Here is a 72,089-nt window from a genome sequence, read left to right on the forward strand (position 1 = left end):
GTGATCACACAGTGTGAACATGTGTCAAAACATCACACTGCCCCCCCTCCCATAAATATATAATCATTAAAAGTTAATTAGCAAAAAAGTTTTAAGTGGCAATTAAGATGAAAAAGGTTGATCTTAGTAGAGATGGTGCTTTCTGAATACAAGTTTTTCTCAGAACTACCACTGTGACTTGGGACAAGTCTCTGACCTGTCCTGGGACACCCTATAACCCACTGGCCATTTCTTCTAAAGTCCTCAAAAACAATAATCAAATTGATCTTTAGCTCCTTGAGTTCCACAAATACCTCTGTCTATGTCTGAAATTTAAGGAATGTTGATGAAAAGGAAATGATTTCTTCTTGAGCCACTCTTGGAATAAATTGTATTCTTCCAAAATGTACGAAGCCTTCTAATTCCGTGCCACTTCAAGCATGGCCTAGAAGTTGCACCTCAAACCTGCTAACACAAAACATGCCTTTCGGTAAGACCTGCCAGGTGACATCCCTGGGTTCCAGAGGTGCCACCCTGGCTCCCCTTAGTGCTACGATGAAGGAAGCAGGTGGCTTCTTTTCCAGAAAGAGCTGACGGCATGGGTGCATCCTGGGAAGGGTACTGTGGAGCCTCTTTCCCTGGCAGCTGAATGGGTCGGACTGTAGTGAGATTCTTTCTGACAAAGCCTGATGAGGTCTCTCAGCAGCTGCATGCTGATCCTGAGAGCCCTGTTCACAGCTCTCTCCTTTGAGGTGGAACCCTTGTGCCTTCTTGTTAAGAGCCCTTGCCTGAAAAGGGTGCCCAGGAAGAGGAGGAAAGGCGTCATTTCACAGCCACTGCCAAGCGTTCATTCCCTTTTTAATTATAAACTCCACAGCACATCTATGCTCTTCTGTAGAGTGTTTCTTGTTGTTGTTGTTTTTTTTTCCTGATCTGGAAGAACATAGCAAATTACAGCCCAACAGAAAAGCACCCCAGCACACGCGCTGTCTGCTGATCCCCCTGGGTGCTTTCTGCTGCTGTGTGTCTTCCTGCCCAGGCTCCATCATCAGGGGAATGAAAACAGTCCTCAAGGACCCCACCACCACCAAGGAAGGAGACAGAGTCAGATCTTTTGCAATCACCTTTCTTCCAATAGAAATACTGCACATTTTTAGACCTGTTGATTAGACACCTTGATTTAGTGGTAGGTGATTACCTGGTATTTAATAACAGCCCAACAGATACTAAGAATATGGTATGATAAAGAAGTTGACCTGCCAGACAGCTGCTCTCTGAAGGCAGGTCTGACTGCAGAGTTCCATGCATGACTTCCCCCCTGAACCGCCACTCTGCACCTTGGTTAGCTACTTTTCACTAATCTAAATTATCGAGGTATAATTTTCATACTATAAAATTCATATATATTTCAGTGTACCATTTAGTGAGTTTTAGTAAATTTGTACATTTGTAGAACATTTACATCACCCCTCAAAACACCCTTATGTCCATGTTCAGCCAATCCCTGTGTCTCTAGCCAGTCCTAGTCAACATCTCTTCTACTTCTTATTCTGTTCTATTTGGGGGGTCTCTGTAGTTTTCCCTTTTCTAGAAATTTCACATAAATGGTATCAGAAGAAATGTAGTCATATGGGTCTATTTTACTCTGGTAGAATGAAACCCATCCTTTCTGTTGCACATATCAGTATTTATTTCAACTTGATGGTAGAGCCCTGTTTCACTGTATGAATACGCCACACTTTGTTCATTCAAAAAGCCAATGGGATATTTGGATGAGTTACGCTTCTTAGATATTATAAATAATGTTACTATGATTCACTTATAAGTCTCTCTGGAGAGATCTGTCTTCTTTCCCAAAGGTAGATGCTAAGAGTAAAATTAATAAATTAGGAATAGAAAGAAATTGCCTAAACATAATAAAGTCTGTATGTGAAAAACATGAAGCTCACATTTTACACAGTGTTGAAATACTGATTTTCCTCTAAGATCAGGAATAAGATAAGGAAGCCCATTCTCACCACTTCTTGGTACAGTACTAGGAGTCCTTGCCAGAGCAATTAGGCAAGAAAAGATATAAAAAGGCATCCTAGGCAAAAAGAAAATGATCTCTTTTCACAGATGGCATGATCATATATGTAGAAAACTCCAAAGATACCTCAACACCTCTCTCTCTCTCTCTCTCTCTCTCTCTCTCTCTCTCTCTCTCTCTCTCTCCCCTCTCTCCCTCCCTCTCTCTCTCTCTCTCTCTCTCTCTCTCTCTCTCTCTCTCTCTCTCTCTCTCTCTCACACACACACACACACCAGAACTAATAAATAAATTCAACAGTTACAGGATGAAAGTCAACATGCAAAAATTAATTGTTTTTATACACTTACAATGAACTAGCCAAGAAAGATTTTTTTGGTAAAATTCCCATTTATAATAGCATCAAAAATAGTAAAATACTTAGGAAGAAATTTAACCAAGGAGGTGAAAGACTTGTATACTGAAAACAAATACTATTATATTTTGGTAGCAGAGTTTTATTAGCAGCAGTTGATAGTTTATCCCGAGTTCTGTCTTCTTTCAGGTTAATCATTGTAAAAACAAAGGAATGACTTCTCAAATTTATCCCAAGTTCTTGATGACCTTAAGTTGTCTCGATGCTTGTCTCATTAGCTAATGTTCATAAAGTGCTTCCTTGTACATTTTCACACCTGAATGATGAAAACATTCTGGAAGATAAAGCGCAAAAAAAAAGTGTTTGGGAAATGCAATTATAGGGACTGTCTGTATTTGCGGAAGTAGAATCTTTATATAAAGGTAATCCAAGAAGTGTTTATTTTTACTTTGAAAATATATAGACATGTTGCTCCACATTTTAAGTAAGGGATTTTTTACAGGAGCTAAAATTTTAAGTGTCTAGCTCTCACAAACATAATTACTTTCCAATTATATGCAAGCAAAGCAAACAAAACCTTTACTAAAAATTTAAATCTCCCCAAGATCCTGAGAAAAATAAGTAGTCAACTGTTTTGCAGAACTCGGAAATATTTTGATAAATTATTTTTCTCCAGCATAGAGTGTGGTGTAACAGCTGGGTGTATTTATTAATTAGTTTAAATGTAGGAGTACTGAACTCCCCATGAGATGCAAGAATGCCCACTGTTAAGATTCTTTGCATGTGTCCCAGATATTATCTAGACCATTTATTTAAGCAAATTAAAAAATAATCTTCATCAGCCGCTCATATAATATGATACCTGTCCAGAGAGGATCACCTATCTTTCAAGGCAGCTACAAGTGCCCTCAATTCCAGATTAGTTAGAGAAAAATATTCTTCACTATTCAGGTTTGCTATAACTTTATCAAGTGAAGAACTGCACAGGAAATAGGTATTTGTTCCCATCATTCTTTAAGGGCTCCCCCCCACACACACACACACACACTCTGAGCAGTCACTTAAAATACCCCAAAGAAAAGTCAATCAAACACTCTGTCCTTCCCCTGCACTTTATCCCCTCAAGTTTTACCAAAAAGCCAAAACAGAGCCATAATGAACAAAGAAATCCCCTGCTCATTCAAGGTCTTGCTCTTTTCTCCAGCTTGGATGCAAATTCAAGACCCAAGACCCTGTCCTGCACCTGGCTGGGCTTTCCTAGCCACTCTGTGAGTCTATTCTTCTTTTCATTCATCGTCCCAAACCTCTTATTAGGAAAGGAAAATAAGAGGTGGCACTTCTTCCAATAATAACTACCTGGTGCCCCACTATTCTCCCAGGCCAGCCGCCTAAAACCTTGAGTGGACATTGAAGCTTTCTTTTTTTTTTTTCCTGCATTGATAGCCACACTCCTAGGAACCTAATTGAAAACTGCAGGGTTGCTCCATGATGCTGTTCTGTGAAATATCTGTGCCACCTCCACTGGGTTTTTATCAATCTCGAGGGTAGAAACTCTCACTGGGAGGTGAGTTTCACTAACCTTCATTTTACAAGTAGAAGAAAGGAAGCCCAGAACCAAGAAAACATAGAGGCCATTCTACTGAAGACCGTAGATCAGCTCAGGCGATTTTCAGTTTGCCACTGAAGCCTCATTTTCCCTCTGATCCCAGAGAAAGCTAAGGAAACCTCTTTTTGGGGGGACACAAAAGAAGAATGTCTTTTCTTCACACAAATCGGCCTTGGCCTTCTAAGTGAATATGAATGACAAAAGGACAATAGGCCTGAGGTGAGAAAGAAAAAAAACTTTAAAGAGGATTGTATGGGGGTTGGGGGCACCTAGAGACCCAAGAGACCCTTTCATAGTTACCTAGATCTGTCCAAAGTCTTAGTTGTTTCCAACAAAGGTTCTCTTTGTTCGGCTTTGTGTTCAGCCAGGCATGGAAGGACACCCCAGCTTAGTTGGTTATCAGATGTGTTTCTTAATTCTTTGAGATTTCTGAACCTTGGTTTATCATTGTGTGCAATGAGAAATGTGAGTCTCGTCATTCCTCTTTGTCTTCCCAGCCCCTGACATAGCACCTGAAAACATTTGTCCCTGATAATCATAGAGAGAAGGGTGTATGATGGATGGAGGGTGCATTCTACTTCCGCTGAATCAACTTCCACTTTCTGAGAGTCTCTTCCAGACACTTCCAACCACATAGCTTTTCTGAAATACTTGTGCTAAGGGGCCTTAATTCAATTAAGTGGAGAGTATTTGGATGTTCTGGTAGGCTGGTTAAGTTTTCACTTGGAACCGGTGTGTTTTGTGATTTCTCATTAGCTGATACTTTGGACATTTTTTGTTGTTGTTGCCCAATTGAAAAAATAATAATAAGCATTTAAGTCCAGCATTGTTTAGCAAAATAGACCTTTCCAATTCAACCTGTCAAACTAACTAGGGCCAGTCTGATTTGTATGGAAGAAAGCCAATCAAAAAAAGCCAGCTATAACTGTTCTTGGGGTTTATTCTGCTCCTCGGGTACAACAGGGCTAAAACCACTATTGATTATAGCCCTGATTTTTTAAAAAATGTCAAGAACATTTTACATTTTTTTCTCTGAGCTGAGGTAGTAAATACCAGGCCTGCCATTAACCAGATTATGATAATAGCCACAGATAAAGTCCACTCTAAGTTAACAGTAAAGGGTATTTCTCCAAAGGTCATGCAGCAGCTGTAGCATCTTGCAATAACCCTCTTCCTTGAGGGCGACTGATTTCATACAAAGATGTCCCCAGCCCAGCTTTGCAAAATCCACTGGAGCTTAGACTTTATAACATCAAGCAATGCAGAGCTGATTCCTACGTCCTCTAGCCCTTCCTAAGAATCACTTGACACAGCACAAGTCTCACAAACACATTCTTTCTGTCCCTTCTTACCAAAAGACCGACCCTTCACAGTCCACTCTCTTTTATTGCAGTAAGTCAATAAACCTATTCTGTTGAAGGTTTGTCCCTGGTAGTCTTTGGCTGTAGACATTTTTCTGTCCCCCATAGGGAAACAATATTCCCAACATACTTCAAACCAGCAGGCTTCCCCCAGGGTAAGGATAAACCTGAGGTTCATTCCTGACTCCTGGCCTTATCCACCATCCACCAGCCCACCAGAAAAGCTGCAAGCAGGAAAAGATGATCCACTGTCTAAAATTGGGCATGAAATTCCAGCCAGAGTTTTCCGACCTTCCCCTGAAAACAGTTATGTCCTTGAGGGTCTCAAAATAAGACATATTTCTCTTTATTGAAACCATGCACCACTGACAGAGGTACTCCATGCACCACTCACCTGTCTGGGAGTGCTCAGAACTTGGTCCTTGGCAATACTCATATTCTAACTCAAAAGACAAAACAGGTCTCACCACTCAAGATCATCTAAAGTATTGTCTCTTCAGAGACATCTTTGTTTTTGTTTTTAATTAATTTTTTATTCGTATATGACAGCAGAATGCATTACAATTCTTATTACACAAATAGAGCACAATTTTTCATATCTCCGGTTGTATACAAAGTATATTCACAACAATTCGTGTCTTCATACATGTACTTTGGATAATAATGTCCATCACACTCCACCATCATTTCTAACCCTATGCCCCCTCCCTTCCCTTTCCACCCCTCTTTCTTATTTAGAGTTCATGCCTGTAATCCCAGTGGCTCAGGAGGTTTAGACAGGAGGATTGTAGGTTCAAAGACAGCCTCAGCAACAGTAGAGTCCCTTTCTATAAATAAAATATGGGGATTGGGAATTTAGCTCAGTTGGTAGAATGCCTGCCTCACATGCACAAGGCCCTGGGTTCAATCCCAGACACCACCACCCCCCCAAAAGAGAAAAGAGATACCACCTTTGACTATTCTCAATGCAATAGCCTCCTCAGTTCCCTACCACAACATCTTACTTCCTTTTCCCCTAAGCATTTAGCACCTAAGGAACACTTAGCTCTTAGTACTAACTGATATTTTCTTGCTTACTTGGTTCTCTTCTCACTACTTGTCCCCACCACCCTGGTTGCAGACCAATATGCACTGGGGCTCTGCCTATTAGGTAGCCTTGATAGGCAAGGCATATTTGTCTTCAACCAGGTTTTAAACTGTATCTGATCTACTCACTCTTCCTCTGCAGGACTCAGGCAGGTCCTGTTATCTCCAGGAACTGAAAGAAAACTGAAATACCTTTTAAGCAATTTGCCTGAGTTCACAAAGTGTTACCATTGTTAAAAAGCATGTACTTGATGTTATTCGAGCTTTATAGTATTTATTATAATTTTTTCTCATTACAGTATCTCTATAATCATAACTTCCAGCAATATCATACACAAAAAAAAAGTTCTAGAGGTTCAGGCAAGGATGTGATTACTAAAAACCCATTTGGACACTGACTTTGTTCAGATAGACGGCTGTAGCAGGCACCTCCGGATTCTGCTGTCTCTGAATCTTGGCTCTGCTCATTCCTAGCAGAATGTCCTGAGGAAAAAAAAAAAAAAAACCCGAATTTCTTTTCACTCATGAAGATAATAGATCTGCCTTGCAAGTTGTTAGTAAGGAAGAGAGGAAAGTCTTGTGGAGTCCCGGAGTGTGACAGGTACTCAGCTATTGTCCTCCTCATCATCATCACTTCTACCTAGACCGGTTACCTCCCATGGCTGTTTGAGGCTCAGAACTCAGCAGGAGCACCAGTTCTTTGAAGCTTAGAATGACAGAACCGAAGCCCAATTTTGGAAGATCTTAAACTCCAGACCATTGGATTTTTGTCTTAAAGCAAAAAGAAAGCTAAAGGCAGAGAGGTGGCTTGGTAAGAGTGCAGTATCCGAAGCGTACCCATGGCCCCTGTTCTTTCCTTTGACACACATTTGACACCTAATGCAATTGTGCCTTTTATGCTGTCAAATTTCTTCATTTGTTGCATACATCATAAGCAAGGCGTGTTGTACAACCTTGTATTTTGTATAATTTGCAGCACAAGGAGAAACAGGGAGCATTATGTGTTTGGTTAATGTCTATTAATGAAGTTCCCGAAAAATGTATCTGCTTTGATTACATCTTCTTGAGAAAATTCTGAAGTCACAAAATAAATGGCTCTCCTTGCTCTTCTCCCCCTTTCCCTTCCCCTCAGACCTCTCCACCTTTTTCTCAGCTCCTGCCTCTCCAAACACAGCAGGGTCCCCCGTTCTCTGGCAGACACACAGCCACAGGTGAGGCGAAGGTGAATTAATTTGCAGGCATTCCTCAGAGGACCTTTCCAGTCTATAAAATGAGTTCTATATATCAAGCTTTGCTTTTTAATTTACAAGGCCATAGACACACATTTTAACATTACAGGCGGGCAGCCGGTTCACACTGTCCATTCCGCGTTCAAAACAACAGTCGACTGCATGAGGATATTTAATGCACAACTCTCCAGAAGTGGCCACAGCACCCACTAGGATACCAGGCCACATCTCTGGACACCACCCTCACTTGGTACTCCCCTCTGACCTCTCAGGATCAGCCCTGCACCAAGTCTTGCCTAAATGAGGTCATTATGCCCTGCAAGAACCCATTAGTGTAAGTTCCAAAACTCTGGCCCGTCCCCTGATTGGACCCACCCATGTGTAACACTGTGTCCCACAGGAAACCATCCTGCCTTGGCCTTCCCACTTGCTGCATCCATCTCTTGACGTTCCTGAGACTTTCTTATTAAGATCCCAGAATCCATGTTATCATCTCGGAGAAAGGCTCCTGCCACATCACCTTGCTTTATCCAATTTTAGTTTCTTCTCGAGGCTCCTTACACTGTCTCCTTGCTCATCACCATGTCTCCCTGCTCTGGCAGGGAAGGCCTGTGAGAGAAGAGAGGTGCGCATGGTAAGTAGAGTCTAAGTCTTTCCTCTCCAGCCTGGCCACCTCTCAAGTTCCAGCCCCCAACGAGGGCCGTTCAGTTGGCTCCTCAGAGTCATGTGCAGGAATTTTAACAGGACTCTGATCACATCACTCCTCAGCTTCAATCCCTTCAGTGGCTCCCACTGCTTTTAGAACAAACCCCAATTTTCTCTCTCTCTCTCTCTCTCTCTCTCTCTCTCTCTCTCTTTGTAACAGCATGCCTTTATTTTATTTGTTTCATTTTTATATGGTGCTAAGGATCGAACCCAGTGACTCACATGCGCTAGGCAGGCTCTCTGAACTACAGCCCCAGTCCCAAATCCCACTTCTTGACTTGCAGTCTCCTTCCTCTCTAGTCCTGTCCCCACCACACAATGCCTTGCAATGCATCCTACTGGCCTCCCTGGATCTAGCCCATGGTCAGCACAGCAGGCAAAAGCCCTGCTGAAACCAAAGACCAGGAGCCAGTGACCACCAGAGTTGGTGCCACAGAACCAGGATGGACATGCACAGTGGTCTTAACAAGGAGCAGAGTGTTGATTCCCGGGGACTGGTGGCCCCTGAGCCTGCCTGGACTTAAGCGGCAGGAAGGCTGGCGGCCTGAGCGCTGGAGAGTCCAGGGCTCCCCCCTCCAGTTCTGCTCTATTTCATTGTGAAAGACACCTATGTGCCTGATTTTAAGGATTTTTTGGAGGCAGCATTGTGGAAGAGAGTGGGATCAGGGGGCCTAAATCCAGAGAATGGCCCCTAAATGATACATGAATGATAAAATAGCCTTAGAAGGGGCACTTGGCTTTGTGTACATCAAGCAATAGCAAGCCCTGAGTCCCCAGATGTTAACAGACTTGACACAAGACAACACAGGAGAGTGCCCGGAGCAACATCACAAACTCCATGGAGGGGCTGGGGTCTTGGTGACAGAGGACAGTAGAGCCGGAACTGACTTGCTAGGCTTCTCTGGCTCCAAATCCCAGCTTCAGCCACTGGATAAGGCACAGTCACAGCCAGGACAATGGGGACCGTGTTCTTCATTTGGGTTTCAGTGGGGGCGAGAGAGCAGCAGTTGTACTTACTAGGGGGCTACTTAGTACCAGACGCTCCATTCCGGGGTCTCTATTACTTATTAATAACTGTGAAGTAAGTACTAAATTTCCCGTCACTAATAAGGATCTGCGCTTCAGAAAGTGTACCTAACTGTCAGGTCCACACAGGGCCAGGGTGACAATCCAGCTTGTCTGCCTATGAATCTCATGCTCAGCTGTCACAGTGTGCTTGACCTGAGCTCGTTAGACATTGTGAGTAGAAACAGGGGTTCCTCTCCCATAGTCCTATTTTTTTTTTATTTCTAAGCTAAACTTTTAATATTAACTCAACATCCAAAATAATTCAAAATATTGTTTTCCCCAATCTGAAAATTACTTAGTAAAAGAGTGTATAAAGGTATATATAATCAAGTAAGTTCCTTAGAAAAGAGACAATAAAATAAAAATTCAGCCCCTCTGATAATATTAATTATGTTTGCTGCCATCTCAGAGCATTCCCAAAGCTATATTTCCTTCCCAGTGCCAGTTCAGGCATCAGCTGATGAGGCTAAGCCTTCCATTTTCCACTCACTCATTCAGTCAATCAATCTGTCCATATGTCAAAACTACCCTTTGACCACCTTTTGCTGTGATTCAAGAGTCATTGTTGGGGAGGAAGATGTAAGGTCTAAAAAGGGCAGGCCTATCCATCAAGGAATTTACCATCTACTGGGGGATACAAAGAGTAAATCAATAAGTCAGTGGTCATAGGACAGTATAATATATAAAGTAAGGGGCCCGATAGGGGAGGGAAGGGAAGGATGGTGGGAAAAAGGATGCAGCTGAACTCGATAAGGGGTAGGTAAGACAATTCAGAGCGGGGGCCAAAAATAAAAAGTTGCAAGCCAGCAGATAAGATGCAGATGTTATCAAAGTCAGGTTGTGGTGCCAGGAATTTTTCAGAAGGGATACTTGGGCTGAATTTTGGTGAATAAGTGAAAATTAGCTGGGCATCCTAACGATAAAGAAGGCACGCACTTGGGTCCGACGCCCTGAATCACAAGCCCTTCCCCATCCCTGCTATGAAGAGTCCAAGCCTGAGACTAGTTGCCTCACTGATTCCCAGTGGCTAGTACACACACTGCCTGCTGGCCACAGCCCTCGTGATTCTGTGCTTGGTGTTTCATTTTATGGAAGAAAAGAAGCCATGTTCTCAGTTCTGTTGAAAGACGCACTAAAGCTTGCATCTTGTCTTACCTTTCCTTCCCCCAATCTCTGCCTCTCCTCCTGAACCCCGGCAGCACCCGTGACTTGAGGGAGTTGGCCTGGGCCAGGCTGTGTCTCACGTCCTTGCCTTTGCCCTTGTGAGGAGTTCCGCCCTGGATGCCCTTTCCCCAGGCTTTACTGCACAGCTCTCTGGTCCTCCAGGATAGCCTGGCTCATCAGCCACCACCCCACCTCCGAGACACCCTCGCCTTTGCCAATGCTGTGATTTGTTCTCCTATCTGTGACCTCTGCTAGAAATGAGATCCCTGTGGACTGAGATGCCTGGGATTCGGTAAATGCTGATGTGAGATGAATGTTCCTTCTGGTCTGAGCTGTAGCTTCTTATCTGACAGCAGAATCCAGTTGGATGGTGCAGCCACAGATTTATTGTAACAGCATACCTCGTTCTTCCTGGTGAAGGGAAATAGCCCCTTCCTTGTACTTTAAGAAAGGAAATTCATATAACAACAACAGATAGAATGATGGCTTTTCTTGAGTATTTAATTTACCTGGTTTGGTAACCACTGTCTGTCATTGTTAAATGATCTTGAACATGCCCAATGTTTAAAATATCTATTAGGATTCTGAGAACACTGATGGCTTATATTCTCAACTTAACCTGAATGAATACATTTGCTTTATTGTGTTCTTCTAAGGAGAATATTGATCTGGCCTTTCTTTCCTCTGATACTTTTTTAAGTCCTTCTGTTAAGATTTTATGGTTTCCTTTGCATAGACCTTCTGGTTATATTTATACCCAGTAATTTATGTCTCTTGCTATTCTGAATGAAATTTATATGCTACCTTCTATTTTTTAATTTAATATTACAAATGTAAAGAAAATTAGTTTTAGATCTTTTGTTCATTCTTTTTTAAATGATCTTGTTCTTAATTTTCATTGCTTATGGTAGAGCTCTGTGGGGTTTTTTTTTTTTTACTTTATAAGCATGTCATCAACATATCTCTTTCAGTATTTATTGTAAGTAGTTTATTTTTTTGTGCATATTGCATTAGCTGCTGAGCCAAAGATCAAAACAGAGCAATTGGAGAATCTGATCCTTAATAGTTTATCCTTTAGAATGCTATTTGCTATTTTAGTGAACACCACTTGTTTGTTTTAGCAGCTTATTCTGGTCCTTGTCTCTTTGTAGTTATTCACAACAGCTCTACATGTTACTGAATAGCTCTTCAGCATCTCTGATATCCTTTAGTTAGGTGATACAATAAAACACGTTGATAAAGTTCCTATTTCTGAAGTCCTGGTGTTACTGGAATTAATTCCATTTGTTCATATCATGTAATTTTATAAATGGATATCCGGATTCAGACATCTAATGGTTCATGTGAAATATTTGCCTTTATATTTGTAATCGGAATCCATCTAATTTTCTCTAGTGTGCCATTTTCATGACACTTTGTACAATGAATTAAGGATATTTCATCTTTTTTTTCCCTGTGGAATGGAACTGTTTAAATAACATAAGAATTCCATGATGTTTGAATTTAGATTAAACTTAGCAGTAAAACCATCCGAGCCTGCAACCGAATTTGGCTATGGTTTCTTGGTCTGTTCAGATTTTTCTCTCATTTTGGGTCGGATGGGGTGTTTTATGTTTTGCTAACAAGTTACTAAGACTTTCTACATGTATTATCGTTGGATGGTGCAGGATGCTCAATATAATTTCTAACTCTTTTCTGTATTTGAAGATTAGAACTCATTAACGTTGTATATTTGTTCTTTCAGTTAAGTTTGCTAGGAATTTCCTTTTCTTTTTCTTGTCAAAGAACAAAATTTGTGTTCTGTTTTACATAATGGAATATATAGTAGATTACACAAAATTAAGCAACCTTGCCTTAAACAGGCTACGGTTTATTTTTCTTCCCTGTAAGAAAAATCCTGAAATGTGCAGTCTATGACGGACACATGCCCTCGTGCACCATCAGGGACCTAGACCTGTCTTCCCTCTGGCTTCCGTCATTGTGATCATTGTCATTCAAGTGACTGGTGGAGCTCAAGCCATCAGATTCGAGTTCCATCCAGGCAGCAGGTGCCAGAAGAAACAAAATAAAAGCTTCACTTTACCTTCAAACCCCTTTATTACTCATCCCAGAATTTCTAGCCCTTCCTTTTGTTTACACATCATCTTCCAGAATTTAGGAAGCCAGAACCCAAGGCAAGGGAGAGCTGGAAATACGCTTGAGCTGATTTCCACACAGGTGTTAAACCAAAGGATCTGCTACAATTTCATGGGTCCCATCAGATATTTCTGCATTGGCACCTAATTTAAATTTCTACAGCTTCAGCAGTCATCTGAATTACATTTCCTTCCTAATTTCTACTCATTTATTATTTGTTTTCATTGGTTTTGGTGCTAGGCATTGAACCAGGGCTTCACATACACTTACTGTGCTCTCAACCACTGAGCTATATCTCTTAGCTCTTTGACTTATTTTGAAAATAATTTTTCAAGTTCTAAAATCAAATAGTCTGTGTATTTAAAAAAAAAACTGTAATGAAACAGTCGAAAATCTGAAATCCTATTTTTTTCATGGGCTTGTTTGTTAAATTCAAGCTCATACCAGTGAGGCTAACTTATAGAGCAAGTGAAGCTAACAACATTGGATTTTAGGGTTTATGATCTTTAAACATATATTCCCTGAGCTTGGTAGTTATCTGACATATTAAATACCTCTTCTCAAGCACATAGTCTCTCTGTATCATAATTCACTTAACCAATTGCTTTTTGCCAGACATTTAGTGGTCTCCAATTCCTCAAGATTGTAAGTAATGTCGTATCTGCCTTCCTTATGATATGTCTTCATCCATCTGTGTAATTATTTCGGTAGGATTAATTTCTAGAAGTGGAATTGCCATGTCAAAGGGCACGCTCATGCAAAATCTGATACCTATCACAAAACAACTTAGTAATTTGGTTTTGGCCTCCCAAAATGTATTCTGGGAAACAATGTCTTTCTTGCCTACACTTCTGGTGAGAGTTTACTTTTCAAAGCTGTGGTTAAATAGCAATGTGGTGGATTCAGTCATGATTTAGACAGGGGTGGTCACTGACACAGCAAGTCCTCTTCTAGAAGTCTCTCTTACTGAACTGCCTCTGTCTCTACACAAGAATATACTGCATGTGTTGGAAATACAAACTAAAGATGTTAAAACTGGTCCAAAATAAAACCAACAACACTTTGAAGACACACATGCTATAACTCCATTTTGTAAAAGTAAAACTGAGCAAATATCTACATATAATAATAGCATTAAAGTGTAACTAATGAATGAGAAGACCAAGGGTCCAGCTATGACCACAGATACCTCTGAGGCGGGGAGCGGGCACTGGCCCAGGTGAGGGAGTCTGGGGTGAAAGGACAGGTAGGTCTCTGTTTCAGCAGAGAGGCTTTCAAAGTATGTGAATCTTTCCCACTGAGAATATATTTTCACTTTGCTACCAAAAAAAATAAGATACTTCTTCACTAAAATTAGACTGTGGTGTATTTTATCTTTATTATTTATTTAGTTAGTTAGTTGTCTGGTTTACTGATTCGTGCTTCTGTGTCTTGAGAATCTCATGAAGGAGCTAGAATTTTTCTCTCACTGCTTGGCCAGGATCTACACTGGCTACTACAGTCTCTGGATGTTATAAAGATCCAGTGAAAGAAAAAGAGCTACAATCACAATGTCTCCTCCAAAGAAATACTAATTACCAGACCACGCAAGACCTCCTCCACCCCGAGACACACACACACACACACACACACACACACACACACACACACACACCTCCATGATCATAAGTTTCCTCCTATCCATTCCTGGACCAATATGAGGAAGAAGAGTGGGTAACCAAGAGAGTCTTAATAAAAAATTTAACCAAAGAAGAAAAGTATAAACCTGAGGAAAACTTGGGACTTTTAAACAAAGAAAAAGTATTGGCTATTGCATAAGAAACCCAGTTCTGACCCTGTGGCCAAAAGGTCTCCTCCCCCATCATAAGTATACTCCCCTTTAGGTTTTTTTAAGAGCGATGATTCGAAGTTTAGATCTCAAGGCCAAACCTGCCAACTTCTTACAATGAATTTACTTCTCCAGAAAGACCAGATTTTGTGATTTAGCCAATGTGAGGTAGGTGGCATTTTATAATCAGAACAAATGTGTCCGTTAAGGTTCTTAGAAGACTCCTTCTGCTTTGCGTATAACCACGGATTACGAAGTTCCCTAGGGAACTTAATGAACTACCACGCTTAATCGAAAAGACCCTAAAGTTTGAAAAATCATAAAGTAAAAATGCAATTTTAGCTATAGCTGGAGTCACGATTCTTTGTTCCCGAAAAGGTAACCATCCAATGACAGAGTTGCCTGACCTTGGGCTAAACACAAGGAGGGAGTGTGGAACGGAGAATTAGCTCCACAAACAAAGTCGGCCGGGTTTCCTCCCCACATTATACATTTATTTAATCCTTTCTTCTCTTTCATCTTATATATAATCCAACTTTTGAAACCCTGGCCTGTCAACACTGGATTATCACTAGGTCTTTTCTATTGACTATTTAATCTATTATTGGATACTATTTCTCATTTTTTTATCATATATAGTAGTTTTGTTATTATATTCTAGATATGACATATGACACTTTATATTATTTTCTTCTAAAGAATGTTGGCTTTTTTCCTGCTGCAATAGCAGGTAAAATTCCAGAAGATCACTTTGTACCTAGTGAGGCCTGCTCTTAGATTATGTGATGTTGACTCTGATTCTATTTTATCCAAAAACACATGTTTGGATAAAAAGATGCCATGTGGCATCACGTAATCGACTTTATGCAATCTCAACTAAATAACCTGGTAGGTCAGATCTGATAGTACATGTAGTTTTTATACTAATAATCACTTTAATTTTGTAGAAATGATCCCTTTCTTCATTTCTAACCTCTATAAAAAAAAGTAAGTTTACTGCTCTCTAGTCAAAGTCAACTTAAATCTTGCAAGGCGAAGGCAACACTGTTTAACTTGACCACTTCTAGGTTATATTTCCTGTGCTTTCCTCTGTTTCTGTGTAGAATCATTTCTCAATTTGGGGGAAGGGAGGCCCAGCATTAAATGCAAGGCCTTACGCACACTAAGCAGGCACTCTACCATGAACTACACCCCAGCCACTTCATTTTCTCTTCTAACAATACAGTCAGCTATATAGATATTAGAGAGAGAGAGAGAGAGAGAGAGAGAGAGAGAGAGAGAGAGAGAGAGAGAGAGAGAGATTCATAGAAAAACTCAGTATTGAAGAAAAATAAAAGTTTATTATAAAGGAGAACACACATTCACCTGCTCTGCTAATTCCCGACGCTGTCTGCTTTCACAATGAGCCAAACTGAGTTGAATGTTAACAAGGATAAATGTCAAGTTCTGCAGTCGAATTAAAAACAACAACTTCTCAACAAAAATAAATAAATAAATAACGCTTGACTTTAATGAGCATCTCATGTGAGAACAAAGCTCATTCGGAGTCCTAAAGTTAAGACTTTAAAATTAAAACTAAACATATTGGTAACTAAGGCTGAAGATAAAAGTAGCTGGAGAGGCCTTAAGGCATCCGTGAGGGAGGGAGCCACTTCCCTGTCCTGCAGGAAAGTCCTGGAGTATCCCACCGCTACAACTCGGCCTGAATCCAATGGAAGAACGGGAGAATGCAAACCCAGGCCTTTAGCTGGGTGGCAACAAGTAAATATGAGGAGTGGTCCACCGTAAGCAGGAGGGCAGAATGGTCAGCCGGAAGCATGAAGCCTAGAAACCCCTTGGGATACATTAAATAATTCTGAAAAGTCCATATCTAAACCTTGCTATCAATTTTTTCCCCAATGGGAATCAAAGATGGTCAATACCAGCTACCACAGAGTTGCACTTGTAAGCACAATAAATGGTGTTTTGGTTTAAAAAAAAAAAATAACGTAGAACAAGTTGAAAGAAGTAACTGGTTGTCTGACTAAAACCAAAATCCATTTCACATTGTAGGTTTTCTTTACCTTTGAGTTATTCTTGCTGGAGTTCAAGTTGGCCGCAGTTAATTTATGAAATAATCTGAGGGAAAACAAGACCGATTTTAAAATTTATTGGCAACTCTCTATTTTGGCTCAGTGAGCACATAGTTTACATCTTAAGCATGCTGGACATCGCTCAATGAATAGGATATTTGAAGCTTGTTCCTAATATATGCTAAAATGACAAACCCATGAAACCCATTAGAGACTTTCGCTAAGTGCTTCTTTGTGCGTGATACGAATCTGGTTTGGCTCTTGTCATTCGAAAGTTCCAGGCCATGACAGATAACCCACTTAGAAATATTAAAAAATATATCAGTTGTACACACAGTTGAGTATGGAAGAAATTAAGCACCTAATATAATGTGTAGAATAAAGGAAATCTTTGGGTGTTTGAGTGGTGTCAATCTGCTATTGGCTGCCAACTATATTCCATCATGGTGAGAACAAAATCCAGGAAATGCGATGTAGATAGAATATAATACATCGAATGCTTGATAATTCATGTTTGTTGAATCAATAACAACTTTGCTTGAATTTTCCATGCATGACTTCCTTTTGTCTTCAAATTTTCCTCCTAAGGTACTTCTTTCTCATGTCTACTTCATAAATGATGAAACTGAGACTTAAAGCTGTTCGTGGCGCCCTTGCGCCAGCCCTAAAGTTGTAGGTGACTAAGTAGAGCTCTCCGCACCTGGGCTGCACTCTTCTCCTTTGCTGGCTCAGCAGGAAGCAGCCATGAAGGGTGGAAAATGAGAAAGAACCTAGAGTTGAGAACCCAGGTACGAGTGTCTGCATGCTCTCTGAGAGGGGAAGTGAGTGAGAGTTTATGAAATAGGATTTCCAGGAGTTGTGGGAAAGACAGAGACAGGGGAGAGTAGCCATGGTGGCTATGTGTGGCACATGCTACTGGGAATGATCTGGAGGCATGAAGCTGGGGATGTGGAGGGGACCTGGAGGCAGATAGATGCAGAAAAAGCTGGAACCATCTTGGGTGTCTGGAAGAAGCATCTTGAGGCAGAAAGTGAGCATCTTGAGAACTTGCTGTGAGGCTGTATAAAGCAAGGTTTTGTTTTTTGTTTGTTTGGTCTTGTTGTTTTTTTTTTAATTTTTTTGTATTTGTATATGGACAGGATGCCTTTTATTTGTTTGTTTGTATGCGGTGCTAGGAATCCAACCCAGTGCCTCACGCATGCTAGGCAAAGCTCTACCACTGAGCTACAGTCCCAACCCTGAACCAAAGTTTTGAGGGCAAAATTGTAGGTAGATGGGTGGCTACTTAAATTCCATGGTAGCACACGGGTGTCCATATCTCAAATGTGGTCCAAATCATCCTTCATTTGCCTTAAAAAATGGTACAATGTGGTGCCTAGAGGCAGTGTCTGTATTCTTCTGGGTTCCCATGGCTCCCCATCCACCCCTGTATTGCTACTTTCTTCCCTTAACCACTCACTGACTCCCAGCAATGCATTAGGACCTGCTCCATTGATATGGAGCCCCGAAACCACAGCTCCAAACAGAAAAGCAATTAGACCAGCATGGAATAATTTTTTCTCTAGGCTTTTTTTGGAATAATTTTCTCCTTTGGGCTCATCCCTGATTTTAGCAATTCCTTTCAACCTGGCTTATAATTATGCAACTACAGTACCTGCTAGAATCAATTGGTCTTCCAAACCCAAACACGTTTATCTTTATCTAAATGTAATTTATCTGAAATGCCATGTTGGTGTGAGCATTATGTATTACTGCATAGGCTCCTATTTTCTTCTTAAATAATGAAACACCCTAATGGAAAATATTCCCTTTAAATAAATTTTAATGAGCACTTATTTGCCCAAATCTTCCTTTCTCTGAATGGCAGAAAATTTAATATGAACTTGAAATTATCAGGAGCATTTTGTTCTAATGGACTTTGGGAATAAATCATGCAAAGATAAAACATTTTCCTGTATCTTCCTTAGCTGCAAGGGCTGCAATAACAACTTCTTCCCAGATGCAAAGTGAGTGTCAACGTCTTATCGTGCATCTGTACAAGAAAATGTCACATCAGGAATGGTGTCAAGGTGTAAGACATTACCAGAGCCAAATGAACAAGTAAGAAGTCAAATTGCCGCAGAAGGGCATGTATCCCAGACATAGCTACTACAAATGACAATGAGAGTGTCTACTACGTTTTTTGAATTCCATGCATAGAATTATTTTTCTGAGAAATGAAAGCAAATGGGATATATTATCCTGTATCCTGGGCAGGCTAGAGAACTTGGACCTCTTTGTGCTCACCAAGAATTAAAGCAGGGACAGATGGAGAACTTGACTAAGTGCCTTGCGAAGGAGAGTTTCCGTCCTCGCAAAAATTATGAGTCAGTGGAGTAGGAAGCCAGATTTGAGGGTGCCCCTTTAGACTCCAGAATTCACATTAATTGCTCCTATAGACTTTCTCTGCATCTGAAATGCTGCCAAAGGGAGCCATTGCCATTTCTGAGTCTTTTTTTCTTTTTATAATAGAAATGACACTGAAAGGGGCCATTTAGTTCAGTTCAGGAAATATATATTGCATACCTACTAGCAGCTTCAGAGTATTAAAATCAACAACAAAAAAAAAAAAAGGAAAGAGTTTCCATTTTTCAAGGAGCTCTTCTCAGGAATGAGGAACAAAGCGTCAGTGAGTGTCAGACAATCACATTCTTCTTTTGAAACCAGGATGGTGTCAGCTCAGTGAATACCTCCAGGGGGTAAAAGCTCATCAAAGTCCTACTCTTGCTGTTTACAGAAGGCTCCTGAACATGGCCAGAGAGCAAGGCTCCAGGTGCAGATAGCTGCCCTACAACCAAGCAACCTTCACAAGGTCAGTGCATACCCTAAGAACGCTGCTTCCTTATCCACAAAATTGGAGAAGAATCCAGATCTTGTAAGGCATTGGGAGATGCACACAGAAAACAAGCAACAAGAGGACCTCCCCACTCCAGCAATCTCCGGGTTCCTCTTATCATTAAACTCCCTTCTCCATTCTATTGGTAGTTCTATCCAAGACCAGCTCTGTGCCCAGAAATGACCAAATCATTAGAACCTGGGATCTCAAAGAAGATAGGGGAAGTGGAATTATTCAGTCCATATAGAGAGAAGGTAGAGAAAAATACTAGCTGTGATTAAAATTATTTTACAATAAATAAGGGTAATATGCCTCTGTTAGTTACTATTCCTATTTTAAAACACATAAAAGTAACATTTACTAAGCACTAGATAGCTACATATGACTTACCTATTTGTTGTATAATTTGATCCTCAGAACAGTCTGATATTATCAGCAGAACAAGACATTTTCCTATCAATTGCAAAATAAGGAAATTGAAACTCTGAGAATTTCTATGGCTTGACTCAGTGATATAGATGGTTGGTGGAAAAACAGGGTTCAGGTAACCCTTTGGATCCAAGTCATATTCTCCTTGCAGCACAACAAACTACCTAAATAAATCTCTCTAAAAGGGGTCCAGCCTGGGCTTTTATTCCATATCAACATGTCTACTCAACGGCTCAACTTGAGTGTCATTTAAGTCACTCGAGCTAGGTCCAATAATTTACTCATGCACTCTCCCCACCCATCTTCCACTTGTTCAAGTCTTCCTTCTTAGTGCAGATATTCCCAGTCACCCAGATGTTCACACCAGCAGCCCTGAAGTCACCCTAACACCTCAGCTTCCCCCACCAACAGAGTCTCTCCGTCTCAGTGAACTTCACTTGTTAAATATCCTCTGAATCTATTTCCACCATCCTCATCTTGCCACCACCATTTCTTCCCTCCTAATGCAATGACATCCCAGAATCCACTCTCACTATCTTAAATTCGATCCTCAGAGAACCACCTATCAATCTTTGAAAAGTGTAGATGTTGTCTCCATCACTTCCCTGCCTGAATCATTCCTCAGATCTTCCGTACATTGGCCATTATCACCTTCTTCCCTATTCACCTACCCAAAGCCCTTTCAGGTCCAGCCTGCCAAGTCTCTTCCCACTTCTGGACCTCTCCGTAAGTCACTCTCTCTGGATAACTTGTCCTTGCTACCCACTACACCTGCTTGCCTCCAACTCTCCTCCATGCCTTCTGAATCTGATCTCTCCCTGATGATGTTTTTCTAAAAGCCTTTTACTCCATTAAATAGTGGCATCCTTGAAGATGTCTAATCCCTGAAATCTGTGAAGGCAAAAGAGATTCCCTCGACGTGTTAAGTTCCCAACGTGGGAAGAGTATCCTGGGTTATCCAGATGGACCCCAGGTAATCACAGGGTTCTTATCAAGAAAGAAGGGGTCAGGAGAATCAGAGGAGGACATGATGATGGAGGACAGGTGGGCGTGGTGCCATTGCTGGCTGGGAACTATACGGACACCGAAATGCAAACACCTTCTAGACCCTGGAGAAGACTGGAAATTGGTTCTCCCTTACGGCCTCCAAGAAAACACACTCTATAGACCCTGTGACTTCAGCTTAAGTCCTTAATACCCATTTCAGACTTGGACCCCCAGAAATGTAAGATGACAAATTTGTCTGTTTTAAGCCATCATTTTGTATTATTATTGGTTACAGCAACAATAGGAAACTGTTACACTTCTCAACTCTTGTTCCCCAGAAACTTTGAGGCCCCTCATCGCATGCCAACTCAGTACTCTGTGCTTCATGTAACTGCACATAAATCTCTTGTAAGTACTTGTATGTAATACCTATTCTTTTAGTTGTAGATGGACACAATACCTTTATTTTATTTATTCATTTTTACGTGGTGCTGAGGATCAAACCCAGTGCCTCGCACATGCCAGGCGAGTGCTCTTCCACTGAGCCACAACCCCAGCCCTGTAGTACCTACCCATAAATGTCCATTCTCCTGATCGTGGAGGGTAGCAATCCCCACAGGTCTTGTTTTGTCCATTCCTGGATCCCCAGCTTCTAGCATGGGATCTGTTCTAAGAAGGAATTCATAAATTCTAAGGAAAGGTCCACAAAGCATTATTGTGGCAGGAGAAACCATCCTGCATTAGTAAAATAATAAAAACCAGGGGCTAAGAGTCCCAGGCAGCTGTGTTGATGGTGTGGAGAAAGGACAAGCCCCCAGGGCTGGCCATCATCCTTCTAAGTGGGCCCTGGGGTAAGTAGCTGATTGCAGAGGGCCTTGTCGCTCTGGTGTGATTTTCTGAGTTTGCACAGCAAAGGAATGAGAGGCCAGGTAGCTCCGGAGGACAGAGGATGCCCAGCAACCTGACACTCTGAGGCCCTCCCCTCTGAAAGGGAGCCCTCCACCAGCAGAAGCAGGTATGGGGCAGTGTGCGGTGTCCACCTGCTTTGGAGTCCAGGGACAGGGGAACCAGGTCTCCTTGCGGGAAAGGGGATCATCTCTGAGTGCCTAATATGTATGCATATTTCATTTCCACATGGTGACACGCCCCGCCCCAGCCTGTTCCCTGTGTATCCGACAGGCTCTGTGGGGAGGAGCTCTGCTGCAGTTCTTGAATTAATCCACTAGGAAGTCAGACACATCTGGCTTCAAATTCTGGCTCTGCCGGTAATAGTTTAGAAGCCAGAGTCAAATCCCTCAATCTAAATCTTTCATTTTCCTCACCTGCAAAATGAGTGAGTAATACCCATCTCCTAAGACCCTACCAGGGATTAAATAAGAACACGCAGGTCAGATGCCTGGTGCCTGTCACATGCTCGATATGTGGAATCGTTCTTGTTATTATGGTCCTTCTGTTCTGAAAAAGACAGTGACACTCGCTGAGTACTTTTCCAAGCCAGGCACTCTCACGGCGTCACGATCACAGTCTCATTGTATTAGCACCACAGTCGAGGGAGAGCAGTACCGCAGCTCCCATCTCGCAGGTGAGGAATCTGGCTCGGGAAGTGGGGGTGATCTGTAAATGGTACAATGTTTGATCATTCTGGAGCCAGAGTGGCCTCGCCGAAGGTGAACTGGGCTGTTGTTTCACTGAGGCGGGGGGAAATAATCAATACCTCTGCAGGAACACTGTTGAGAGAATTCTGACATGAACACAAGGTTTCTGAGGAAAAGAAATTGGCAAACCTCACTGTCAACAATCAGGTGATCAACAGGAGGAAAGTACTGCGAGAGAGCTGCTGCTGCTTCCCCCCCCCCCCCGTCTTCTTTGAAACCGAGCTGATTTCCCTAGACAAATGGAGAGCTGAATTCTTATAATTATCTATGCATACACTCCTGTCATCTTCTATATGTGCAGAAAGTACATTTTAGTTTTTAAGTAAAGAAAAAAGATAGAGGTGCCATTTTTCATATCAGAGCTGGCTGAAAAACCTCTCCCCTGGCTTGTCGACTGCAGTCACCAGTACAACATGTTAGGAGGAGTTTCAGGAGTAAGTCATGGGCACAGACATGCATCCACATCGATGCCCACTGACCTTGAACCTCCTACAGGAGCAACCAATTCCCCCTCCCAAGGCCCATCTAGGGTCTATATCCCCAGAGCTGGGAAATCTAAAGTGGGCTTGCTGGGGACTTTGGAGGTGAGCATGTGCTGTGGGGTGGAGGGGACCAGGCATGTGGTGGCAGGATGGCAGGGTCCTAGGGTTTAACCAACTGGGTTTGCCCAGTGAAAACTGGGATGAGATCACACATCCGCTCACATGTGCTGAGCTCACTGTTCCTGCCAGAACCACCTCCTGCATTCCAGTAGTGACACGTTCCTTCTAACCCCACAGATGACTTTAGACACACATCCGGCTATATTAAGGGCAGCCCAACAGGCCAACACAGGCTTTTCGGCATTTTGAAAAATGAGCCCATGGGAATGCTTGATCCTGGAGCTCTTTGGAGAAGCCAGTGGGAGTCAAGTGCCCAGTGAATTCTGTGGTCCCGCAACTTCCTCCTTTGTCAGGCTTGTCCCAGAGCCATTGTGTGGCCAAAGACATTGGAAGCCCTTTTCTCCCACTTCCCTCCATAGAGAACAGGGACCACTAGACCCAACCTCAACCCGATTATGGGACCAGTGGGAAAGGATTTATGTGAAGCAATTGACCCAGAAGAATGACTGGAAACCAAATCCACCATGGGATTGATGAGGCAAGGGGTAAATCAGTTATAAGGCTGGGCATGGTGGTGCACACATGTCCTCCCAGCAGTTCAGGAGGTTGAGACAGGAGGCTCGCAAGTTCAAAGCCAGCCTCAGCAAAAGCAAGATGCTAAGCAACTCAGTGAGACCCTATCTCTAAATAAAATACAAAATAGGGCCGAGGATGTGGCTTTGTGGTCAAGCATCCCTGAGGTCAATATCCAGTACCAAAAAAAAAAAAAATCAGTTATAAAAAAAATAGTGCAGTATAAGCACATTGTTGATGAAATAATAAAATGTTCATATGTTTACATTTTTGGAAAAACCACTAGAGTAAAATACATTAAAAAAATTTGATGAGGGGTTATTTTTCCCTGAATGCTAGGAATACAGGTGATTTTTATTTATTATTTATTTATGTCTGTGATGCAGGCTTATTTTTTTTTTATCCAAATTTTCTACATTAACCACATACTGTTACCAGAATGAGAAGATAGCTACTGTTTTAAAAGTTTATAAATAACCCACCCTGGCCTATGAGTTGGAAGGGAACTATTCACAGAGACAAGTGAGTCCCATAAAAACAAATAGAGCCATTCTGCAAGCTCCCCTGTGCCCCACAGATGGCTTCCCTGTAACCAAGAGAATGAAGCATTAAACTTTGCACATCATCAAACATTTAATACTTAGACTGCAAAATTCTCAGATATGGATAAGCAACTGCCTCCATGCTGATAGGACTGAGGTGGTTCTGAGCAGGGAAATGTGGAGACAGCTTCCTCTTATCCGCCGCCATCTGGCTCTTCACCATCACAGAGCAGGTGGCCTTCCTTTTAGCTTCCTGCATCCTTACATGGAGGTTCAGAGGTAGCAGGTTACACACCAAGGTGGGCAGCAAAGGAATGGAGGCTTGGAGAAACTGCCTGATCCTCTGATTGGAGGCAGAGACGCTCAGAACCACACTGGAAAGGAAACAAATAGGGCTGCCTCCGTGACTTCGATCATCCAACCTGCACCATCTGGACTGTCCTCTCTTCTTTCTCCAAGTAATGATTGTTGGAGTTTGCCAGAATACTGACCACTCAGGACAGGAACTGGAAAAATGGCGATTGTGAATCGGAAACAGAAACACAGCCTCTTAGCCTGGTCAACATGGAAGTGACAGGTGTTCACCTTTGCTTTGCATAAAATGAGAGGTGAACCAAACACTCCCTCCGCACACTCACTCCAGATAAACTACAACAGTTATAAGAAGATAAGCTGGGTATTTTCAACAGGAAGCCAGAATATCAGAATCTTATAAGCTTGAGTTGTCAAATATGGTAGCCAACAAATGGCTACCAACACCAAACATGGCTGTTGAAGTGTGGCTAGTTTGGAGTGAGAGGTGCCCTGTGTGAGTTGGCCATGGCTGTCCTAACAAAGTACCCCACACTGGGTGCCTTCAACAACAGGGATTTGTTGTCTCCTCATTCTGGAAGATGGAGATCAGAAGCCAATGTGCTGGCAGGGCCACGCTCCTTTGGAAGGAGCTCAGAAAAGTCCTGTTCAAGAACCTCTCCTGGATCATGTAAGTCCCTTCACTTGGGCAGCATGACTTCAGTCTTCATCTGTCATTCTCTGTGCACATGTGTCTCTGCATCCACACTGTCCCTCTTTATAAGGACACCAGTCATATTGGATCAGAGGTCCACCCTGCCCCAGCATGGCCTTATGTTGACAATTGACAATTTGCATCTGCAACAACCCTATTTCTACATAAGCTCATATTCTGTGTACCAAGGGTTAGGACCTCAACATATGAATTTTAGGGGCACACGATTCAATCCATCCTGTGCAACAAGTATAAATTATGCACCACATTTCAAAGATTTAACGTGGAAAAAATATAAAATATTTCATTTATAACTTTATATTGACTATACATTGAGCTGCTAATACTTTGGGTCTATTCAATTAAGTGAAATATATAATTAAAACTAATTTTACTCACTACTTTTTACTTGTGCAACTTTCCAGAAAAATTAAAATTACTTATGCACTTGCCATTACATTTCTTTGGACAGGACTGATCTAGAAAAAAAGGTTGGGTTTTTTTTTCTTTTTCGGGAGAAATACTCTATGCATGCTCTTCCAGTCTCCACATGGCAAGGTAAGAGTGCTCTGTGATATGCATTTTACCCAGGAGAGGGTATATGGAAAGAGTGGTGGCACTTCATTATGGTGGTACTCACTGGCTGTAGCCTGATTCACTTTTCCCCTTCTCTCCCCTTTTTGTTCCCCCTCCCCTTATTATTATTATTTTTTTTTTGGAAGAGGGGTTTAAGATCATCTCTATGGAAGTGACCTGCCATTATTCAGCTCCAGTAACAGTGAGGAGTCTGTGGGTAATTAGCCACTGTTATACTTCACTCATTAATAGCAAATGATTTACTTTACTCCAGGTTAAAATCATTACCTGCCAGTGTGATGTGAGACGGGGTTTGCCTGCCCAGAATACTTCCAGGGTTCTTTAAGTCACAGTGCTCTGGCTTGGATTTGCAAAACCCATCAATCTATTTGATTGTGTCAATTACAGTGTCCCACACTTTTCCCTCCCCCCAACCCTTGGATTTTCAGGACATTCCAACACCTTTTCCCAGAACTTGAGTCTCAAGAGAAATAACACACCCTGAGCATGTAGGAGGAACTAAGCTATATCAGTGTCCTCAAAAGATAGTCATTTTCCCCTTATGCTTGGAGCTCCCCCCGATAGATACAGATTGATTTGCCATTCTTACTTTGCTCTCAGGGGCTGACGGGTAGTCTTGAAATGATTTTCTTTTGCACGTAAGCTACCCAAGTCATTTCTGCTATTTGCAAACTGACCCCTCTCTGTTATTATTTTGATTTGACAAAACAGTGAAGTACTGTTAAAAGTATTTAAGGAACTTTTGCCCTAGCTGCAAATATCAGTACCAAGAAGAGAAGAGGATAAAGAGATAAATTGGTTGTAACATTGCCATGAGCTTTGTCTTTGTAAAAAAATTATAATTGGCCTGGTCCTTACCAGTCAGCTGAGTCCCACCAGGGTCTTGAAAACCTCACCCCATGCCAGAGGACTGAGCTACCAGATATAGAAGTTAAGTGAAGTCGGATGGCCTGGATTTTCCTCAAAATTGCACTTTTGAAACCCTGATACAGTGAGTTCTTCACACTCAAGCCATCCCTTATGAAATCCAGTTTTGATGTTGTGCCTGAAGCTATACATCTCTGAATCATCTTTAAAGTACTCCTTAAAATTCATCCTCAAAGAAGCATCTATTTTCTTGTGACATGTATATGTAACTTCAATTACTTTTGTCATTCAAGCAGAAGACTGGAGATTGGGGCTGAATTTACTGGTTAATTGAGGTAAAGAAAGGCTTGCTTTCCTCCCAAAGGATGCCCAGTTCTCTTCTTTGTTGGGGATTTTAAATATCTGGTTATAGTCTCTCATTGATTCCGATTGTTACCCAATATGCTCTCTACCATTTTACAATGGAAAGAGGAGGGAGTCTATCTAAGATATAATCTAAGTTTTGCAGCTGTGAGCAGAGAATTTGCTGTTATTAAAATATGTCGCACTTGCAAATTAGTTATCGAAAATTTATTGTTTATTCGTGAACTCTGTACCTGAAAGTCCAATCTTTGCTAGAGAGGTAAGTGCCATTGAAGGGAAAAGGAATCAGGGATGAATCTCACTCCCTTGATATGTGTAACTAAAAGACTGAAATAATATTCATTTACACAGAAATGTTTATCTGTTGCATATTAAATTTCAGGCACTAATCTACAATTTTCATTTATTATATTATTTTTTAAAAAAAAAACTCTAAAAGTTAGATATCATTATCACAATTTTACAAAGAAGATGCTGAAAACCAAAATAATTAAAGTCAGCTAACTAAGGCCACCCAGCTAAGCGGCAAATCATGGCTTCAAAGTCCACCAATATCTCATTTCAAACCCCAGTTAATTCCGTCAGATCTTGTTTTATTGCTGCTGCTGTTGCTGTTTCACAAAATTAATTTTAATGAAAATGAAATTAAAACTCAACTTTCACCAAGCATGCCCTGTTTCTTATGTGTTAACCTTAAATAATTATGTGAAATAAGAATTAAAGAAACAGGCATACAACGAGGTTAGGTCCACTAAACCCGAAGGGCATATGAGGTTCCACTAACCTTGACTCCAGCACCCAAGATCACACTTCAGCCGCATCATGTTAGGGAGCCATTGTCGTCCTACAGATGTGACATCTTCTCCCAGCTCCTGCTGCCTACAGTTTCTGGATCCAGGGACCTGCCCCTTTAAGGAATTCTTCTTGGTCCTTCCCCACCAGCAACATCTGAGCACAGTTTGCCTCCAGGCTTCACCTGTCAGATGTCTCCCCAAGGCTTAAACTACAGGAAACCAGGAAATAGAGAGAAACTCACAGCATCTGCAGGTTCATCATCATCATCCACCCACCCCCGACTCTGCAGTCTCAAGTTTCCAAATTTCTTGCCACTGGATCTCCTTCCTTCTAGATAAATATTTGAGCAACTACACAACTTTGTTTTTCCTCCAACTTTCTTTCCAGGATGAGCTTGTTCTCAAAGAATCTACACTCAATCTTGATTTTAGCCAAATGCCTGAAATAATTTCAAATATAAGACATTATGTTCTGTGATTGTTTCCTAATAATGTCACAGGTAGGTTTATCCTTTTATAATATTTAGTTATTTCCCATAAATGCCTGGCCTTGGAGATGGGTTTTCCATGTCCAAAGTCAGGCAGTTCTGATTTTACCTACCAAGCCAGCATCTCTCTCTCTGAGGTTAGTTTGTGATATTGTAAGTGACATGGCGATTACCGCCCACCACGTCCACTCCCAGGACCAAGAAAAGTGCCTTTCTACACTTTTGATTACAGGAGGGGCTGGGGGGCGAGTTGGTACATCTTCCTAGTAAATGCTCACATTGCACCTTTCCTATGTACCAGGCCAGAGTTAAGCCCCTCGCACAAATGGCCTCATTTCACATCTCAATGACCCTATGAGGTAGATACAGTTATCACCACACTTCATAGATGAAGAATCTGAAGCTTACAGAAAGAATCAACTTCTCAAAATGACTCAAAATTTGGACCCAGACATTCTGGTTACAGAGTATGCTCCAACCGCCATGGTTTCATCCTCGGCCACCATGTTATCTTGGTGACTCCTGACCTCAGCTGCTTGGCCTGTGTGCGTGGGGTGAGCACCTCATATCAAGGTGAGGCATCTCCCACAGCCTGCAAGACCTGGCTTGACAAGATGAAGTACTTTGGTCTGCATCTCACTCCTAAAAATCTTAACCAAGATAACAAAGAATTTTCCAAATAGCAGTGGGACCTGTAGTTTAAAATTTAAATTGTAGTTAAAGTCTGTATCAATAGACTATGCGGTATGCAAACAAAGTTGGGCAGCCAATATCTGAGGTATCAGGCAGACTCTTCTGGTAGGGAGATAGGAGAGAGGCAGATGTGGGGATTGATCAGTCAGGCTTTTACACAACTCTGGTAGCAGAGACCCTGAGATGAGGGGCCACAGTCTCTAGCACTCCCATGCTTGGATTTCCTTGTCTAGGGTCAGCAGAATTTCTAAAATGGCCCCTGAACATGTCCTTTGCTGGTCTCCCCAAAACGGTAAATATGATAATATGTTAGTTATGCTACAGGGCAAAGGGGACTTTGTGGATGTAATTAAGTTGCTTAATTAGGTGACCTTAAAATAGGGAGATATTCTTAGATTATCTGAGTACAATATCCAAAGCATGCAGGATTATCCAGGATTGCCTAGGTGTGGTCACATGAGAGCCTTTGAAAGCAGAGAGTGGAAATACAAGAAGTCAGAAAGATTCCAAGTATGAGAAGAACTAGATGCACCATTGCTTCCTGGAAGATGGACAGGGCCATGGAGAAAGTTGAGAAGGACATGAATTCTGCCGATCACCACTGATCTTGGAAGAGGACCCCGAACCCCAAGTGTTGCATACTCTTCATAATTGTGTGTGCTGTACTCTCATGTGATTGGCAGCATGATAGCTCTGTCTCCAGCTGATAGCTACTTGGGTCTGAGACGCAGAGCAGCAAACTCATCTGAGCCCCATAGACTTTCCAGTAATGATATGAGAGAATGTTTTAGGCTCTTCTTGAGCATGGCCAGCCTGCAGAACCACAGCCATTACTGAGGCTGGAGGCAAATCAGATGCCTCTCCCCTGACATCGTGGGAATATCAAAGTGTACAAGCACACTATGCACCCTGGCTGGACGGCTTCGGTGGCCAATTGCTCCTAGGGCTGCGGTGAGCAAAGCAGCAAGAGATTAAATCAAACACAAGAGAAAACAATGCAGCCAAGAAACATGGTAAATGTGACATGGGTGACTGCTGCTGATACAGGACATATTATTTTACAGTAAACTCCTTTCATAAATGCACTCTAAATGATGATAAAAGTACAATACGGCGAGTACGTAAATAATGATAATAATGACAGTCATTTATTACTGCTATCAAGTGTTGCATACTGTACATAATTGTGTGTGCTGTACTTTCATGTGACTGGCAGCATGATAGCTCTGTCTCCACCAGCGTCGTCACAAGCACGTGGGTAAAGTATGGCACTGCAACCTGACAATGGCTCTGGCTTCACTAGGCAATAGGAATTTTCCAGCTCCATTATAATCTCATGGACTGTCAGTGGAGACAGTTGAAAGAGTCCCCAGAGAGCAGGGGACTCAAGATGAGTGGGGTCCTTAGCATACATGATGCAAAGGAATTTCAGCACATGCCTGTCAGAGTCGCAGATTTAAGAAGGCAGATACACCTTCAAGGGGAAATGCTGGCCATCTCGAGAGCCATGGATTTGCCCTCGGTGTTCCCAGCTCCTCTTGTAGGCATGAGGCATGGATATGGGAAGGTATGTGGGCGTGACCTCAGGATGGTGATCACAGCTCAGGTTGTGGTGGTTTGGTTATTCTTGGGATCCTTGAGACACTGGGGTCTCCATGATCTGATCATCAGCCAACAGTGGAAAGTCCCCTGAATTATAGCCTTCTGAAGGTATCATGTATCTCTTTGCTTAATCTTTTTTTTTTTGGTAGTCTAATTAACAATGCACAAGATGATTATCATAAGTGAGTCATTTTATGCTCTCATTAAGATTTACAGATTTCCCAGAAATTTGGGAGTGCCAGGTTGGGAGAAGAACTAGGGGAGTCATACGCCTGGAAAAATAGGCAGAACTGAAGAATTATATTTCACTGTCCTTCCTTTAGGTCTCCTTTCTGCCAACTTTTATTTCTTCTGTCCTACCTCATGACCACTGCCACATAAATGGCCCATTTTTGACTGGAACATCCTTCCAAGGCACATGAATATGTACCGATGGAAGCTTCTCTGGAGGCCATAAATGGCTGGTATCTGGGTTACCCTCTAAGTGTACGCCCCTCCCTTCTTGTACCCACATTCAGTTCCCTACTCAATTATTTCTTCTATGTTGTCCATCTATTGAGAATTTTAAGTCACTGGTGATGGAAATGTATAAAAATAAAGGAAAATATTTTAAATTATGGCCAACCAAGTCAAAACAGAATAATGAACACTACTATTGCTTCTTTACAACTTTTGGAATCAAGAGAGAGGAAAAGTATTGTTCCATTTCTTTGGAATTTTCCAAAATCCGTCACCACTGCATAAAGTAATTTTTTTTCATATTTTGTTTAAGAGCCATTGTCAGACCATAAAGCAGCTCTCAGGATAACCTGCCGGTCAGTTGGGATTCTGTGTCATTTCATTAGTTAAATGGAGATATCCATGACGTAAAATAGAGATCTATAGCACAAGATTCCTGTAAATCTGTGCTAAGTCCAGACCTCCTGAAATGTCCGTGGACTATAACATTCTTATGTTGTCTGCACAGAAATCCAGTCTCCTGAGATGTCTTCATGTCTTCTTTGCATTATCCTAAAAGGGAAGGTCTCCTGCAGAGTTCCAGCAGCACACTGTTTTCATTCGGAGCTGCTATATCCTGAGTCACCAGGCAGTAGCTTGGTTGGTCTCTCCTAGACCCTATCTCAGAACCATCTGCTTTTGTGTTGTGGCCTGGTTTCCCATTTCGTCAGCAATCCTCCTCCCTCTCCCTCTAAGGATTCTAATTGCACTAAGAATTCTATTTCCATTGTTATAGTTGATGCTATTGTTGTGCTGGGAATTGAACCCAGGGTCACTTTACCACTGAGCCACACTCCCAGCCCTTTTATTTTTTTTTATTTTGAGACAAGATCTCACTAAGTTGCTTAGGACCTCACTAAATTGCTGTGGCTGGCTTTGAACTTGCAATCCTCCTACCTCAGCCTCCCAAGGTGCTGGATTACAGGTGTATGCTACCAGTTCTCGCCTATTTTGGTTGTTCTTATCAATACATGCCTCAGTATAAATTCTTTTTAGTGTCTGGAGTCTTCTTGCAGGATTACTACTAAGATGAGTATTTTGGTGATTATTTAACTAATTTTTAAAATTTGCACATTATAATAGTGGGGCACGTTGTGACATATCCATTTGTATTTTGGTGATCCTTGAGAGTAAGCTCATCTTCCAAGCATAGCCCCTTCCACTTCCCTGCTTCTGTAGCCACCTAATGGATACAAGGGGTGGAAGCAACTTACCACTGTATGCTCTGCCTTTTTTCCTAAGGACAGTGGAGAGCTTACTAGGTAGAGTTTCACCGTGGCTGTTCTCAGCTTGGCTATTTCTGATTTGCAAGGATGTTACTAGCCACCTGGGCCATTGAACTCTCTATCTCCGTTATTGTTCCTGCTTCAAAAGAGACACAATTGAGGGGAAGAGTGCACAAAGCCCAACTCCCCCTTTGCTCCAACACAACCCCTGAAGTCCCCACCTCACATGGATCCAGCTTCTGTGATTTTCAGACGGAGTTTGGCTGATGCCCACTTTCATGGCGGGGCTGCCCCTAACACTCCTCCATGAAGTCTGATTTCTTCTCATTTCACAAGTTCAGAAATTGCTTCAACCTTCTGGTCTTCCAGGATGGGGATTCACTTAATGGTGTTTAGTGCACATTTCTAACCATCTCTCAGGAGCGGAGTGTGGAAGGGCAAAGGACAAGACCACCACTGAGCTCAGGCTGCCATCTACTCCTTGGAGAGAGACAAATTTTAGGGAAAAGTGTTGTGTAACAGATTAGGTCTGAATCGAGAGTATGGGAGAAGGTGGATGGAGGATGATACAGAAAAATATTTTTTTTTCCTAAAATAGCAAAAATCTATATTGTACTGAAGTCCTGTGGAACTATTTCTCATTTGCTCCATTTCTATGAATCTGATAAAATAGAGAACTTACATCTGTTTCTAAAAGAAGCACTCATTACTCTGAAATATCAAGCACAGAACCTCCATTGTCCTGTAGCTGGACCAACCATTTTAAACCGTTTGGACGAAATTCCAAAGCCAAATTAATCCAGCCCAATCACCTCTCCCTTTAATTAGAAAATAACTCCTTGAAAGGCAACTGCAAAGCAGGAACACGGAAGCCCTGAGGTCCATGGAAGGAGAACAGAGACTGTTCTGGAGAGGAGGCCACAGTGAATAGTGGGCTCTGGGAAACTTCTCAGCCAAAGCCTCCACCCTCTCAGCTCCATGGACAGTGAGTGAGGACTTCTTCATCTCAATCTCAGCTCCTCCAGTTGCTGGCTTTGTGACCCTGGGTTGTATGTTTAACCTCTCTATTGAACAGTTTCATCAATCACAAAAATGGGAATAATTACATTGCCTCCAAAGACTATTGAAAGGACTGAACAAGGCCATGCATGTAAATGAGCTAGCTCCATCACTGCACTATAGGTGTTAATGAAGATCAGATATTGTTCTCCTAATTTGATCTCTCTAACATCACTGTTTAAAAACAGCCTTGATTTTAACTATAAATAACATTGCAGCCAACTTGGGGTTGAGAAGAGAGTTCCCTCAGACTTCTCAGTTTCCATAGGGAAAAAAAACACCAACCAACAACAATCAATTTAAAACACCTTCACGGCACACTCAGAGGCTTTGCAAAGACAGTGGCCGGTCGACATGGGGCTGTAATTTCCCGAAACTCGGAAGTCGGGAGCTCTTACCTCACAGGATTGTGTGAGTAGAAAATTGAATTGTGTAATACCCCTGGCTTTATACCATTGACACAGAATGTGAGTGTGTGGGTGTGTCTCTTGAAGAGATGATTCATGAAGATAAAGTCATGAAGATCACCTCTATATTATATTATATAGTCATCCTTTTAATCCAGGTGATTTACAGTTTACCTGGAAGTGCTGTTTTTTTTTTTTTTTTTTTTTTTGCTCATGGTGGGAGAATGTCAGTGCACAATACCTATGGATACTTATAAAACTTTTAAAACCTGCAAGACCTGGTTCTTCAGGAGACTCTTTATGATCCATGGGACTCTCATAACCTGTGCCCCAGAATTGCCAGGTCTCCCCTGCACTCTGTCTTCCTTCCTTCTTGCTGTCTGTGGCAAATTTTCTTCCCCACTCCTCAAGCCAGTTTCTCGCATTAGCAGAAATATCCAGCTAGCAAAAGAGATGGCCTCGCCATCCCCAGGAAGCACACATCCTTCCTAAAGATGGTCTCAGGGAATCTCTCAAAGGTGGGGATCTGAGCTCCACCTAGATCCTTCTTTCTAGTCTTCCATCCATCCATGCCAGTCAATGAGAATGGGATGATGTCTGAGGCAGCAGAGAATTTGGAGATTCTCTCAGAGTGTGGTATCTGAGGCTGGTTATTTGGACGCTGATGCCTCTTTTTTCTCAGCTTTGAGTCTTTCATCAATCTCCAAGAAGCAGATCACCTGCCATTACACCAGGTGGTCATGCGGAGGAGAAGAGGCAATAATGACAGGGAACTGGACTGAACACCTGACACTCACTTGTCAGTCAACCTGCAGGCATGCTCAGAGAAATGAAGGGTCATGGTGCCCCCTGCCAGCAGAGTCCCCAGTGCCCAGGAGGGCATCAGTAATTCAGCCAGCCTTCAAGGTGCACACCTGACCAGGGCTTGTTGATCGCTCCTAAAAATAAAATTAAACAATTTAAAGTTCTCACAGCTGAGCAGCTGGAGGTGATGTTCATTAAAAACATCTAAAGCCGTCTCTGTGTTGTCAAAGAGCTACGTTACACCTGGAAAAACAGCATTGCAATATTTTAGTGGGGGAAAAGAAAAGTAAAACAAAACAGAAAAGGAGAAAAGGAAAAGGAAACTCTTCTATCTCAAAAGACACAGATTTTCCCAATTCTGAGAATGTGAATTACAGCTAACTTAAAAAGTCCCTTGAAATTAACAGGTTGCATGAGAAGAGCTGTAGAGCCTTATCTGAAAGTGAGCAAGAACAGCCCTGTTACCAGGAAAACAAAAAACAAAAGTCCTCTAATGTCTGGTCCAGCCTGAGGCCAAGAAACTGCAAGGTCTTGCATAAATCTGCATTGACCATGGCAGATTTTCTCCTGTGACAGAGCATGAGAGGAACAGGGGAGGCTTCAGAGATGTGGGTGGCCAGGATTTTTACTAAGCAGCAGGAAACTTTCAGTGCCAAGGGACAAGAATAATGAAGACGTGTGGTCAGACGCGTAGGGAGCCCATGGGACAACCAAGAAAGTTCCCAGTTCCCTGCCCCCTCAAATCCAGCGCGTCCCACCTTGTTGCCATGAGGGCCCCTCTACCTGACTCCATAGCCACCTTGCTGATGAGCTGGCTGGAACTGGTTTCTCCTACTTTCAACCAAAATTCCCAATCGCCTTGATGACTCTTAGGAAATGGGCTGGTGAGGAGAGAGCTCCTTCCTGGTGCAGGATGCTGAGGCAGCTCACTGGAACCCAGCAAAGTCACCGTGTCCCAGGAGTGCTGAGCTGTGTGGTAGAAAGCTCTTGAACATCAGGGCCTGCCACCAGAGGAACACCAGATGGGAAGGATCCAGATGCTTTTCCTGGGGAGGAGGCAAGGCCCCTGTGGGAGCTGGTCCCTCACAGCAGTGGGGTGTGTGATGAGGCCATTCCACACTGAAGAGGGTCAGGTGGCCTGGAGCCAGCAGGACAGTCCTGGTTCAGAATATGCCCCTCACTCAGCCTGGCTCTTGTCACAACATACTTTCCCTAAAAGTTCACCTGTGGTCACCCTGACTCAAGGCAGCACAGCAGAGCTTCCCCACACCCACTCTCTCCAGTGGTCTGCAGTGACGAGATTTCAACTCCCCTCTGAAAGGGAGCCCTCCACCAGCAGAAGCAGGGGTGGGGCAGTGTGTGGTGTCCACCTGCTTTGGAGCCCAGGGACAGGGGAGCCAGGTCTCCTTGTGGGGAGAGGGGATCATCTCTGAGTGCCTAATATGGGTGCATATTTTATTTCCACATGGTAACACGCCCCGTACCAGCTTATTTCCTGGGTCAAGGGGGTGATTGCTTTTCATCTGAAATCCTACATCTCCAACACCGATCCCATGTAGTAGAAATAAAAGAAAATAGTCATGTACATTTTTCTAAGCCTGTGACTTTGAGCAAATTACGTGAACTCGCTGGCTTCTGGGTAGTTTTTTTTTTTTTATAAAGCCAATTCAATATGTATGACATTGTGTGACAATTGCGACATAAATAAATTTTCTCACATAAAGTGTTTAGCATAGCGTCGGATGCATGGTAATTGCTAACAAAACAATACATCAGCCCTGGTTATATGGAGAGGCACCTGTATTCCCCTGCTGACTGTGTTTCAGAGGTAGATGAACTCTCCTCTTTCCAGAAGTATTTCATACACTACTCTAGATTCATCATTTTGGGTTGTCAAATAATCCCAACCGTAATGCAGAAGTTTTAATAGAAAACATGAATACTAATGAAGTCAATTAAACACATGGAATAATGAAAGAGTAAAATACATGAAATACCTAAGAGCCATTCAAGCCTTTTATAAAACAGTTTTCAAGGTAGATTATTTCCTCCTAATGGGTTTTGAGAAAGAGAAGGAGGAGATTAACTGTAGGGACTCGAGAGAGAGGTTCAGATCTGGAGGATTTACATGGGGATAGAGTGACATCACAACAAGCCCCAATTCTCCATATTCACCACGCAGATGAGCTTTTATCCTCAGAAAGTCAAAAATCCAAAATCTTTGGAGCAGGTGCTGCCACCATACCATGTACATGGGTTTTTTCTGCCATCTAGTGGTCATTTTTGAGAAGACCAACCATTTTTCCATGAGCAAAGATGTCCCATCCTGAGCCCCAAATAGGAAGCTCATTGGTTCCCCAGGTATCTTCTGCAGCTCATATTTTGCAGGGGGTGCCCCTAAAATCTCCTATAATAAGGGAATAAATGCACAGACCTTGATAATAGCCACTGAGTCTCTGAGAAGCCTCAGGCCACATAATTTCTCTCAAACCTGTTTTTCCATCTATAAAATGAATTACAGTGGCTGATCCCTGCTCTCTCTGATATTCCAGAGTCCCTCTGATTTTAAATCTCCATTTGAACAAGAGGTACATACTCCACACATAGGTGACTAACGACTCCTTCTAGGAGGACTCAGTGCTGGGGTGCTGGAGGACCATGTTTTTTAAATCATCTTCCGCTTGGGAAAGCTCTTCCCTCTTAGTTGCCTTATAGGAACCATATGGATCATTGGTTCATTTATTCCAAAGTTCATAAGTGAAATGCAAATAAGCAATGAGCAGGCTGCTTGTTTGTAATATCCCAATATTCCTTCATAAATGCTAGAAAGGTTTCTGTCACAGTAATAATTCATAGTAATTTGTTCATTTGTTAAGATGTATTTAACTATGATTTTTCAATCTCTGTGCCACATCTTTGGTGTAAGCCCCCCAAATCTTATCTGAAGGACCATGATATTCTCCTTACCATTCTACCTGCTTCTTAAGACTCCTTTTCCCCTTCTTCATTATTCCATCCAATAATCCAAAGAGAGGAATGTTTTTTTAGTTTTTTAATTGACAAATAACAATTGTGTATATTGGTGGTATACAAAATGATGTCTTGATATGTATACATTATGGAATGACTTCATAAAGCTAGTTAATAGAGGTTATTACCTCTAATAATCACTAGTTGTGTGTGTGTCTGTGTGTGTGTGTGATGGACACACTTAAAACCTACTCTCAGTATGTGATACTTTGTATTCAAAGATTCATCTGGCTTCTCCCCTCTATTATTCAGTCTAAACCTGTATGGGGCCATTCAAAGTTTCTTGTACTTCTTCGGTGAAGTATCTGTTCAGTTCCCTAGCCCATTTATTGATTGGGGTTATTTGTTTCTTTGGTGTTAAGTTTTTTGAGTTCTTTATATATACTGGAGATTAATGCTCTATCTGAGGTGCATATGGAAAAGATCTTCTCCCATTCTGCAAGCTCTGTCTTCATGTTATTGATTGCTTCCTTTGCTGAAAAAAAAAGCTTTTTAGTTTGAATTCATCCCATTTATTGATTCTTGATTTAACTTCTTTAGGAGTCTTGTTGAGGAAGTCAGATCCTAGGCCAGCATGGTGGAGATTTAGGCCTACTTTTTCTTCTATGAGGCACAGGGTCTCTTTTCTAGTGCCTAAGTCCTTGATCCACTTTGAGGTAAGTTTCAAATGTTTAAAAATATGTGAAAAATGTTCAACATCTTTAACAATTATAGAAATGCAAATCAAAACTATTCTAAGATTTCATCACACCCAGTCAGGATGGCAGTTATCAAGAACACAGACAACAATGAATGTTGGCAAGAATGTGGGGCAAAAGGCACACTCATACACTGCTGGTGGGAATGCAAATTGGTGCAACCACTATGGAAAGCAGTATGGAGATTCCTCAGAAAACTTGGAATGGAACCACCATTTGACCCAGCTCTCCCACTCTTGGTTTAAACCCAAAGGACTTAAAATCAACATATTACAGTGACGCAGCCACATCAGTGTTTATGGAAGCTTAACTCATAATAGCTAAACTATGGAATCAACCTAGGTTCCCTTCAACAGATGAATGAATAAAGAAAATGTGATACATACATGTGTGTGTGTGTGTGTGTGTGTGTGTGGTGGAAAATTACTCAACCTTGAAGAACAATTAAATTATGGCAATTTTCAGCAAATGTATCGAGCTAGAAAATATCATGCTAAGTGAAATAAGCCAATCCCCCAAAAATCAAAGTCCAAATGTTTTCTCTGATATACGGATACTAATTTACAATAAGGGTGGGGGGCTATGGAAGAATAGAGTTACTTTCGATTAGGTAGAGGTGATTAAAGAGAGGGGAGAGGGTATGGGGGTAGGAAAATTAGTAGAATGAATCAGGTATTATTGCCCTAAGACTGTGTGTGTGTGTGTGTGTGTGTGTGTGGATATATAACTATACAGCCAGTGGGATTCCACATCATGTTCAACCAAAAGGATGAGACATTGTACTCCAGCTATGTTTGATGTATCAAAGTGCATTCTACTGTGGTGCAAAAATAACTAGGACAAAAAAAATGATTTAAAACGTCTTACCAAAGCTACTTGCATGGGCCCTAGGGAGACATTTATTTATTGCTTCCTTGGCATCTCTGCCCATTTGACTGCAGCACCCTGAGTCTCCTCTAGAAAATCACCCCCCTCCCGCTCCCCTGCCAAGGCATGAGTAATCTTGGGCTTATGTCACTTCCAAGGCCAGGGTGAGCTCTGTTGCCACAGGCCACTCTCAGTGACTCTTGACCCGCCATGGAGGTTGGTTCAGGAGTAGATCCATTACCCAACAGGAGCCACGGAGACTTCCCCTGGGACTTCAAAGAAATGGATGCTCTCCAGGACTCCCCTGGACTCCCTCAGGACATCTGCAGCCACAGAAGCTGTTGAATGCATTCTGGACCCTGATGGAAGAAACTGCTAGAAAATGGAGTAAACACCAAGGAAGACAAGCATAGAATACACTGCATATGGGTCACGTGGTTGGAGTCCTGGATCAAGTCACACCTGCAGCTCGCCCTCTTCTTTATGAGTCAATAAAGTTCCTGTGTCGTTTAAGGCAGTTTGAACTTGGTTTTCTGCCTTTTGAAGTAATAATAATAAAATGTCATAGCTCATGACACCTCCAAGCAAACCTTGCACTCATCTCCCACTAGTCCTCAGGGTCTCTTCTTCCAGTGTCCCCAGACTAAAGGAGAACAGTCAGGCAGAAGGGACAGTGTGGGCAAGATCCCAGAAGTGCTCATGCAGACTCCTACTTGGTCATTAATGATGAGCTGAGCACAGGGTAGAAGGAAGTGTCCAGGGTGAGCCCAAGGTGATGGGCTGGAGTTCCCGTGGAACTCAGTACTGGTGACATTAACTAAGAGAAAAAAAAAAAAAACAAGTTTGGAGGCTGGGGGTGACGTTAGATTTGGAACAATCTTAATTCGAGGAGAAGTAGCAAACAGCTTGATTCGTCTGCCAGTCCCGGAGACTGGCGGCTCCTGAAGGTCTCCCAGGGGACCCCAAGGAATATGTGTTCCATTAATAAAGAAATAAAATAAATGAAAGCTAAGCTATCCAAAAACAACCAGGGAACAACTGAGTCAGGTCTCCTCTGCAGGCCTGAGGAATAAGTTCATCCAAAGTTCTGAGGAGTAAAAGTCCTGCCGGTAGAGGAGGCAGTGTTGAAAATGTGCTTAGAATGTTTAGTGGAAGGAGAGAGGCATTCGACACTGGGAGTGGGGTCTGAGCGAAGGTGCCCTCACCCACCTGTCTGCTGGGGAGTATCACTGTATGGAGCTTAAATCATTGGGTTATGAGAGCCTTCACCTGCCGCAGTCTTGGCTGGGCACAAGATCAGGAGGCACCACAGCTTTGTAGATTCAAACAACAATTCTTTATTCCCGAACTCACACCGGCCTCCACACACATTCTGGGGAAATCTGCGTTCTGCCCGCCAATTCACGCCCCAAAATACTCTCTCAATTCCACGAGAACTCAGCCGGGAACTCAGGCGGCAGGAACGCCCTATTCCCAGCAGCTATAAACTTAAACCTGGAACTTCCCTAAAAACACATTGTCTTAAACCTGGAATGCCTTAAACTTGTCTTAAACCGGGAACGCCCTAAACCCAAGGAGCGGGATACTTCCTCAAACCTGCAGGATACACCTTAAACCTGGATCCACCCTGGTCCTTGAGCAGGGTCACCTTTCTCAAACACACATGCAATGTCCAAGGCAAGTCCATTTAACATGGGGTACGCTGGCAAGGAAATTTCGATGCGTCATTCCTACTTGGCAATGGCCCTCAGCATTAACCTAATCAGTGCATTAATCTACTGATATGATTACCTGGACGGTAACTATGGGCAAGTGGCGTGGCTGGAGGAGGTGGGTCATTGGGGATAAGACTTTGGGATTTATATTTTGTCTCCAATGAGTAGAGACCTCTTCCTGCTTCCTTGCCCTGTCCTCGAAAAATAGGTCACAGCTGAGTAAACCAAAAGAAATCTCTTCCCTGGGTCTGGAGAGGCTGATGAACGGGGAAAGAGGAGTGCCCAGGGAGCACAGTTACAGTGACGTAGGCAGAGAGAGTCCTGGTGTGCCGTTGCGCAGCGAGGTGACTTGACTGATCCTGATCGTAACGTATGGTGGTTTAAAACTAGCTGAAAGGAGAGATTTTAAATTCTCTCACCACAGAGAATTAATAAATACTAGAGGCTGTGGGCATCACCATCCCTCCAATCCAATCAATCCACACTACAATATCCTTTACACCCCGTAAGTATATGCAATTATTGAACGTCTATTAACAATAAAAACAAAGGTGACTCTTAACTGCAACTCTACAGCTCCTCCAGTTGAGCTGGGAGACCGCTGCAGGTACCTTCTCCTGGGAATCTAGGAAGCAGGCTGTGAGACATAGGTATGATGTTTGGCTTCCTCTTTCTGTGACTTACAAGACGGAATGACTGAGCAGGCGACTTTGAGCCACTCTGATAAACAAGTCCAGAAGTTAGTTGCATTGTCTTGTTGTCTTTGTCTCTGAAAGAATTTTCCAGGGGAAAAGTCACAGAGAAAATATATATTTAGAGAGGGAAAAAAAATTAAAACCCATAATTGTTTCAAATGTAAGGGGGAAAAAAAATCTTCCAAAGGAGAGCATTGCTTCTAAGCCCGCTGTTCCGTATACATTTTAAAAAGGAAATATGGGACAACCTAAGGCAGATTTCTGTCAGCTATTGGGGATTTGCATAAGAATGATCAAAAGGGCCCTCTTTCCTCTCTGAGATATAGAAACTCTTATCAGCCTCTTACTAAAAGGCTCTCTGAGTCGGCAGTAACTCCTCTTTCAAAACTGTTTAGACTTGCAGGCAATATAACTCTCCTGGCTAGTTGTATGAATTTCTTAGCTGTTTGAAGAGAAGTATTTTGAAACATTAGAAAACCTATTCAGATCGTATTGACCGGGCAGCAGGTGAGCTGGAAGTGATTCTGCACCCATTCTTCTTCTCTGATTCTTCGGAGGGTGATAGTGCTCCCCAGCCTCCTTGATGTCACAGGTTTGGGACTGGGAGCCCTGTGAAATCAGAGGCACTCGCCTCTAATCATGACACACTTCATACTCTCTGACATTTTGGTGACTGCATTAGATTTATCCAGAAGAATGATGAGCTAGCTAATAATGGTGGCCTTGATTTTTCTGGACAATTGGTCATGTTTTTGCATTTTAATAGGGATGCTATAAGGGAAAATAGGAGTTATGCAGAATTAGCTAGTGAGGCATAGAATCGGGTGTGTTGAAATATGAAGTGAATGCTGTCCTTACAAGGCCCTTCATATAGGTGGAGACCTATGCATTGATTGACTGATTGATTGATTGGTCCTGGGGTTGAATTCGGGGCCTCCCACAGGCTAGGCAAGTGCTGTGCCATTGAGCTGCATCTACAGCCAGAGACACGTGACCTTGATTGATACTTTGTGTATCTGTGAGGCAAGAGATTCTGGGTTTTGCCCTGAAGGGGACAATTGATAGGAGATAGCCTAATAGTTCATCATTACATGAAGAGGCAGGTGGAATGGTTTGTGGACCAAGGCATCCAATGTTAAGCCAACTGCCTGAAATTTGGCCACCTGTGTTATTTGGGGGGCCTGGTCTTTTACAAATGAAAGGACCTCTTTGGGAGAAGAGGCCTGGGATGTCACACCAGGGGTGGACATTGCCAAAGGTGGGAGCCTGTCCACTCAGGGCTATAGAGACATAGAGCCCTTGACCCAGACCAAAGATCCCCAGTCCGAAGGGGTGGACAGCTGGGGGCCCACACCAAGTTAAGATGGACATCCTGGCAGCACGGGGAGGAGGCAACCCTGCGGGGCAAAGCAGGGCAGTTGACTTGTGGGGAACAGTACCACCCCCCTGGTACAGTTGTCCTCGCTGCACAGGATGTTGATAAACCTAAAACTCCAAATCATCTAGTGCTCATTCTGAGAGGCACTCTCTCCATCCTCCCACTACAGCACATGTATATTTTACACACACTTATTACACATTGTTTCAGTGTAAGATCTTTAAGAGGATGAACAGCGGCTGGAAGGGATTAGAAGAGACACAGGAAATAACGATTTTATTACTTACAATTAAATAATCCCTGCAAGCCTAGAGGTCACACACAGGCACATACACACACAGAGAGAGAAGCCAGGGAGCCAGTGGAGAGAGAGAGCCAGGAGCCAATGCTTTTATTGGGGTCCAGTGAGTTCTAAAAATGTCTCTCCTGCAGGAAATTTTAATTGGTGGATGCTATGCAAGCAGGCCCAGTTGTAATTTATGCAGTGTGCAGCCATTACCAATGTCCACGTTTAGAATATTTCTACCGCCACAGGAGGTTCTCTCGTGCCTGTTTACGTCTCTTCCCCAGCTCTAAGCAAAAAGAGTGCTGTGTCTCTGTACAATTAACTATTATAGAGAGGTCACCTCAATAGCATCATGCAATGTGAAGTCTTTGGGTTCTGGCTCTTTTCACTTAGTGTAATATTCTTGAGGTTCATCCACATGGAAGCATGCCACGTATCTGTTCCCATTGATTTTCTAGTGTTTTCTCTATTCACTCAAAGGTATCAGACCCTAATCCTTGCAAATTATCTTATTTGAGTGATAAGTCTCATCAAACATAATTAATTTAAGGATATTTGGATGAAAGGATTATCCTGAATCACCTGGCAGGTCCTACCCACCATCTTAGAAAAACAAAGGGGGATCTGATTCTACATGACGATGGTGTGGAAGAACCCCAGGGACAGTGTCGAATTACAAAAGCCAGAAACACAGGGAGAAGGTGGTGTGAAGATGGAGGTGGACAGTGAAGTGCTGTGAATAAAAAAAAAAGAAATCAAGGAATGTCAGAATGTAGGCTGCCAACAGAAGGACAAAGAGGCAAAGGCGGGGTTTTCCTGCAGAAGGGCTACAGCAGGGCTGACACCTTCACTTCAGACTGGGTACCTCCAGACCCTGAGAGAGGAAGCTTGGTTGTTCCAGCAGCCAATTCATCAGTTGAATTGAACCCTTGGAACATTCCGGATGGGGCTATGATGGAATAATGCTGTTGTGAACGTTCACATACGACTCTTTCTGTGGACATGTGTTTTCATTTCTCCTGCATAGACAAGTAGGAATCCAGGCCTTATGATAAATGTTGAATATTTTGAAAATAAAATAAAAATGGCCAATTCATTTCCCAAAGTGGCTATCCCGTTAACTTTCCCACCTGCAAAATATTCCTGTTTCTCCACACCACCATCCACCCCTAAGGCTTCCTTTCTGTTTGATTTTACAGGTTGAATATCCCCTCTAAGACCTAAACTGTTTGAGGGTCATGTCAGTATTCCGAAAGTTTCAGATTTTAGAGCATTTCAGACACTGAAGTTTTTTGGATTACTCAAAAATAACCTGTAGTCACTTTAGTGAGTGTGAAGTGGTTTCTCGTTGCAAGTTTCCTTAATTATTGATGTTGAACATCTTTGCATGTGTGTCCCAGCTGTCTGCATACATTGTTTAGCGAAATGTCTGTTCAAAATTTTGCCCATTTTTAATTATGCAGTTTTTTCTTCTTATTCTTGATTTGTGAGGTAACCCTTGCAGCCACACGTGAATGGCACCTCCATCCCTATCCACAGCCTCCACCAGAATGGTACACTTTTCACAGTTGATGAACCTACATTGACATATCATCACTTAAAGCCCATCTTTGACATTAGGGTTTGCTCCTGGTGTTGCCCATTCTATGGGTTTTGATAAACATCAAATGACATGTATTTACAATGTTACTGTCATACGTAACGGATACACTGCCCCTCCCAAAATCTCCATGTTCCATCCATTCATTTCCCCTCCCCAGAATGACCCTTGACAACCACTGATGATTTTACTCTCTCCTTAATTTTGTCTTATCTGGAGTGTTATGTAGCCGAAACCATATAGTATGTAGACCTTGGGGTTGGCTTCTTTCACTTAGTAACATGCACTTAAGTTTTCTCTATATACTTTTATGATTTGATAAGATTAAGTTTTCCAATTATGGGATGTAAAATGCCCGCTCATTTAATTAGATATTCTTTAATTTTTTAAGCAATGGTTTATAATTTTTACAATCTTTCTCTTCTTTTTAAAATGTACTCCTGAGCGCTTTTTTATTTCATTGATATTTTATTTCTGCATTTTATTTTCAGATTCTTTATTGTTAATATAAAAAATATCGTTGATCTTTATTATACCCATGGGTATATTATTATACCTATGGTTTTGCTGAATTTACTTTTTACTTCTAGCAGTTTTATTGTGTTATTGTTTCGTTGTTTGGGGGTTTTGGAAGGGTTTATTGCAGATATTTTAAGATTTTCTGAGTACAAGATGATGTCATCTATGAATAGACAGTTTAAAACATTCCTTTCCAAACTAGAGTCTTTATTTATTTATTTATTTATTTTTTACATGAGGGCACTGGCTAGAACTTGTGGTGCAATGTTGAAAGAAAGTGGCCAAAAGAAAGATTCTTATCATTTTCCCCATTCTTAGTGGAAAACATTCAGTCTTTTATCATTATAAGTGGTATAAGGAGTGGATTTTCATCGATGGCCTTTATTTCAAAATCATTTAAGTATATTACCATCTGACCAAATCGTATGTTGAACATGGTTTTTTCTTTCATAGTTTTATTTTAATGATGTTGCTCCATTGTCTTCTGACTTCATTTATTACTGTGAAGAAATCTGCTTCATTTTTATTTTTGTTCTTCTGTATATGATGTGGCTTTTTGCTTTCCATGCTTCAAATTTTTATTTTTATCACTGGCTTTGAACAATTTGAATATTATGTGTCTTTGGGTAGTTTTCTCCATCTTTCTTGTTTTGGGGGTTTACTGATCTTCCATCTGTGGGGTTATAGTTTCTTCCAAATTTACAAAAAATTTTGCCATTATTAAATAATAAATTTAATTTGGTCTGATGCACATTCAGGGAACCCCAATCATATCTACTTCATACCACTTGAATTGTCTCAGAGTCACTAATGGTCTATCATTTGCTTAAACCATGTGTTTTCTTGTTCTACAGGCTCAAATACATTTTCATGTTTTCCAATCTTTTCTACTTCAGTGACTAATCTGTTAATCTCACACAATAAATATTTTGTTTCAGATATTGTAGTATTCCTTCTGTTTTTGAAGGGGGAGTGGGGTGCTGGTGCTGGGGATTGAACCCAGGGCCTTATGCAGGCCAAGAAAGCACTCTACCAACTGAGCTTTAGCCCCAGCCCTGTAGCAGTTCTTCTTAAAAGTTTGATTTCGATTTTGTTTTATCTTCCTTATGTATATTTGGTTTTTAGGACATAAGATGCAATTATGATAAATAATTTAATGTCCTTATCAGATGATTCTAACATTTGTGTCAGTTCTGGATTGTTCTTTATCGATTGGCTTATGTCTTCTTTATGAGTCTTATTTTCACACATAGATACACATTATTTATTAATCAGTACTCTAACGAAAACTTGGGGAAAACTTTTTGAAAAACAATGAAGTTTTTTTCTTGTACAAATCTCTGCTTTTGACTATAAACTTCAGCCACGTTGATCTTCCTGGATTCTCACCTTTATCTCCTGGTTCATGAAGTCCATCAAGTTCTGAGTTCCCTTTCCATGCTAAGTAGCCTGAATACTCTTGAAAAGCATAAATATAAAATAATCCTAAATTTCACATTATTTATTTCCTGTTTAAGAGAGATTAATGTCCTTTTGTTGTCTTATGCCCAATAACTTTAAAATTATTGATTCATAATTCTGTCTGGGCTTTAGGGAATTTTAGAGAGGGAGTAGATTTGGTCTTTGTTACTTCATCTTTACAGTAAGCAAAGATCCTTCACTGAGTTGTTTTAAAGTATAATCCCAAAACATAATACTTTATGCATTGTACAATTAAATTTTATGTTTGGAATCCTTAACAAAAAAAAAAGTGCATTACAACCTAATTAAGTACTTTCGTTTAATTCCAAATTCCAATTCCACAAGGTTTCCAGCATTTTCCTACATCACCACATCGAGTTTGGCCATGTTTCTTCTGGATTTACTGTCTCTGAGGTATTTGTTTATCATTTAAGCACAGAGATAACCCAGTGAACAGCTCTTCACTCATGGACAGTACAACAGGCTGAAGTTAATGCAACGGGTTTTCTAGAAAACACAGAGAAAGCACATCAAAAATATTTCTTTGGTTATTAATTTCTGCTTTTTATTTTACATTTAGTAGTTTTCTAGGGAATTTCCATAGACACATTTGCCAATATTTGCCTATTGTCCTTGTACTCTGAGTGAAAGAAGTTTGGTGTAGCCAATGAATGTTCTTTGAGTTGGTGCTGGATTGTTTGATGATCTGATTTGTGACCCATTTAAGAGATCAGAGATGTAAAATTTAGGTGACAGTGCCGGTGACTTGTGTGTTCATATAACGTGTCTGTGTGGAGACTGATATGTAGTTTACTGGGTCAAATATTGGAAGATATATATGGTCAGGAGTGGGGAATCTTTGGAGTAGATAATGGGGGTTTAAAGGGCAACTTATAGGGTTTTGGTGTTAATTCAGGGCTGTAGGACTGATTTTTGTAGGCTCAATGAAAACTGTTGTGGGTCCAGTGGTGGGAGTTAGTGCATCCATGAGGAAGGAGGGGCTCAGGAATGAGTAACAGGAGATGGCAGTGTTCAAAATAAGTTTCTCTGGAATACTTTGTTATGTTCTTTAGATGTGGTGCATAGAAATGGGATTTTAAGTACCCCCATTGAGATGTGGAATCCAGATCTGTAATCTGGGGTCTACAGACTCAGGTGTGGGGGTCTCACGTGTCAGTGATTTGGAGTCTGTATGGTAGTGGTGGATCTATGGTATCCAGATTGGTTTTTATAGTATCCAGTGTTGGTTTTGAACTTTTTCAACACCACCTAAACCAGTATTAGATGCAAGCTTTATGCAGAGAACAGACAAAAACTTGGTAGTTGGGATTCCCATAAAACAAGAGCAGTTTCCTGAGGGTAACTCAGCTGTAAGATGCCACCAGCCATCATGTTCAGAGCATCTCAGTCCAAAGAGTTGCACCCCATACTGTAAACTACAACAGATAATATGATCATGAATGTGGAAAACAAAAAAACTTAAATCACTGAATGCAACCACATTTCATAAAATAGCAAGTATAGTTAATATAATCAACCTATAAAAATAAATACACTACATATACATAAGTATAAACCAATAGGATATGCAGCCAATGGATATGATTCTTGACAAAACAACATCCTCTGAATTCAATCATGGGAAATATCAGTCAAACTAAAATGGAAGGAATATTGTGTTAAGTAACAAGAAATTTTTTTTTTTAATGTGAAGGGCATAAAGTGAAAATAGTCACTGAGGAACTGATTCTTAGTAAAGAAGTCTAAAGATAAATGATAATTAAATAAATGCAATGTAGGATTCTTGATTCGATCATGGAATAGATAAAAGTAAAAAAGAATTCATCCACAAAGGCATTACTGTGGCCCCCAAAAAAATAAAAATAAAAAATCAATAATACATTGAGTGAATTTATTGAATCAATGAAAAAATTCCTTGCTCTATAAAATATATATATATGTATATATACATATATATATATATATATATATATGACGTACACAAATTCAGAGGTTTGCAATTTGCCTTCAAAGTTGTTGAGCCATAAAAAATGTGTATGCAATTTTTAAGAAGCTAAAATATTACATGGCTCATATATAAAGTTCCAGAACATTCACACATGACAAAACAGGAAGATGCTCAAAGGAACAGTACATTTGAATGCATAGAAAGACATCTTGGAGGTTCTTCAGATTAAGGTGTGGAGGTGAAGTCTCAGGTTCTCCCTTAGGAAGGACATACTCCAGCCCAGTAGGAGCAAGACCAGGAGGGAAACAAACCAGTGGACTATCTCAGGCCAACATCCCACTGATGATAGTCTTGAAGGTGATTCTGCAGGTGGCGCTAGGGCCTGAGCTTCTGCCTCAACATCATCTGACCTTGAGCAAAGGCACCTGGTTTCCGGTGTTCCTTCACCTGAATCTCACTGGAGAATGGTCTTTTAAAGCCCAGGTAACTCACACTGATGGGGCTCTGTTTGCCTAGAGACAGAATTCCAGTGGAGAACCTCACAGAGGTGGAAGGGATGGTTTGTCTAGCAGAGCTCTAGATCAGTGTTTCCTTAAGTGAATTTTCACACTGACTGCAGTTCTACGTCATGGTGGTCAGAATGATGCTCCCAGAGATGACTACATCCTTACCTTTGAAATCTATGAGTGATACATGTTAAATGATAAGGCACAGCTAATATTATGGGTGGAATTGTTTTTGTAGTCAGCTGACTTGAAGATGTCACCTCAGATATATGGGTTGAGTCAGTGTGATCACAATGATTTTTTTTAATATAGAAGAATGCAAAAGGATCGGTGTCATGTGACATGGAGAGAAACACTTGACTAGCTTTTGGTGGCTTTGAAAATGGAAGGGAGCCATGAGGCCAAAGAATAAGCATAAACTTTTAAAAGATAGATGATAAAACAGGGTTCTCCTCTAGAATAATTAAACATCAAGAATACATTGAAACATGTTTTAAAATCTCAGTAGTGTGGCAGAGTTATTGGTGCAGAAATAGATACATGAACAAATTAAATAGAATTTCAAAATCATGACAGAGACTCAAATGCCTACAGAGATGCTATACATGACAAAGATGACAACATCTTAATCTAATATAGAAAAGATATCTTTGCAGTAGTCATATTAGATTAGTTAAATCTCCATAAGGAAAGAGATAAAATTGAATATATGCCTCACATTGACACCAAGAAAAATTCTGAATGGGTAAGAGATCTAAATATAAAAAGTGAAATTGCATAAATGATGGAAGAAATCCCGGGTAAAAGCCTCTAAGAAATCTTTGCTATGTATCAAATTCCAGAAGGAGTAAGTCAAAACATTGTTAAACAGTGTGATGGTTTAAGTGTTCTGCAAAGGCTCTTGTGCCAAAGGATTGGTCCCTAGCTGATGGCATTATTTGGGAGCTGGTGGAACCTTTGACAGGTGAGGCCTAAAGGAAAGAAGTTGGGTCACTAGGCATGTGCCCTGGAAGGGGATATTGGAACCATGGACCTATTCTCTTGCTTCCCAGTCACTGCGATATCAGCAACTGTTCTACCACACGCTCCATCATATTTGACCTTGCCTCAGACCCGAAGCAAGAAATTTGAGTTACTATGGACTTGAAACCTCTGAGACCATGAGCCAAAATAAACCTTTCCTCCTTTCAAGTTTTTGTGTCAAGTATTTCATTACAGTGATGGAAATCTGCCTAATACAAATGGATGAATCATTTTTTAAAGTTTAGGGAAAAAAAGTAAATATTATATGCCAAAACAAGAAAGGTATATTTGCAAAGAGTTACTATCTTTGTAAATATGACTTCTCAAAACAGGAAAAGTCAACCCTACAGGAAAAGAGAACAAAAAAATTGGACAAGTCACAGAAAATAAATGTGAATGGCACTTAACCTCATTCTATTTCCGGGAATCACTTCCACATACTTTTTTTTTTTTTTTTTTTTACATATTCACAAGCCTAGTCATTGTGGTACAGTACTCCCCACTTATCCATAGTTTCTCTTTCCAACATTTCAGTGACCTATAGCCAACCTTAGTCTGAAAATATTAAGTGAAAAATTCCAGAAGTAAACATCCATAAGTCTTAAATTGCATGCTTTGATAAAAATCTCATGCTGACCCACTCCATCTGGCCCAAGACATGAACCATTCGTCCCCCAGCATCTCCACTGGGTATACACTACCCACTCATGAGTCACTCAGTAGCCATCCCAGTTATCAAATTAGGGCTGGGGATGTGGCTCAAGCAGTAGCGCACTCGCCTGGCATGCGTGCGGCCCGGGTTCTATCCTCAGCACCACATACAAACAAAGATTCTGTACCCGCCGATAACTGAATAATAAATATTAAAATTCTCTCTCTCTCTCTCTACCTCTCTCTACCTCTCTCTCTTAAAAAAAAAAAAATTAGACTGGATAGCAGGGCTTGTGTTGTGACAACCCTGATTTAACCTACTAATGGTCTTGACACCAAACTTTAATTGGAATATATTGGTGTAGCTGTTCTATTTTATTATTAGTGTAGTTAACCTCTTATTGTGCCTAACATAAATTAAACTCTCTTTAGTATGTATGTATAGGAAAAAACATAGTGTACAGAAGTTGGTACCATGCACGGTTTCAGTCATGTGCTAGGGTTTCTTGCAATGTGTTTCCCACCAAAGAGAGGGGACTTGTCTATTATTTGTAAGAATAAGCCACAGAAAACTATTCATGGGACCAATAATTAGAGACTGGCTGGATCATCTAAGGCAAATCAATATTGAATACTATATAATGAATGAGAAATTCGTAAACTACTATAGTATCCCTTGGGTATAGCTATAAAATAAAAAAGACCCGTAACAAAAACTATACAATGGAGTGCTACAATTTCACCAAAGAAGAGAAATGCATATGTTTATGTCTGGGTTTATAGTTGCTTATTGAACGAGTAAGATATAATAATAAAGATATAATAATAATGAGGAAGATATAATAAATGAAAGGCTCTGGGTATGGGGCAGAGGATAGGATTATAGGGAAGAAATAAAAGTCGGGTGACTGAATAAACCTTGTTTAGTTCATTTAATGTTACAGGTGATTATTTTCTCAGAATTCCAATGCAGATTTAAACTGTATAAAGGCCATAAATATTATTTTTAAAAAAAATAAAACAAAGGAGTCCATTTGTTCTCTGATGCTTTCAGAACAATAGCTTCAAAAACAGAAATTACTTCCTCAACGTTCCGGAGGCTAGGAGTCTGACATGAAGGCATCCAGTAGGGCCTCCCTCCTGGCCTGTAGATGGCTATCTTCCCTGTCTCTTCACATGCCTGTCTGGTCTGTGTTCCAACCTCCTCTTCTTAGAAGGGCCCCAGGCATACTGGAGTTGGATCCACCCCAAAGACTTCATTTGACCTTAGTTACCTCTTTCAAGATCCGATCTCAAAACACAGCCACCTTCTGAGTTACACCGGCTGTAAGGACTCAAATGTGAATTGAGAGAGGGGCTGCAGGGGCAACGTAATTCAGCCGTAAGACTGTGAACGAGTCAAGTTGCGGGGGTGGCGGTCGGTCTTGCTCTGACTATACAGAGAATAAGGATTCAAGAACAAGTATATGCAATAATCAGATCTGGTAGATAGCACTGGAGACTGAGCCAAAAAAAAAAAAAATGCAGATGAGATGACAGGAAGATTCTAAATGACGAGCACAGCTAATACGCAGACTGTGCCTCCCTCATTGGATAGGCCCTGGGGTGGAAAAGGAAATGCAGGTGACCTTCCTCTGTGGTGCTGGGTGTCCTACAGAAGCTGTGGCACACCTAGGTGACCAACAGAGGTAAGGCGTTTTGAATGTGGGACCCAAACTTGGTACATCAGGCCCACAAGATCATAGGAGCTGGACCGTAGTGCCCTTTCAGGTCCCTAAACATAAAGGGAAATAGAAATTTCCCAGATTCATCCCGGATCCTGTCTAGAGCTGAAAAAAAAAAATGTGTATGCTTCAATTTACATCTTGGATCCTCCAGCACCCCACATGGACCCCTCATTGCTGCTGGCCTTTCCTTTGTGCCTGGCACTGTCCACATCCTGCCATGCTTGCGTCTGCAAAATGCTGCATCCCCAGGCTGTTTACTGCACCTCTGACATTGGTGCGTATAGGCAAATGCAGGAGGAGGTCTCACCAGGGGGTGCAGAAATAGAGAAGCAGGGGAGCTTTGGAATCTGTTCCTTGCCCGTCTCTCTATTCTGTTAGCTTCCACCAGGATACCCGAAGCTTGTTTGACTCTTAAATCAATGAGCCTGAGGTCCTGTAACTCATTTCTTCCTCTTCCCAGTCATGCTTCTCAACACAACGGGAGAAGGAAGTAAGTTTAGAAATAAACAAGGTTTTAAAGTCAACGTCACGAAGGTAAACCCAACAGTGCCTTTCTCCTCGGCCCTCTTCCTTCCACTAACAAGGCTCTTTGGTGTGCTTTTGCGAAGGGGGTTGGTTTCTGAAATGCAGAAAACCGATGATCCTAGCCCCCTTTCCTTCCTTGCCACAGATATTCAAGGGTCCCTTGAAGGCAGATGAAATCCATGAAATCGACAGCCCCCCTACTAAAAACGCCTGTGGCTATTCAATAGGAATGTGCAACCAATCAAGTTTCCTTGTCACAGGTGAGCAGCCCTGTCCACACCCAGCCGCTCACCCTTGCAACCCCAGCCCTTGAAAGGGCCACCCTACTTCTGCAAACTCCAGCGGCACTGAGGACAAGAGCTCCTTCTCCAGGGTCTGGCAGATTCTTCCTGGGAAAAGGCTGGGCCGGGAGTCACGGCTAACTCTGTCCCAGCCTCAAGGTTTCTAGTCTCTCTAGAGCTAACCACCTCTGAGCTGTAGCATGTCCTCCCCAGGGAATATCCTCATGCTCTCTGCTCTCTGTTGGGTACAGGCTATCTGAAAGCAGGGAGGATACATTTCACAAATTGCCACCTGGTGTATCCATGGTCTCGTCTCTGCCAAAAGCAGAGATTGGGTTTCGAGTCATTATACAGACAAGGATGTGGCTGTCATGTGAGTTGCGTCCTCAGTATTTTTCTTTGTTTTTTTGCTTGTTTCTGAAGCCTAGACTCCGACCCTTTCTCCTTCGCTCGGTTTCCAAGTCCTTGTATCCCTGCTCTCTGACACACACCTGTTCTTCTACCTTCTTCCTAGTCTCTGGTCTTCCTGTTCCTTGCCCCCTCTCTCTATTCTGATAGCTTCCACCAGTACCCAACCCCCATTGCCTTGTCATCCGAGGATGGAGGATGTTAACCCAAAGTAGCGTGGTCACAAGTCCTGTGTCCCCTCCTCTAGATTCAGCCCTGCATTATGTGTGAGCACCCCTGCCCGGAACCTGATGTGAATGAATGTACTTGGGAACAGAAAGACTGTGGTTTCCATTATTGGATGGAAGAGCAGACCATAAACTCCATGTGTTTTCCTGGCAAATCTGGTCAGTGCAAATGGACTGCCATTCCCACTTAACGGCACCAAAATCATTCCAAGTTGAACTTCAACTCCACCTTTATTCCCACCTGCGACTTTATCCTAATATTCTTTCTTGATCTGGATAATATTGAAAGACCAGGTTAGTTAAAAAAAAAAAAAAGACAGTAATCTAGTTGTACATTGAAATTTTTGTTTAGACTATGCATGTGGTGTCTGCATCAACAAGATTGATAAAAATCAGTCTTAGGCTGACAAGTCCCACCCTGGTGACAAAGCCACTCAAGATCTAAAAAAAAAAAAAAAAAAAAAAAACTGGGGTCAGGCTCCATCTGATAGGGCCTGAGTCTTCCTCAGATGATGTGCTGACTCAGTGACAACTGAGGGGAGGGAGAGAGGATATGTGCTTTGTTCCCACAGAATCAAGAATCCTCTGTAAGTATAAAATGTATCCCTGGCAGATTAAAAAAAATAAACATTTTTATATGAACACGAAAAGGAACAATTTATGGATGGATTTAAAAACAAACAAAAGGGAAAATATTTGGTGAAAATACTTAGTTTCTCATGACTTAGTAATTGTGAAAAGAACTGGCCAAGTATGCTGTAGAATGTTCTCTCCCTCAATTTGGGTATAATCCACTCTACTTTCATGATTAGTCTGGGGCTATGGGATTTGGGGAAAGAATTCCCAAAAGAAAGGAAGTAACTTTCTCATTGCATCATATCGGAGCTACACAAAATTGATGTTACTAGTGACATTAACATTGCCCCTTGGTCAAGGTGTGTCCGCCATGCTTCTCCACCATGAAGGTCACGGTATTCCCCATTTCATATTCTATTGCCTGTGTCGTCTTCTTCTTTTGTTTTTTCTTCTTCTTTTTAAAGATTAGACAATGGAATAAAGAAGCTCTTTCTTCCTTTAGGACATTTTTACTCTGACTTCTGACATTATTCCTAATTAGGATATGGTCTCAAGTCTCTTGTCCAGGAAGTCAATTTCAGAAATTTCCATCTGGCCTTACTCATTACGACAGATCTTATATCAGAGGGGGAAAAAAAAGCCCCATAGAGTGCTTATGTCAACTGTCATTTACATATATCCCAGTTATGCTTCTGGGGGTCAAGATGATACCAGGCTATATTCCTAGACCTATTACACATAGTGTGATCTATCTCGGAGCTACAACTCTATTAATAACTGGAGCCCCTAAAAACGCCTTTTACCTTATCTTCGTTCTCCCTCAGTGGCCCTTGCCCCCGGTCCCATCTTGTTCACATCTTTGCCACCTGGGGTATAGATGGTCTACAGATTCATACAATAATTCTTACATGGTAAGTTGCTGCTTCCAAATCTCTGCAAAGAGCAGTGAGGCACCTGAGATTAGGTGAGGGAGGAAAACCCATTTTAACTAGGTGGGGTGATGCTGTGGGGTTCATGTCACCATGTGGGACTCATTTCTCTTTGAATGATGTCCACAATGAGGGTTCTCTAGACACCATTGCTTAATCACTCACAGCCCAAGAATTTCTTCCCCGCAGGCTCAAAAGTGGGGTGGGGTTAGCGGGTGGGGTGGTGTTAGGGGGTGGGGGGAGGCAGTTTTGAGCAACTCTCTTAGTCTTGCCCTTACTAACTGTTACAGTGTGGATCTTGGATCTCTTCCAAAGGTCCATGTGTTAAAGGCTTGATCCTCAGAATGACATTGTTGGGAAGTGGTGGAACTTCAAAATGGGGGACCCAGTGGGTGATCTTTAGGTCACTGAAGGACTGAAGGTATGCCATTGAACTGGGCGAATGACATTGTTGGGAAGCGGTGGAACTTCAAAATGGGGGACCCAGTGGGTGATCTTTAGGTCACTGAAGGACTGAAGGTATGCCATTGAACTGGGCGATAGAAACCTGATCCCTTCTTGCCTCTTTCTTGATCCCTGGCCATGAAGTCAATGTGTGGCTCCACCATGCACACCCTGCCGTTGCTAATTGGCACCCCAACCAGAGGCAGTGGGTCCACCTGATGAAAATAAACCTCTGAAGCTGTGAGCCAAAATAAACCTTTTCTCTTTATAAGTTCATTATCTCCAGGACTTTGCAATAGAAACAAAACTAACACACTAACCACACACATCAATTCTTTCCATATATACTTTGTTTTAAAATGAAGAGAAAAATTCTTACTATGGTCCTTGAGGGTTTTTTGTTCTGTTTTGTTTTTGTTGCTGTTGTTTTTTGTGCTGGGGAATGAAACCAGGGGCACTTTACCACACTGAGCAACATCCCCAGCCCTTCTGTCTTTTTAATTTATTTTAAGACAGGATCTTGCTAAATTGCTTAGGGCCTAATTTGCTGAGGCTTTGAATTTGAAATCTTCCTGCCTTGGCTCTCTCAAGTCACAGGGATTACAGGTATGCAACCAGCACACCCCCACTCCTTAAGGCTCATCTGAATTCATTAGTTAAAAACAAAACTTTGTAGATCAATGTGCCTGTGTTTGAGGACTCATCTCTACCAAAATAAACAAATCACATGCTCCTCTTATTCAAACCCAGATGAAGAAGGACACAAAATGAGTAAATGTGGGTGGAAGTGGAATTTGTGAGAGTATTGTTCAAATTCTTTCAAAATGACTGTTCACAGAGTGTAGGTAGGAGCCTGGCTTAGTAAATTTTACTCCTTGAATACAGAGCTGGAAACGTCTTGCAAATCTAAGTAAGCCCTGACCAGCACTGTGGACGTTTCTCTATAGGATACAGAGAGCAGAAAAGAAAATTGGTATATGTTTCTTCTATGTCCTGGCTTAGGCAGAAAATACCAGAAAAGCAGAGCAGAACGTGAATGCGAGAGAGCGTCTTTGGAGTCAGGAGAAGGAGCAGAGAGGAGAGCAAAGAACCAAAAACCAGACATGGAGCAAACAGTGGCCAGTGGGAACAGTTAGCAATGGTGGAGGAAAGAAAAGGAGAGGAGGCTCATGGGATATAAAGAAAGGACAAACTCAGGGAGAAACAGGAAGAGGGGAAAGAAAATGGGACAGAGAGACCGGAAAGGGAAGAGGCAGAGGCAGCAAGACAATGGGAGAAAAAATTAGAACAGATCCCGGCTGACCTTCGGGTCACGTATAGCAGAAATGCCACTCCCTGGTCCTTGGGGTATAAGATGCCTTTTTTCCCCCCTTCTACTTACAGGTAGAAAGAAATATTTTGAATATTTTATGCTAAGTTTATTTAATGTTAAAATGATACCCAAACTACTCAGGGGTGCAGTAGTCAAAACTAAAGGTCAGCACATTCTGTCCTCTCTGTAGTCTATGTGGATCTAGCCCCGAGGTCATGAGATGCCCTGGGCAGGGTACAAAGCCAGCCATGCATGAGCAGTCCTGGAGATGCACTGTCCCGAGTCACTCAAGGGTGACGAGGACTGTGTGTGTCTCACTTATTGATCAAAATCAGTTTCCTGCAGGGAATCAGAGAAGGCAAAGGACTTGGTTTGTTCAGCTCTCCCTCATGGAAATCTATTTTGCTGAAAAAATATGCACTCATGAATATAAGCATGATAGTTTACCTCAACTGTTGTGTGGGAACATTCAAAACTCTCCTTAGGGACTTTTTATGGAAAGAAGAGAAACAAAAGTGACATAGCACTTAGGAATCTGTGAGCTGGGAGTTGGGTGTCTTGGCATTGAACCAGTACCTTTTAGACTCCAAATACCCTCCACACTCTGCCATTGCAAGGTGGGGAGTCTTGTTTAGGTGGGAGGGGTTGATAGGTTTTCCTTGGTACTGAGATCTCATAAAGCTGAGTTTTCCTGCTCATATGGCCAGGCCCTGAAATGGACAAATAGCGACTGAGATGGTGGAAGGAGTCACACTGGGCCCTCAGGTTCAGAGTTCCACTTACATGCCTCCAGGAAGATACCCACCATCCTCCACTCAGCCAGCACAGGGACTCAAATTTTTACTCCTCTGCAGCCACTGCGCCCTGGTGGGGAGACCCTGTGGCAAAGGAATCCACATTCCTACCAGACCCATGGACTTCCATGCACACAGTGTGGCACAGAGTGGGCCTGTCCAGAAACAGGGCAGGGTCCAGAGGAGGCTGAGACCAGCAGAAAAGCAGGAGCCTGAGAAGAGCCAAGCAGACAGGAAAGGATCTAGGAAAGACCTTCCAGTTCCACTGTCTTCCCTTATAACTAATATTCTTTCATTGCCATGAGAAACAAGGTGCTGAATTCATGGCGGTCATACCTTAGTCAGGCCAATCGAGCTGAGCCCTTTGCCTCAATTCCTCAACTGTGACATGTGCATTATTATGGACTCTCTCCACAGGATTCTGATCAAGATGAAAAAACTTAATGTATGCAATGCACTCTTGAAATACCTGAACTCAAGCAAGCACTCAATAAATTTTGTGTTTGTTTTGTATTTATTACCATTACTCCATGGTTAGTATTTAACCATTAGCAATAATAAATAAACATTGCTTTAATAAATGGGGATCTACATCTTTTAAACTGCATAGCCTTCATTAAAGTACTAATTCATCTCCATTTATAAATAACTCTTCAGTCCTTACACTCGTTTTAATTTCAATTATACAATTAATATAATATCAATGATGTGTCATGACTATCCTAATTGCACATAGATTAAGAGGGATCAAGAGTGGTATTAATTATGGTTATGATATTTGCAAATTAAATAGTGAAAGCACCCTGCCATTTTCCAGAGGGAAATCAATATCCCATAGAGAATGCTGATATTCTTATTATGACTCCATTTGTCCTAAAAGGTCCTGGGATATAAAAGATCTATAGGATGTCCTAAAGAACTCAGAAATTAGTCCCCCTCCTCATCACTCTGTCCTATAGAGTTGGCCATGTTTCTTTGGACACTGCACCTACCCGTCACCCCATCTCTGCTGATCTGCTTTCAGGTCTGCTGATTATTTTTTCTTCACTAGCTCAGATATGCTGCGGAGTCTCTCTATAAACTGTCCTTGTGGGTCATTGTATTTTGTATCTGCAGAATTTGCACTGGATTCATTCATTCACGATGCGTACTTGTTGATATTGTCTATTTTACAAATCACTGTCACGGCACTTCCTTTAATTCTTTGAACATCATTTGCAGGAGTTCTTTGGATATATTTATTTATTTTTACTTGTTCTTTTTAGTTATACATGGCAGTAGAATGATTTCAGCAGATGATACATATACTCTATGTATCTATGTATCTATGTAACTTATTCTGTTTAGGATTCCACTCTTGGGCTTGTACATGATGTGGAGTTCCTCTGGTCGTGTAGACAATTACAAGGCTGGGAAAGTCATGACCATTAACTCTACTGTCTTTCCTATTCCCCCTCCCTGCTCCTGGCCCTTCCTTTCCCTTTGTCTAATCCAATCCCACTCCTGGATATAGACCCAAAGGACTTAAAACAGCATGCAACACTGACGCAGCCACATCCATGTTTATAGCAGCTCAACTCTTTGAATATATTTATAATAGTTGCTTTGAAGTCTTAGCAGGAGCTAAGTCCAATGAGTCACCTCCCCTCAGGAAGAATTCCTGTTTGCCAGGTTTCTGTTCTTGCGACTAAAAGGCTCTGGGGTTACTCAGTTGAACTGGGCTAACTGGGCTGCACAAAATAACCACACAAGAGACACAAATACCTTTTTCTTTGGGTCGCTGTGATGGCTCCTCTGACCTTAAGGGTCCACAGGAAGAGAGAGAGAGAGAGAGAGAGAGAGAGAGAGAGAGAGCAAGCGCACATGCTGACCCCTTTTATTGAGGAGAAGCTATTCAAATGAGGCAAGGGGTCAGGTTTCAGGGGGCTGAGTCTATCTTCATGATGTCCACTGTCAGCAGGTTGACGGACACCTGGGTAGGCCACACCTAAGGGCACAGTAAGAGAAGGGGACAAACACAAGACACTTCCATGGAAGATTCTATCCTAAACAGGGCCAGGGGTTAGATTACAAAGGAACAGGTGAGCATAGCTTCACCATGGGGCTGTAGCAAGACACACCCATGCACCCAAGAGGGTGGGGAAAGCTCTGCCACATTTCTGCGACTGAGCACCTCAGCACCCAGCCGGGGAGTGTGACCCAGTCATGTGTAAGGTTGGTCTCCCACATTTGTTGATGGATTTTTTTCTTCTGTATGAATCCCATATTTTTTTTAATTTCTGTGCATGTATTGTTCAAAGTCTGGCAATTTTTATAATATGCTAGAGTAACTGTGTGTTCTGTGCCCTCCCTCCATGGGTGGTTTGGTCACTAGTTTTGTTCGCTTTGTTTGTTTTTGTCTGTTTAGTGATTTTCCTGGACTGACTCTGTAGTGTCTGTCCCTCTGTGGCATGTGGTCATTCTGTCCCTTCATTGTCGATGTAACCAACATTACGACTTCCAGCGGGCTTCAGTGGGTAAGCTTCCACTGATCCCCCTATTGCTTTCAAAATTGGCCCTGGGCATAGACTCTGCTCTGTGGGAAATCAGCTTTTCCAGCATAGCAGGGAAGTACCCAGTGCCCAGTGTTCACCCAGGAGGCTCAAGTCGAAATTCCATGCCTCAGAGCTGGGACAAAATGGGGCAGCCCCAGAGTAAAATGCCTCAAGAGTCATTGTTACACTAAGATTGATCACTATCTATTGATAAGCATGTGGTCATTCTGTCCCTTCATTAGGTAAACTTTGGGGGACTATAAATGTCTCTTGATCAACTTTGCCCAGGTTTTAAAAATTATTTTATTTATTCTAATTTATTATATATGACAGCAAAATGCAATTTAATTCATATTACACATATAGAGCACAATTTTTCATGTCTCTGGTTGTACACAAAGTAAACTCACACCATTTGTGTTTTCATACATATACTTAGGGTAGTGATGTCCGTCTCATTCCACCATCTCTCCTATCCCCATGCCCCCTCTCTTCCCTCCCTCCCCTTTGCCCTATCTAAAGTTTGTCTATTCCCCACATCCTCCCCATCCCCATTATGAATCAGCATCCTTATATCAGACAAAACATTTGACATTTGCTTTTTTGGGATTGGCTTACTTCATTTAGCATATATTCTCCAACTCCATCCATTTATCTTCAAATGCCATGATTTTATTCTCTTTTAATGTCCATTGTGTATATATACCACATTTTCTTTATCCATTCATCTACTTATGGGCTTCTATGTTGTTTACCCAATTTAGCTATTATGAATTGTGTTACTATAAACACTGATGTTGCTGTGTCCCTGTGGTATGCTGTTTTTTTGTTGTTGTTGTTGTTGTTGTTGTTTTTTGGTATAAACTGAAGAGTGGAATAGCTGGGTCAAATGGTGGTTCCATTCCCAGTTTTCAAAAGAATCTCCAGACTTCTTTCCAGATTGGTTGCAGTCCCACCAGCAATGTTTGAGTGTACCATTTTCCTCACATCCTCGCCAATACTTGCCAATACTTATCGTTGTTTATATTCTTAATAGCTGCCATTCTGACTGGAGTGAGATGAAATCTTAGAGTAGTTCTGATTTGCATTTCTCTAATTGCTAGAGATGTTGAACATTTTTTAATATTTGTTGATTGATTGTATATTCTCTTCTGAGAAGTGTCTGTTCAGGTCCTTGGCCCATTTATTGATTGGGTTATTTGACTTTTTGGTTTTAAGTTTTTTGATTTCTTTATATATATACTAGAGATTAGTGCTCTATCTGATGTGCGTGTGGTAAAAATTTGTTCCCATTCTGTGGGCTCTCTCTTCACCTTATTTGATTGTTTCTTTTGCTGAGAAGCTTTTGAGTTTGAATCCATCCCATTTGTTGATTCTTAATTTTAATTCTTAAGCTATAGGAATCTTATTAAGGAAGTCGGGGCCTAATCCGACATGATGGAGATTTGGGCCTACTGTTTCTTCTATTAGGCACAGGGTCTCTGGTTTAATTCCTAGGTCTTTGATCCACTTTGAGTTGAGTTTTGTGCATGGTGAGAGATAGGGTTTTAATTTCATTTTGTTTCATATGGATTTCCAGTTTTCCCAGCACCATTTGTTGAAGAGGCTATCTTTTCTCCAATATACGTTTTTTTTTTTTTTTTGCCCAGTTTTATTATGGATTTGGGGGATGTGAATTTCCAGCCTCTCCACTCTGCCAGCCTGGATATCCTGTCCAGCTCCTCCACATCTTCATTTTCAGTTCTTTTCTTTATTAACATTCTTCATTAACATTCAACTGATCAGTACTCCTCAGTTATTTTCTCTGATGTACAAAGTATATTTTAGAAATATACAGAACTTTTTCCTCTTTGTGGTAGTAGGGATTGAATCCAGAGGCACTCTACCACTGAGTTACCACCCTAGCTCTTTTTATTATTATTATTGTTTTTATTTGGAGACAGGGTATCTCTGCATTGCCCAGGCTGGCCTCAAGCCTGAGATCCTCCTGCCTCAGATTCTTCAGTTGCCAGGATTACAGGTGTGTGACACTGCACCCAACACCTTTTCTCTTTTCAAAGAATATTTTACATAAATGTATAATGGAGTGCATTAGATTTAAGGTATAACTCCTTTTTAAACCCACCGTAACATTCTAAAATGACATAATTAACCCTAGACTCTAAAATAACGCACCAAACTTAAATGACGACAGTTGCTCATCTGTCCTAATTTGGGGGTGAATTTTCTTATCTAGGAACCACGAATTCAGTGCCAACCATCCTAAAACGTAACTACTGGAGTGTCTTTAAGAGACTTTCCCTCAGGTCTTCTAGGATATTTGCTGAAAAAGTGAAATGAAGTACAAGTTTTGCCCTTAGATTACCACTCCATGCTCCTGATGACCAGAGGCAGAGAAGTCCTGACCTGGATGACTCTTGGCCTGTGCATGTGTGTATGAGTTCAGAGGTGCAGAGGTGAGGCTGTGACAAGGTGACAAACTGTCCCTTCTCCACTGCTTTGGTGTCTGCTAAGACTTCCCTGCCTCCCCCTTTGGTAGGGATCCTTGGGACTATGGGCAGAGCCTGAATATTCCATCGTCAACCTACAGAAAAGAGTCCACAGAGGACAGACCTCCCCCAACTCCAGCAGGATAGACGGCCATGGTGATGGTCAATGTTATATGGCAGCTTGACTAGGTCACATGTGGTAACTACTGTTAGATATTGATGTAAAGCTTATTTTTTAATATGATTAACATCAATATATTTTGAGTAAATCAAGTCACCCTCTATAATATGAATGGGCTTCATTCAACTCATTGAAAACCTTATTCACTCCATTGAGGTCCCCCAAGAAAAGGAAGTCTACTCCAGATTGCCTTTGAACTTGAGACTGCAGTAGCACCTCTTCTTTGGACTGGCCTGCCCTGCCCATCGGCTCACTGGCTCCCAAGACGATATGCTCTGTGTTGTACAACCGAAGTATGCTACTTCGGTTGTACAAGATCCTAACATTTAACTACAGATATCCTTGTGGCCATCTGCAGGTAGAACTTGAGTTGATCCTTGATTCAGATGAGGGCTCCAATCAGCTTCTTGTTTTCATTTGAAAAGTTACCCTCATCCTGCACCCATGGGGTTTTCAGAGTCAGTGGCCAGTCGTATGAGGAATTTCAGTTTTCCAGGCTTCAGAAGCGGGATACTAGTCTTCAACCGCGTCAATAGGAAGTTGAATTATGTAAAACACCTGGTGCTGCATCATATTGGCATGTGAAGTGCGAGCGTGTGTTATGCGTCATTTGGAAAAAAATATCCACCAGTAAGTCATGAAGACACTCTCCCAAATTATTTTTGGATCATTGGTGTATCACCTTTTATTTGTAGGCCTAGAATCTACCGGGAATTAATTTTATAGTGTGAGAGAGAGGCTTTATAACAACTATTGGGATTTATAAGGAAAAGACAGCAAAAAAGACTGAAGACCAGCTCCTCTCCAAGCCCCTCTTGACCCGTGAACCACGAGTACTGCTTAAAATGGGGGTTGTCCCTGTCCTTCCTTCTGCTGCCCTTGTTGACTTCTCTTCCCCACTCCCTGGTTCCCTGGGTAATCGGATCCTCATAGGGTATGAAATCACATATAAGACATGGAGCCTGTAAGCTCCCCAGTCTCTCGAAGGCTGTCAGAAAATCTCTGAATTGTTGGATTATAGGCAGAAGTGACGGCAGAAGGAGCCACAGCACGCCAGGCCCCCGTTTCCAACCCTCTGTTCACACAGACTTGGCAGAGAATGAAAATGGGACAATGGCTGAGGCAGTGGAACAACCTGGAGACTTCTCTGAGGGCCTGGGGTCTGACCCCAGTTGTTTGGGCTCTCTTTCCAGCTTTGGTCCCTATGTAACAACTCCCAGGTAACTAGGACAAGGGTCAGCCGCCAGTTTCCCCATGATGGGGGCACGTAGAGAAGAAAGGGCATTAAAGACAGGGAGCTGGGTCCAAGCACATGGTGTCCCCCTGTCAATTCACCTGAGACTTTTTACCTGCTCATGAGCTTAGAGAAATGAAGGATGCTAGCGCCCCTTGCAGTACAGAGTCCCAGGTGCCCAGGAGGCCCAGGTGATCCAGGCAGGGTCAGAGTGCACACCTGAGAAGGGGCTCTCAGTCACTCCTAAAAATAAAAGTAACATTGTCACAGCTGAGCAGCCAGAGATAGTGTTCCTTAATGTGGCAAAAGCAGGCTGCGTGTTGTCAAAGGCACACTGGGTACCTGAATAACATTCCTTGTTTGTAGGAGAAAAAAATAAAATAAAATAAGGGAGACAATAAGGGAGAAAGAGTACTTCTATCTCAAAAGGCACAGATGTTTCCCAATTCTGAGAATGTGGATTCCAGCCAGTTTCTAAAGTCCCTTGAAATTCACAGATTATGTTGCAAGTGCCCATGCAGCCTTATCTAAGTAAGCAAGAGCAGCCCCATTACGACAGGAAAAACAAAACAAAAACTTCTAAAGCCCCAGACAATGAAAAATTAACTTCTTTGCATAATACTGCAAGTCACTGACTGCTTGGATTCTGCTCTAATAGTTAAATTCATATGATGGAAACTAAATAGGGAATTTAAATTTAGAGGATTCGACACAATTAGACAGAGCAACTGTAAACTAACATAATATACAGTGCGATGGGGGTGCTTTACAGCCAAATATAGCTGATTTTACTTTGCAGGAATGCCTAATGTTAAGCTTGAAAAAAATTTAGTAGAATTTCTTCCTCACGTTAGGCAGTTATTCTTATGAAAACTATCTCATGATCTTATCCCTAAATGTTTTACCTAAGAGAAAATAGATAGCAATAAAACAATATTCCTACACCAATGAACTATTTCATGATGCCACAGCAAAAGTCACTCATCCTAGTACCTGAAATTGAAACTACTTTGATGAGCAGTGACATTCTGGGAGATATCTTGCTAAATGGTTAGATGACCTCCTTTGAAGCTCTTTACAAATAAAATCAGAGCCTGTTGTAGACAAGGGTTGTGGTAGATAAGTCAGTGTCTTAAGTTGAGACCAAAAAAAGAAAAACTCAAAGTAGCCTGAGCTACTGTTTTGAATGATGGTCCCCTCCAGAACTCACATTGAAATTTAGTGGCCATTGAAAAAGTGCCAAGAGGCTCTGACCTGCTAAATAGATTGATGCCATTAGAGAGGGAGTAAGTTCATTATTGCAAGAATGGGTTCATTATATCTTCTGGGGTTTTTTTGTTGTTGTTATAATCAGTTATACATGACAGAAGAATGCTCTTTGATTTCATTGTACACAAATGGAACACAATTTTTCACTTCATTGTACACAAAATAAGGTAACACCATTCATGCACTCATGCATGTACCTTAGGATAATGATGACTGTCGCATTTCACCATCTTTCCTATCCCCATGCCCCCTCTCCACCCTCCCCTTTGCCCATCCAAAGTTCCTCCACTCATCCCATGTCCCCCGCCATTATGGATTTAGCATCCACTTATCAGAGAAAACATTTGGCCTTTGGCTTGGGGGGATTGGCTTACTTCACTCAGCATGATATTCTACAATCCCATCCATTTACTTTCAAATGCCATGATTTTATTTTCTTTTTATTGCTGATTAATAGTCCATTATGTATATACCACAGTTTCTTTATCCATTTATCTATTGAAGGGCATCTAGATTGGTTCCACAGTTTGGCTGTTGTGAATTGTGCTGCTATAAACATTGATATGGTTGTGTCACTGTAGTATGCAGTTTTAAGTTATTTGGGTATAGACCAAGAAGTGGGATAGTTGAGTCAAATGGTGGTTCCATTCTAAGTTTTTTAAGGAATCTCCATACTACTTTCCAGATTTTTTGCACCAATTTACAGGTCCTACCAGTAATGTATGAGTGTGCCTTTGCCCCCACATACTCCTCAATACTTATTGTTGCTTGTATTCTTGATTACTGCCATTCTTACTGAAGTGAGATGAAATCTTAGAGTAGTTTTTGTTGAGAGCCACAGCCAAAGGGGCCCCAGCAAACTTCCAGCTGCCGGCTGATGATCCAGCTGCCAGCAAACTTCCAGTTGCCGCTGATGATTGGCTCACAGTGGCCCCAGCAACATCTAGCTGATTGGCTCCTCTGCGGTGATGTTCATTGGGCTGTTTCCCTGCCCTTCAGACTGCCAGCTGATGATTGGCTCACAGCGGCCCCAGCAACATCTAGCTGATTGGCTCCTCCACGGAGCTGCTCATTGGGTGACTTCTTTGGCTCTGCCCACGCAACCCAGCCAATCGGCCTCAAGAGCAGGAGGATTGTGGGAGGTTGGGAGGCTGGTGTGGGGGATAGAGGCTTGTGGAAGCCGGTGGTGGCAGTTGGGCTCTGAGGGTTTTTCCCTGGAGCTGTTTTGTTTGGCGTTTGTAGTTCTAAAAATAAAGTTTCTTTTTGACAAGTGGCTCCTGATTTGTGCCAAGCCAGACTTCGGCAAGTTTTGATGTGCATTTCTCTAATTATTAAGGACATTGAATATTTTTTTCATATATTTGTTGATCAATTGTATATCTTCTTCTGAGCAGTGTCTGTTCAGTTCCTTAGCCCATTTATTAGTTGGGTTGATTTTTGGTGTTAAGGTTTTTGAGTTCTTTATCTATCCTAGAAATTAGTGCTCTATCTGATGTGCATGTGGTAAAAATTTGCTCCCATTCTGTAGACTCTCTCTTCGTCTCATTGTTTCTTTTGCTGAGAAGTTTTTGAGTTTGAATCCATCCCATTTATTGATTCTTGATTTTATTTCTTGCACTTTAGGAGACTTGTTAAGGAAGTCAGGACTTAATCTGACATGATGAAGATTTGAGCCTACTTTTTCTTCTATTAGGTGTAGGGTCTCTGGTCTAATTGTTAGGTTTTTGATCCACTTTGAGTTGGGTTTTGTGCATGGTGAGAGATAGGAGTTTAATTTCATTTTGTTACATATGGATTTCCAGTTCTCCCAGCACCTTTTTTTTGAAGAGGCTATCTTTTCTCCATTGTATGTTTTGAGTGTCTTTGTCTAATGTGAGATAATTGTATTGATATGGGTTTGTCTCTATGTCTTCTATTCTGTACTATTGGTCTACATGTCTATTTTGGTACCAATATCATGTCATTTTTGTTATATGGCTCTGTAGTATAGTTTAAGATCTGGTATTGTGATGTCTCCTGCTTCACTCTTCTTGCTAAGGATTGATTTGTCTATTCTTGGTCTCTTATCTTTCCAAGTGAATTTCATAATTGCTTTTTCTATGAGGTATGATGTTGGGATTTTAATTGGTATCGCATAGAATCTTTATAGCACTTTTGGTAGTACGGCCATTTGACAATATTAATTCTGCCTATCCAAAGGCATGGGAGATCTTTTCATTTTCTAAGGTCTTCTTCAATTTTTTTTTTAAGTTTTCTGTAGTTTTCCCTGTAGAGGCCTTTCACCTCTTTTAAATTTATTCCCTATTTTTTATTTTGTAAATGACATAAATTATACATATTTATGGGGTCTGATATGAGGTTCGATACTGACATTGCATGATGCTCAAATCATGGTAAGTATATCAACCTTCTCCAATGTTTATCATTTCCTTATGATAAAAAACATTCAAAATGTTCTTGCTGTTTTGAAATAGTGTATTATTGTTAATCTGTACTCACTCTACTAGGGTGCAATGGAACCCTAGAATTTATTCTCCTAATAGTAATGTAGTATACATCAACCAACATGTCCCCAATGGTTTCTCTCCCTTTTCTCCCAGCCTCAGGTAATCACTATTCTACACTCAACTTCTATGAGATCATCTTTTTAAGATTTCACACACAAATGAGGTAGTGCAGTATTTGTCTTTCTGTGCCTGTTTATTTCACTTAACATCCCTTAGCCAGGTCCATCCATATTGGCCCAGATGTTGGGATTTAATTCTCTTATAGATGAATAATATTCTGTAGTGTATAAAAATACCTCATTTTCCTCAACATACTGATTTCATTTCCTTTGGATACATGCCCAGTAGGGTGTGTTCATGCCTCTTTGTCTCTCACCCTTCTGCCTTCTGCCATAGGATGATGCAGCAAGAAGACACTTACTATATTCCACTCTTGAGGTTGAACTTCCCAAGTCTCCAGACTTGTGAGAAAGCAAATTTCTTTTTTATTATAGATAATATAATGTTTTGTTATCACAGTACAAAGTGGACTAAAACAAGTTAACTTACCAAAATAAAGTGCTTAGTACAGTGCCTACCACATAGTGCTGAATAAATGTCAGGTCTCATTATTCCTACTGAAAGTATAGTCCTGCCTGCATTGAGTGCAGAATTTCTTCACACAGTACTTTTGCCATTTGAGATGCATCACTTTGGGTTGTCAAATGATCTCTGGGGTAATGCAGAAAGTTCTAGGAATAAACCTGAAGTAGTACATTAAAAACTTTTGAAAAATGCTTTCCAAAGTCTATTATTTCCTTCTAATGGGTTTTAATAAAGAGAAGGGTGAAATAATAAAAAGTTTCTGAGTTGTAGATTTGAGTTCATGACAAGGAGTTGAGATGGGCTGCTACAACTGATCGGCTCCTGATGGAGAATTTGCTGACATCACATCAATTCCTAATTTTTGGTGTTTGCCAGGCGAATGAGCTGATCTCAGAAAATTTCTAGATTTTCAAAACTCCAAAATGTTTGAAGCAGCTGTCTCTGAATCAAAAAACATGGCGCATTCTGCCATCTGCTGTTCACGTTGAAAAAGACAACCATCTTCATGCCAACCAAAGTGTCCCCACCCTTTTCTACACAGGAAACTCCCTAGTTCCCAGGCATCTTCTTCAACTTACACGTTAGATGCCTCTAAAATCCTCTGTGCTGTGAGAATAAAGGCAAAGGCCTGGAGCTTCAGGAAGTCACAAGCCCAGGACAGGCTGTTGGAATGCCAACAGCTTGGTCTGATTCTGTGATGACCTCAGGCCAAGTCACTTGTCCCTGCCAACCTGTTTCCTCATCCCTGAGTCAGACTGCTGTTCCAAGCCAGTGCTACTCAGCTGAGGTCTAGAATCCCGGAGACTTGGTACCTATCTATGCTTCATTTTGTTGGAAACCACAGATAATCTATAACAGTATAGCATCTATGGGGTCCCTAGTCATGTTGCCTCTTTCAACTCTGATATTGCTGATTTGACTCCTCCGTTTAATCATTTAAGCATAAAGTTTAAGAATTTTATTGGCCTTTTCAAAAAAAATCAATACTTTTACAATGAATGCTTCTTTTAGTTGTATGTTTTCTATCTCACTGAATGTCTTTCTCATATTTATTATTTCCTTATTTCTTACTTCTTTAGGTTTAGTTTCCTCTTCTTTTTCCAGTTCCTTAAGGTTCACATGAACACCATTGATTGCAGGCGTTTTTTCAGGTCTGTATAAACATCTGAAACTGCAAATTTCATCGCTTTGCATCCTCTAAAAATGTACTTGTTTGTTTTCATTTCCATTCAATTAACAATATTTTCTGATATCCCATGGAATTTATTATTTGATTCATATGTTAATATGATGTATAATGACTTCATTTTCAATATTTGGAGAATTCTCAGATATCTTTTGTTAATGATTTCTATTTTCATTCTGCTAGGATCAAAGAACCTGCTCTGTATGATAAAACTTTTAAAACTTTTAAACACTTGTTTTATACACCAGTGTGTGGTCTATACTTCATGTGTAATGTAAAAACCTTATAACCATGTACTCATGTATGATTTGGGTGCTATGTGCTGTTGCTGTTGTACGTTTATTTTTACAAATGTTATAGTCCCACAATGCATTGTTTTTGCATTCACATAGTTATATTTTTAAATATTTAAAATGAGAAAACATTAACATCTACCAAATTTATCATTTCTGGTACACTTCATTCATCCATGTGCATTAATTTGCCAACAATAATCATTTAACTTCCATGCTGGGGAATTTTCTTCCACTTTTGCATGCACATCTGCTAGTGACAAACTTTTGCAGGTTTCCTTTAAAAGTCTTTATTTCGCCTCATTTTGAAAGGTGATCTTACAGAGTATAAAATGTAAGGTCATTGAATTTCTTTTTGTTTTCTTTACAGATTTAGAATAATTTTCTGGCTTGAATAGTTTCTAATAAGATACCTGTTTTAATTCCTATCTTTGTTCTTCTGTATGTAATATGTCTTACTTTCTCCAGCTATATACAATATTTTGCTGTTTTCATCTTGTGTATAAGACGCTCTAGTGAGGTTCTGGTTTTATCCATAATAAGTTTGCTGAGCTTCTCAAATCTGTGCTAATAATTGTCATCAAATTGGAAAGTTTGAGCTATTGTTCCTTTAGATATACTTCCCATCTTCCATGGGACTGCAATACATATATTTACCACTCTGTATTGTCACAAAACTCACTGATAAAATACTTTTTAAGACCTTGGTGCTGCAAAACCTGAGCTGAACTAATATGAGGCAGCTTTGTCTTCTAGTGGGAGTAATCCAGTTTCACTCAAAAAGAATGAGTTTAATTACAGGCTGCTGCCAGCCTCTCCTGAGATACTATATAATATGTGGCATATGTGCCTACTTTCATTCCTAAAATTGGAAAAAGTGTGAAATCAAAACACATTTGGTGCTAAGGTTTTCAGATAAAATTGGAAAACTGGTATTCCTGGTTCTGTTATTTTCCCTAAAAACAACCATTAAAGTTCACAAAGCAAGTTCCCAAGAATTTTTAAAAGGAGACTAATTATGGTACAGTTTTGTTGAAATATGGGATAGGTATTACATGAACATGAAAAATAGAATGGAATCTACAAGTAATCTAGAATTTACAGTATAGTAAAATAGCAGTCCAAAGAGACTAGGAAACATTTGATAATTGATTTGAATTCTCTCCAATCTGACATTCATTTCCCCAATTCTATGTGGGCTTTGAACTGATTTGGTATTTGGACTCCATGATAGAAACACTGAGACCTCTCTTCATCTCACATTTGGCTGCCTGGACAGTTGGCTAGGCTTTATATGTCCAGCTGGATCTCTGTCCATCTGTTGAAGAGTTGTCAGTCTGGCTTCTTAAAGGTCTGGCTAGTGGCTGGCCAGCCCTAGGTGAGGCTGTATGATTTACACATTCCCAGTGTTGATCATGCTTTGAAAATATAATTTTAATATCTCTATTAGATATAATTTAATGTAACAGATATATAACACAATAATTTATAATATATGCTAATTATAA

This window comes from Ictidomys tridecemlineatus, chromosome 15 (assembly GCF_052094955.1).
Source record: "Ictidomys tridecemlineatus isolate mIctTri1 chromosome 15, mIctTri1.hap1, whole genome shotgun sequence".
Classification (NCBI taxonomy): Eukaryota; Metazoa; Chordata; class Mammalia; order Rodentia; family Sciuridae; genus Ictidomys; species Ictidomys tridecemlineatus.